We start from the raw sequence: 72,089 nt of genomic DNA on the forward strand, positions 1-72,089 counted from the left end.
TTACATAGGGATGTTTTCATGGTATGTATTTAGATATGAATATTTGGATAGTTTAGTTTTTTCTATCATGATTTGTTTAGATTTTATTTGTTTTTAGATGCTTATGATTATTGGATATTTAGATACTTTTAGTTTGTTGTCATAATTTAGTATGTTTATGTGCATGAATATTAGTTTATTTGTATTTGTTATATCATGGATTGTAAGAAATGTATGTATAGATTGTTAAGTTGTATGAATTGTGTTTTTATGTGTAGATTGTGTGAAATATGATTGTATAGATGTAAAATATATGAAATGTCATGATTTCTTGTATATATGGAAATTGTAAATAAGGTAGATCTTGAAATATAAATGTTTTCTAGATTCTTTTTTAAAATTACCGACAAAATACTAACAAAATTGGTATTCCGTCGGTAAATATCAAAACTTTGTTTCCGACGGTAAATATCGAGGTTTTACCGACAGAAATAAAGTTTTTGTTGGTAATTTCATTTGATATTATTGACGAAAACTCTTTTTCCATCGGTAAAATTTAATTTAGGGTTCGTTAGAATCATCGACAGAACAGAGGTTCCATCGGTAAAATTTATTTCGAAAATTAAATTTCTGTAGTAAAATTTACTAACGGAAACTCTTTTTCCATCAGTAATATCGAATAGAATTACCAACAGAAACTCGATAGACCCTAAATTCTGTCGATAAAATGGTTTCCGACAAATCAACTTCTGACAAACTATTTTTCGTCATAATTCCTTTGGTAAACAACTTCACCGACGAAATTACGATAGAATAATCCGTCAGTAATCCCAATTTTTTTTATATTGGCGACAATTGAACTAATGGTAAAACTGGTGCTCCATGTCAGAATCCACCAAACTTATTGGATTTACTTGATTGACAGAATGTGAAGTCAAACCGTCACCCCAAGATTAGTCGAATTATAAAATTTGAATAACTAGTATAAAAAAATAAAAATAATATAGATCCTCAATATGTATAAGAAACTATCCTCAAAACTCATGATGGTGAGCCGTCTGTAAGGATCCATTTGCACTTCTTGTATTTATCTTCGTGGTCGGTGAAAAACATCTGTGGGCCGGATTGAACCGGTCACTTTCAAAATTAATCGGTTTGAATAGTTGAATGTCGGGATTTAAAAAAAAATAGAGATCCTCAATATGTCACTCCGGGGCACAACGCAAGTAGCAAGGCATGAGCGACACAAACAGAAGCATCTGAGTCAATTTCCAACGAGGACATTTGCAGAACATGGTTAATTTCAAGAATGTCCGGTTGCGAATGTCGGACCACTCATTACTTTTTGGATTTACCTTAGTAGTCGATGAAAACTTTCATAAGGTCAGGTTGATTATCTCCAAAATTAGCCCGTTTGAATTCGAAGAATGGAATACTTTGATTATAAAAAACATAATCCTCGATGAGTTGTGTTAGATCAAGCGAAATGCCCTATCAACAACAGAGACAAAACAATAATATGGACTACACTGTTACAACAAAGTTCATGTCTTACAAAAGACATGATGTTATGATTAAGAGAAGGGTTGCCACTCATCCTGATTAACTACCTTAAGACCCCAACTAATGTCTTCGCAATGCCTCACATGTGGAACTAGAAGCCCTGTGTCGATGCCTTTTTTGTCCAAAACAAGCTACTTTTATCCTAAAATGGTTCTTGGTCCGAACATTTGAGAGTTGAATTGAGAATCTATACAGATTCAGGCAACAGCTTTCAACTTATCTGCCTCCGAAGCAGTAGCAGGAGTAACTCCACCAGTTGTGGGCCTATAAATCATTAAATTTTGAAAGTTAACTACAATATTTAGCAATATGTGATTCACAACAGAACTAAGAATAGGGTACTTACAGGCCAACCATCACTTTGAAACCATCATAGGTTACCCATTGCGCGCCAGTTAGGGTTCCGACCATGGCGATACGAAGCGGAAGCCCCCGAGTGAAAAGACCCCAGAGACCAAGCTTGTTAACAGCCTAGTTTACGAGACAGGAATGGATTTAGCTATTCACAAGAAGAGTGAACATGGAATTTCATATGAAGAAATATAACAAGGTACATGAGACTTACATCGCTAACAGTGGCGCCTTTAGCATTGTTTAGGAAAGAGACGAGATTGTCCGCAGGATGAGAAACAATGGCGCAGAGCACGCCGGCAATGTAACCGCCGGCGAGACTCACCCCGAGCTGAAGCTGTTTGCTGCACTGGTCCTTGGGGATTGAATATTTGTAGATCATCTCCACAGTCGTTTCAAACGATGCAAATTTCATCATGGTGTCTGCATAAGTCACATATCAGCTAAGCTTTCATGTGGAAAAAGAATGCTAGGCAAGTTCAGCACGCAACAGAGAGAGAAAATGATCAAATCATACTTACAAGGAATTTGACGACCCCAAAGTGGACCCAATCCTCTGTACAAACTGCATCAAGGAAACCAGAGTTGACGACCTAGCAGATCAGATGAACATTAGAGAAAAGAGCCGGGAGAGAAAAAGAACATACCCTGATACGCCATCGGATTTAACAAGCTTGGGCAAACCATCACTCAAACCTCTAGCAAAACCAGGCTGCGTCTGGACTCGCACCTTGACGGCCTCAAAGGGGCAGAGAGCAACGCCGGCAATCACCTCAGCAGGTCCAGAGCTAGCCAGGTAGATTAAAGTTTTGTACTTGGCAGCATACTCGGGTCCAACAATATCAGAGTTGTATTTTTTGAAGATTTCATAAAATCCGTACTTGCAAGCTCCCTGGGCGCTGTACCCGAGCAGGGTTGGGACCCAGCCTCGGAAGAAACCCTTGACACCTTGTTCCCGGAGCAAAACCCCAAATCCGGAGGAGACGCTCTTGTACTTCGCCGGATCGATCTGGATATTCCAAGTGAAGTTAATGTTGAACCATACAAAAGGACTCAGATGACACGGTCAAATCACAACTTCGACGGCCTCATTAAGAGATGCCAAAGGAGACGCGATCGGGCAGCCACGAGATCCAAGGTATAGGAGCAAATTGGAAAAACACACTCACCTGCATGTTACACTTGACGAGATCGAGCGGCGTGACGGCCATGTGGCTCAGGCCGCAACTGGCGATCCCACCGGCGGCGCAGGCGGCGTAAAACATGGGCGAGTAGAGCTTGATCTTCCCCGGTTCGTTCGGAGCTCTGGCGACAACATATCCCATCGAGGCGGTGCCACTCGGGGCCGCCTTAGGGACTGACGCGACGGCGCTCCGGCCGAGAACCATCCGTTCCATGCCGAGCGTCCCAGGCGAGTAGAGTAAGCCAGGAAGAAGCGATTGGCGAGACCTCTCGGAGAGATCCATCGAAGGACGGCTAGGTTTTCGATCCGGATAAAGAAGGAGAAGGAAGCGACCTGAAGCGGGAAACGAACTCCGGCGAATCAACGGCTACGGATTTGAAGAAGGATACGTCAGTCCGATCATATATATAGCCTCGTAAGGTCCGTATTGCCAATGTCTTTCTTAAAAATAACTCGAATACATGTTTACTTTGCGAGATTATTGGTAAAAGACGAGGGTAGTTTAGGTACGAAAATGGAGGAATGGTGTCCGCCTTCTCCTCTTAAAGGTCAAATGGCGACTCTGACAAGTAAACTTAGCGAATTACGCGGGCAGAATATTAGGATCTGATATCGACGGATGACGTTCGGGTGCGTAAGCTCTTAGGAAAGCATATTTTTTTTTTCTTTTATGCTTGTCGACGAATACTCAACGTTCCACCTTAGCGTGTCATCGAGAAAACAGGTAGATGAATAGTGGGTACAATTAGAAATACGAGGTTTCTTTTTTTTCTCGAACTAAACTCCGAGGCGTCTGCTTTTTCTTTGTCGATTTGGACCTCGACGTAGGCAAGTCGGACCCGTTCTTACACCCACGTGAACAGTACAATGAAAGAGATCTTAGGGGAAGAAAAAGTGATTTGACTCTTCCGATGCTATCTCGTTGTCGATCAAGAAAAGAAGTAAATGGAGGATATTTAAACCCCACGGAATAAAAGTCCACAGAATATCAACTTGGCTACATCCGTGGAGAGATAATAAAGAGAATTACTACTAATACGAAGTATAGTTTCCCTATCTTTTGCTATCATGCTGAATTACTATTAATATAATAACAATTAAATTTTATCCTATTAGATAAAGCCAACTATACTAAACTAAAACTAATACGAAAGTATAATAAACTATCTCTCTCTTCCTGCTTTCATGTTATTGAAATTAAACGTTCGACCATAGGAGAATGAATTCAAATGTCAACAAACCATATGGATCTACAGATGCACAATATGGGTCCCTAGGACTATGATATGGTAGAAGGATGTTGAATTATCATCTAGATATTTATGTTTGATTTTTAATTATAATGTATTTATAGAAATTTTTAGAAATCAATTCTCGACGGGTATATATATTCGGAAAAAAAAATTCTCCTACCCCTAAGTCAACTTGACAGTCGACTATAAGCTATTCTCATGATTTACCCCTCTTCACATAATTTAAAGATGAATTGTGAGGGAAGTTTGAGATGAGCATAATTGTTATAATAGAGATGCTCGATATGATGCTCAATTAACTAGAAGATGATAGATTTATTATAATAAAATAGAGACTAATTCTCGGATAGACATGTGCCTTTAGGAAAAAATTTCTTTTATCCTTAATTATTTGACAGTCAATTATAAATTAATTTCATAATTTACAGATCGCTAGAAGGAACACAATCAACTTTTGCTTCAATAAAGATTCTCGATATGTCCCTCGGGCATGGCGAGATGGTCAAAGGCATGACAATTCAATTTCAACGTCAAAGGTTTGATTCTTCAACAGCATATTTATCAGACACATCCTGTGTTTGAAATCCTATAGTACTGAGCCACTGGGTCAATCGATTCATTTTCTAAATTTACTCAGTGGATGGAAGGTGAGATCAGACTTTTTTTTAATGAATCGTAATGATAATAATGAAAATAATCTTTAATTGATTGAAATCAATTAGGATTTATTATATTTGGCATATAATCATGATCAACATGAATCAAATAGGAAAATTAATATTTCCAAATCTATTATATTACTATGTTTATAATTATTATGATCTTTTTTTATATTTTCATTATTGCTTTGCACAATTTGTATAAATAAGACTATTGACTTTAATAATAAGATTAATCAACAAATTTTTTATTTGTTTCTTTCCTCTACTTTTATTTTCATATGGTATAAGAGTCATGATCCTTTCTCTTCCTTATCTTTTGTAAAAATTTAACTTCTTCCTTCTTTAATTCTTCTTCCAGCATCTCAACTTCAGTACCAGATTTCTACAACATTAGTCAGCAACATGAACATCTTGGAATACAATAATAAATTAGAGCAACCCAAATATCAGCATAGCAACATCTAGCAATCTCATCGCAATGTTCATTCTTGCAAATTTTGTAATAATTTTTTTTCCCCTCCTCCGTTTGGCCTTTTTCTGAAAAAAAAAAGAAAAAAAAATCGAAAGAAAAAAAAAAGCGAGAAAGAAGCAGAGAAAATAAACGAGAGTATATATAGATATATATTCTGTATTGTTTCGTTAATTCTTACTTCCGTTTCTCTTTTCTTTTATTCAATTATTATTTGCTTTTCGTTTAAAAAAAACAGTGAATATAACGAAAAGCAGCAAACTATTCCTCTATTTTTTTGTTTTTCTGCTCTCTCCTCTTCTTCGTTCTCACGCCACCCAACGCCACTGCTGGCAGCTCTGACACCGTCGGATTCGTAGTTTCCACCCAGCCTCGCCAGCAGCAGCAACCGTTTCGGCCAAAGGAGACGTCAATCTTTTCTTCTAGTCCACAGCATTACCTAGTTTCTCCTTTATTTGTTGCTGGAATTCACCACTGCCGTTGGAAAGCAAAGTTCCAGTGCAAGATATTATTCTCAACCATCGAAAAAATTCTTCCAGCAAGATTTATTATTATTAAGGGACGAGTTCTTTATTTTCGATGTCCGATACTCAACGATATCAAGGTGGCCAAAAGCAAAAAGTTTAGATCGATGTCAAATTTGTCACATCGTTGGTCATACTAGTATTCATTGCTCTAGAAGATTTGATTGGTTTTATAGTCGGAGAAGATGTCAAATTTGTCTCAGAGTTGATCATATTGGTATTCAATATCCTAAAAGATTTGACTCAAATTTTGCTGGTGGTCCTGCATCATTGGGACAACCAACTATTTCACAAGGAGCGCATGCATCTTTAAGTCGACCACCACCTTCTTGGTATTCTACAGTCCGATCATCTCATTCTGTGGCATTCTCACATTCTCTCTCTCATAATATAGTTTCATCAACTCTTGAGAACCCAGGATGACATCCAGATTCTGGAGTAACTCATCATGTTACACTGAAATATAATATTCTCACAGAAGCTTCGTCTTATGATGGACCCGACATGGTACAAATAGGTAATGACTCAGGTTTGTAAATTACTCACCTTGGAAACACATCTTTTTACTCATGCGGTCGTACTTTTCGTATGCGCAACACTCTTCATGTTCGTTCTATTACTAAAAATTTGCTTTCCGTCCGTCAGTTTGCTCTTGATAATAATGTGTTCTTTAAATTTCATCCTCATCATTGTCTTGTGAAGGATCCAACAACAGGAAATATTCTATTTCGAGGAAATATTAAAGACGGTCTTTATCATCTTCAGCCCACCTATACTAATGTGTTTGTTGGAGAACGCACTGATAAATTTTCTTGGCACACACGTCTTGATCATCCGTCTCTACGTGTTGTTCAGAATATCATTAACCAGTATGATTTACTAATTTCTTTAGCCTCCTTTTCTCATTTATGTGAAGCTTGCATGAAAGTAAAATCTCATAAATTACATTTTGTGTCTTCTTCTCGCACTTCTAGTTTTCCTTTAGAAATTATTCACTCTGATGTGTAGGGTCTTGTTCCTATTCTATCTAATCAAGGTTTTCTTTATTATGTTATTTTTATTGACAATTTCAGCAAGTTTACTTGGATTTTTCCTATGAAAAAAAAGTATGATCTCTTTGATATTTTTTGTCACTTTAAAAAATAAATTGAGCACTACTTTGATCGTAAAATCCTCTCCCTTCATTCTGATTTGGGTGGAGAGTATCAAGCGCTTCATCGTAATCCTACTTCCTCTGGCATCATCCATCGAGTCTCTTGTCCCCACATTCCTGAACAAAATGGATCCGCCGAGAGAAAACATCGTCATGTGGTTAAAATTGCCTTAGCTCTTCTTAATCATGTCTCGGTTCCACTTAAATTTTAGAATGATGTCATCCAAACCGCAGTCAACCTTATTAATCGTTACCCACTCCACTACTTCAAAATAAGTGTCCCTTGGAAATACTTTATAATTGTCTTCCAGATTACTCTTTCTTTCATATCTTTGGTTGTGCATGCTATCCTTGGCTATGACCTTACTCTAAGTACAAATTAAACCCTCGCTCTTTACAATGTGTTTTCCTTGGTTATAGTAATTTGCATCATGGGTACTGTTGCCTCCATATTTCGACCAGTCGGATATATATTTCTCGACATGTTACTTTTGATGAATCTCTATTTTCGTTTGCAGTTGCTACCTCAGATCCTCCTTTAGATAATCAAGGCAACTATCTAATATCACCAAGCAATATACTAGAAGCCCCACATTTTGATTCATCAGGACATATTGAAAGTACAAGGGGGATGATATCTTGGGGCTTGCTCCATCTCCACAAGTTCCTGTAGACTCGACGGCTAGTGGTGATCCACTTTCTATTTCTGATTCTCATCCATCTGACCACTCATCTCCGAGTAATTCTGATGATGATATTCCTCAATAGATGCCTCCTCTAAGCGATATTTATGCACAATGTCAACCAGTTTACACTCGTTATCCTCTTCCACGTGCTCTTATTGCTTCTTCAAATTTTGTTGAACCTTCTAGTTTTACACAGGCAGTCAAAGATCCGAATTAGCGTGTTGCGATGGCTACAGAATTTGATGCTGTTCTTCGTAATGCAACCTGGAGCTTAGTCCCTCGTACCCCATCCATGAATATTGTGGGCTCTAAATGGGTTTACCGAATTAAGTATCGTGCAGATGGTTCTATTGAACGTTACAAAGTTCGCCTTGTTGCTAAAGGCTTTAATCAACAGTCAGGTATTGACTTCAATGATACTTTTAGTCCAGTCGTCAAAATTACAACTATCAGATTGCTACTATCTATAGTTGTAAGCTCCAATTGGCCAATACACCAATTAGATGTTTCCAATGCTTTCCTTCATGGACACCTTGAAGAAACTGTTTATATGGAGCAACCTCCTAGGTTCATCCACCCGCAACTTTCAACACATGTGTGTCACCTTTAGAAGTCTATATATGGTCTTCGACAAGCACCTCGTGCATGGTTTCATCGTCTATCTACCTGGCTTTATACTAAGGGATTTTCTGGCTAAAAAATGAACTCTTCCCTATTCTACAAATGTAATGAGAAATTTTCAATATTTGTTCTGATTTATGTGGATGATATATTAATAACTGGTAGTGATCAAAATGACATTACTACTCTACTACATCTTCTCCGTCAAGAGTTTCCCATTTGCAATCTTGACAATGCTCGTTTTTTCCTTGGCATAGAGTTTCTCTCACATTCTGAAGGTTGTCTTCTCTCTCAGAGTAAATACATTACTGGGCTCCTACAACGAGCTAAAATGGATGGTGCACATCCTATCTCGACACCAATCATTGAGGGTGGTTTCACTGCATCTTCATCCTCCTCTTCGATGTCTGACCCTAGATCTACCGTAGTATTGTTGGTGCCCTACAATATGTCACAATTACAAGACCTGATATTGCTTTCGCTGTGAATTGTGCCTGTCAATTTATGCATGCTCCTACTGAACATCATTAGGAAGGTGTTAAGAGAATTCTTCGATATCTCAAAGGCACTATTCTACATGGTCTTCTGTTATATCGTCAGTCTTCACGAGAGTTGATTGCCTACAGTGATACAGATTGGGTTGAATCTCCCGAAGATAGACATTCTACTAGTGGATATGTTATATTTCTGGGGTAAAATCTTGTTTCCTGGCTTTCAAAGAAGCAACATACAGTTTCTCGCTCGAGTACTGAAGCTGAATATAAAGCTATCGCTAACGCAACGTCAGAAATTATTTGGCTACAATATCTTCTTTCAGAATTATACTTTTTTCCAACTGCTATGCCTAAAATATGGTGTGATAATATTGGAGCAACTTATCTTGCGGCAAATCCTGTTTTTCATGCTCGTACCAAGCATGTAGAAATTGATTTTCATTTTGTTCGCGAGCGTGTGGCGACTCGACAACTGTCAGTTTCTTAGATCTCTACAGAAGATCAAATTACTGATATATTTACCAAGTCATTATCTAGACAACGTTTCACCAAATTAGTACTCAGATTTTTTATATTTGGTACACAATCAGGATCGACATGAATCAAATAGGAAAAATAATATTTCCAAGTCTATTATATTAGTATGTTTATAATTATTATGATTATATGTCTTATTTAATATTTCTATTATTACTTTAGATAATTTATATAAATAAAATTATTGACTTTAGTAATAAGATTAATAAAAAAATTACTATTTCTTTCCTTTACTTTTGATTTTCACAAATCGGACTCTAACATCTGATTAAAAAAATAGAGATCCTCCATGTATTGTGTTACATCATGCAGAATGCCCTATAAACAACAGAGCTAAAACAATAAAATGGATTACACTGTTACAACAAAGTTCATGTCTACAAAAGACATGATTGTGTTACATCATGCAGAATGCCCTATAAACAACAGAGACAAAACAATAAGATGGATTACACTATTACAATAAAGTTCATGTCTACAAAAGACATGATGTTGTGATTAAGAGAAGGGTTACCACTCATCCTGATTAACTACCTTAAGACCTCAACTAATGTCTTTGCAATGCCTCACATGTGGAACTAGAAGCCCTGTGTTGATGCAATTCTTGGCTTTGCAGACATAGAAGGGAGGGGCATGAAAGCAAGGCTCGATCGACATGGCTCTTCGGCAAGGAGGATCAGGAGTTGTCTGGTTTCTGGGCGTGAGCATAATCCATGGCCGAAATCCACTGAGACCCTGTGCCACATATCCGAATGTGGACCACGCGCTCGTGACCAACGTATCGGTCATGCTCAAGAGGTAAACCTCTGCCAATGCTCTCGTGTTGTACGTTTGCTTCTCAGTCTGCTGGTGCCCTTCGTAGCTCGGTTGGTGTACACTGATGATTTCGCCATGAAAGTTGGGAGCTCCTAGTACATGTTTCTGATTTCTCGTATGATGTGATGATGATGAAGGGCCCCATCCCGCTGTCACGGTGGAGGTCAAAGGAGGTCAAAGTCAAGATGGTCAATGGATGAGCGGTGTTGGCCGGGCGGGCGAGGCATACTCCGATCGGGGATGAAGCACTGATCCACCATCTTCGACACAGGGAGTAATCAAACCGGTACTCAAAGGACGCGCAGAAGCCGAGCCGAGCAGCTATCCCGCTCGGCATAGCAACAAACTCGACATCAACTGAGCACACAGACAGTGAACTACCGTCGAGCGGATATCCCGCTCGACCCAACAATCGAGTATGTGGACAGTGGGCTTCTTGCCGAGTGGCTAGCTTGCTCGGCCTGACAACGGACGACACAGGTAGTGGACTTTCAACCGAGTGGCTTTCCTGCTCGGTGCGATAGCGGACTTTCAGCCGAGCGGCTATCCCACTCGGCGTGGTAGCAAACAGCGCGGGGATAGTAGAATTCTGGCCAAGCGGCCATTCCGCTCGGCCAAGCAACAAACACAGCAGAATATCTTTCGACATCCTTGTGGGAGCTAGTGTCGCTGACAGACGGCATAGTCAGACAGAAGATCGTATGGCGGAAGCTTCCATTGTCACTTCAGAGATATACTCAACCGTTAAGGTACTGTGTCTGAGACACTTTACTGACACGTCTTTTCAAGGAAATCTTTGACATGCGTACTTACCTTGGGAATCGTTCACGCACGTTTCCAGAGCTCTATATAAAGGGGGTCCAAGCATCGGTGGAGGTATGCTTAAGACGCGATTTCTACTGTTGCGCTACAGTTCTTTCTTCTTGTTTCTCGCTTCGTCGGAGACTGACTTGAGCATCGGAGGGCCATCGTCAGGGACCCCTTCCCTGGCTCGGCACTGATATTGCTTATATTGTAGGCGGAAGCGAAGTCTACAGGAGGTCAGCAGGAGCACTACGTCTCCAGCATCTATCTTATCGACTTTCAGACAGGATCATTTTGGCACGTCTGTGGGAACGTCACCTGAATCCAAGTTTAGAAGATGGAATACGTTGGACAACTAACCACCGTGACGCTCACTCAAGAGGAGTTGGAGATGCTTGTGCAAGCACGAGCAACAAAAATGATAGATCAATAACAACAACAAGCGCTTGCCGATCGACCAACGTCGCAGCTTGCAACGTTGGCGGTCGATAGGCGAGTGAGGCAAGAAGACCGAGCGGAGTAACTCTCCTTGTGGGGGCAGAACCGAAGGCCGACCGGTACCCAAATGGAAGCTCTGCTCGCACCGAGCCCCTTCCATCGAGCTCTGTTCCAAACCCCCTCGAAGATAGTCCAAGTGCATCAAGAGCGGAGATCATCTTCAGACGATGCGCCCGTTCGATATGCACAGAAAGGTAAAGCGCCCCGAAGTGTCGCATCTCCCGAACTGATCAACAGGTGGTTCTTAGAGGAGATCTTACAAGATCCTCTGCCCCGACACTACACTCCGTTGACGATCGGAACGTACAATGGGTCGACCGACCTAGATGATCATTTGGATCGGTTCGACAATGAGGCTACGCTGCACCAGTATACAGATGAAGTGAAGTGCAGAGTCTTTCTCATGACTCTCTCCTGATCGACGCAACACTGGTTCAGAAGACTGCTGGACGGCTCAATACGAAGCTTCAAAGACTTCTGAGCCACCTTCCAGTACCACTTCACCAGCAGCCGACGCTACCAGAAGACGAGCGTCAACCTCTTTGCCCTGAAGCAGGGGCCCAAGGAAGCGCTCCAAGCGTACATTCAATGCTTCAACCAAGTGGTCATGGGCATCCCCTCGGTCTCGTCTGAGACCATGATGAATGCCTTCACCCAGGGGCTCGCCGAAGGAGATTTTTTCTGGTCACTCATTAGGAAACTGCCAAGGGACTTCGACCACATGCTCAAGAAGGCCAACGAGTACATCAACGTAGAAGAAGCCCAGGCGGCCTGAAGAAAGGAGGCGCCGATCGAGCATTCGACGCCGATCGAGTGCTGACCGACTAACAGTAATCTGCTGCCTAAGGGGTTGAGGGCTGAAGGAGCACAGTTGTACCAGGAGACTAGGGCACATGCCGTACAACATGTGGTGTCTGGTTGGCCAAGGCATCGAAGGGCAAGATATGGACACCTATATTTTGTTCGTTCCACCAGTCGACGACACACAACACGTGGGACTGCTGAGGACTGATATCGATCGTTAGCCGACTGGCCCCCAGAGGATATCGTCGTTGCTCCCCATCCCCTAATCGACGAGATCAGCACCAATCGACCGGGTGGTGAGAGGAAGAAAGAAAGGGGCCCGAGTGCCATCACCATCAACGAAGGGAGGAAATCGATCCCTCCAGGATCCCAGTCGAGAGAAACAGGCCATCCGCCCGGGAAGAGGAAAATAGGAACAACGCTTACTGGGAGAGATAGGCATGATTATCGGAGGGCCGACTGACAGCGACTTCAACTGAGCCAAGAAATCATACGCTTAACGGTTGGAGATCCATGTCGTGGGGTACAGTAAGGAGATCCATACCGAAGGGTCTCATATCAGCTTCGGCCCTAACGATCTGGAAGGGGTCGAGATCCCTCATGACGATGCTCTGATCATCCGAGCAGTGATCACCAACTACACTATTCACTCAACTTCCTGCGCTCCTAAGCTCCTACACACTTAGACACAGGAATTAAAACCAAACAGGACCTAACCTAACTTGGTTGATCACATCAAAATAACCACGGGGACCAACATATAATTGATCCCCAAGCAGTGTATACTTATGGTCACTCTTTCTAATCGATCTGGCTTCTTCAGCAATGGAAAGTAAGACATCTTGTTGAAGATAAATGATCATTGGGGCTATCCAATCGATTGGTTATTCCAAGTTGTTCTGGAGGTCGATCTGAGTTATTAGAAAACTCTGGGCTATCAACTTATCTAGCACCCAGATGGTCAAAGAGCTAGTCATTTTGGCTAATTTATCTTCTCTCTGATTGTCTACCCTGGGAATCTTGGTTACTGTGACCTCCTTGAAGTCTTCCTTCATTTTCTCATATACTTCTCTGTAAAGCTATAACTTCTCATTGTTGACTTCAAAATTACTGGCCACCTGTTGAGCCATCAACTGGAAATCTGAGTAAATGATTATCTGTGTGGCTCCTACATGTTGAGCAGCCTACAGTCCAGCTAAAAGTGCCTCATATTCTGCCTCGTTGTTATTAGCTCTAAAGTTTAACGTGATGGCTAGTTGCAGGATATCTTCTTGAGGGGATATAAGAAGCATCCCCACCCCACTTTCTTGTTGAGTAGATGACCCATCCACATATACCTTCCATATTTCCTCAGAATCATGCTGATGGATCTCCATCAAAAAGTCAGCCAGGGCTTGTGCATTGATCGTTGTTTGGGGTTGATACTATATATCATATTCTCCCAGCTCGGTTGCCCATTTGATGAGACCGTTGACTATCTCCATGTTGGTAAGGGTCTTCCCAATAGTAGTATTGGTCAGTACAATAATTAGGTGTGCTAGAAAGTAAGGTCTCAAGTGACGAGCCATGAGCACCAACCTGTAAATCAACTTTTCGTGTGTTATGTATCGAGACTCGACCCCTTTCAATAGATAGCTGAAGAAATACACTGGCCATTGTACATCATCTTGCTCTTTTGTCAGGACTATCCCCATGGCCTCAGGGGTAGCTAAGATATACCTAGAGCGGCTCCCCAGGAATGGGTTTAAACAATGAAGGCAAGGTCTCCAGGTGTTGCTTCAGTTCTTCGAAAGCTTTGCTGCACTCTTCATCCCGTTAAAATTTGGTAGCTCTTCGGAGCACCTTAAAGAAGGGGAGTGCCCGATCTACAGACCCAAATATGAATTTGGAGAGTGTCGTGATTCTGCCCACCAACTTCTGGGTTTCTTTTAGATTCTGAGGCTCCTGCATGTCTTCGGAGTGCATGTACCTTCTTCAGGTTGGCTTCAATCCTTGCTTGGTAACGAGGTACTCCATAAATTTTCCTCCTCGAGCTTCAAACAAGCACTTCAAGAGATTTAACCTTAGCTCGTACTTCCTCAGCATGCCATAGGTCTCCTCCACATCGGCAATCAAGTTTATTTCCATAGTAGATTTGATCAGTATGTTGTCTACATAGACTTCCATGTTCCGCCCAATTTGCTCCCTGGAGATCTTGTCCATCATCCTCTGATAAGTAGCTCCTGCATTCCATAGATCGAATGACATGACTGTATAACAGAAAGTACCATCGATCGTGATGAAGCTAACTTTCTCCTGATCTTCTTGGGCGAGAGGGATCTGGTAGTATCCTTGGTAAGCATCAAGCTGTTAGAGTGTATACTGAAAGCCTAAGCTTTTGTAAACATTTAGTTTGAATAAAGAATCACATTTGGTCAAAATATCTACATTTGTTTATAGTTGTTCAATTAATTTATAGTGTAGATAACATAGTATGTGGTGTCACATACAGAAGATGATGTTATCAGTACCTTATAAATTATAAACAGCAGCTCACGACCAAAATGGAAAGGAACAAACCATTGGAAGGTCGTACTATAATTAGGAATTAGTTTATCTTAACTATATAATTACACTAGTACACTTAGAGTGTATTGAGTAGGACCATTTGAGGTTGTTTCTTTTATACTGATTTTATAAAGAAACAAATACCTCAGTTATTATGGAAGTGTGTGCTCTTAATCCTAATATAATAAGAAGCACATATATTTGATATTTATTTCTTTAATTTATCAATGGGTAAGATTTAGTTCGATAAATCAATAAGCCCGATAAATTGGGAAATGATATCACTTATAGTGTGTGTTGTTGATTATAGAAGGAAACTGTATCCTAGTAATCTAGGTTGATAATGTCCCCAAGATGAGCTCATAAGGATTGTCATGTTAAACCCTACAGGTGGACTTAGTCCGACATGACGATAAGGTTGAGTGGTACTATTCTTGGACTAAGATATTAATTAAATGAGTTGTCAGTAACTCACTTAATTAGTAGACATTCGACATCTTAAACACAGGGAGACTAACACACTCATAATAAGAAGGAGCCCAAAAATATAATTTGGGATTGGTGCAGTAGTTCAATAATAGTTCTCTAGTGAAATGAATTATTATTGATAAAATTAAGTTGTGTGTTCGGGGCGAACACGGGATGCTTAATTTTATCGGGAGACCAAAACCAATTCCTCCTCTCGGTCCCTATCGTAGCCTCTTATTTATATAGTACTATACCCACCTATACCCACCTTCGTACCCATGATGTAGGGGCCGACCAAGCTAGCTTGTGGTTCAAGCTAGGGCCGGCCAAGCCTTGGTTCATAGGTGGTCGGCCCTAGCTTAAACCCAAGCTTAGGTGGCCGGCCCCCATTAAATTAAAAGGAATTTTAATTTTAAATATTTCTTATGAGAAATATATAATTTATTGGAGAGATTAAGAATTAAAATATCTCTTTTAAAAGGATCTACAAAAGATTAAAGAAAGAGATTAGATCTCTTTCCTTATTTGTAGATTGGAAAGATATTTTATTTTTATTCTTTATAAATTATTCACATGTAGAAAAATTAAAATTATAGAAATTTCTTTTTATCAACCATGAAGGGATTTTAAAGGAAAATTTTATTTTTAAAAATTTTGGAAGACAAATAAGGAATTTTAATTGTTGATTGAAATTGCCTTGTTTGCTCCTATTGAGGTGGCCGACCATGATGAAATTGATAAGGAAATTTTATTTAATTTTTCTTAATTAATTGTTGTCAAGGAAACTTAAGGAAATTTTATTGTAATTAAATTTCCTTATTTACCAAAGCTAAGGATTATAAAAGAGGGGGTTGGGGAGCCTTCATGAGACACAACCTCTATTATTCTCTCCCTCTTTTCCTTGGTGTTGTGGCCGACCATCTTCTCTCCCTCTCTTCCTCTTTGTGGTGGCCGAAACTCTACCTTGCTTGGAGCTTTTGTGGTGGTCGGATACTACTTGGAGGAGAAGAAGAAGAAGGAGAGAAAGCTTGCATCCCTTGGAGCTTAGCTGGTGAAAAAAGTTCTTTATCCTTGGATTTTGGTGCTTGGCCGAAACTTGAAGGAAGAAGAAGAAGGTGCTAGGTGGTCCTCATCTTGGAAGATCGTTGCCCACACAACGTCCGAGGTTAGAAGAGGAATACGGTAGAAGATCAAGAGGTCTTTCTAAAAGGTATAACTAGTATTTTTCCTTTCCGCATCATACTAGTTATTTTTGGAAATAATACCAAATACAAGAGACTTGTGATTCTAGTATTTCGAATTTATTTTCGATGTTGTGTTCTTTTGTTTTTCTTTATCCTTGTGATTTTATTATTCTTTTCGGTTGACCTAAAGTTATTTAAGGAAATTAAATATTAGTTTTCCTTAAAAGGCTTTGTATAGTCGGTGGTGGTTGCTCCCATATCCAAGAAGGTCATGTGCCTCGCCACGTCAGTACTGGAAGCCAATTTTGAAAATTAATATTTAATAGAATTAATAACCTAGGTGATTTGGATCGAAAGTGTTAAGTTCCGCAGGAGATCCAAGTCTAAACCTAAAAGAACAAATAAATTAAACTTTGGATCAAACGTGTTAAGTTCCGCAGGCTATCCAAGTTTAATTTAAAAGAACACATGGTAGCTAGGAAAAGGTTCAGACCTTTGTACAAAATTTTTGTACAGTGGAACCATTAGGTTTTCCAAGAAGCAACCAACAATTGGTATCAGAGCTAGGGTTTTACCTCTGTGTATTTGGTATTAGTTTAATTATGCACATGTCATGCATAATTTAGGCAGGTTAATAGTAGGATGTGCTAACTTTGTGGATGCAGGATCCAACTATTATGGCTTATAGTTTTTTATGTGTGATTGGACCCTTGGACATGTCAAGGGCATTTATATGTGTGTGCATGATTGTATTATAAAATACAGCAGGAGCTGTATTTAGTTTTTATTAGGATTTTATTTTTGATCTAGTTACATGTACTTTCCTTTTATGGAATATAGGATCGATGGATGTAAAATTTTATTTTATGTTCGATCTAGTTTACATGTACATTCCTTCGAGGAATATAGGATCGAAAAATCTAAAATTTTATTTATGTCGTGGATCGAATCTTGCAAGGCGTGGAACCTTTTTGAGGACCAGAGGCGCAGCGGAACAAGGAGCAAGATGGATGCGACAGCTAGACCCGGTGGCGGTGGCCAAATATGGCAGCAACTTGGGATGACAACACACGGAGGACAACCATAGATAAAAGCCATAATAGTTGAAAATTAGATTTTCTATTTATTGCTTTTATATTGTGCTGTGTGTGCATGTTAGTATACATGTTTAGTAGGCTAGCATAGTTAAAATTCCTCATTTATAATAACTAAGTGGGAGAGGGATTTTAAATAAATTCCACGGTCTCCATTACTGGTTTGTAAGTGATGCAAACAAGCTCGCGCGTTGGCTCTGAGTGCCTTCCTCCATATCGGATGAGCTTGTTTGTGGATCACTAGAACAAACTTCCATTTTGAATGACTATAGGAAGTTAATTAAGAGCGTGTGATCTTCCCGATCGGAAGGGGCACATTCTTATTAATGGACTTAGTGTCAAGTAATGGTATACACTTAGGCACGTTTAATAGTATCCTCCCCATCGGAGTCACTGCTATTATTTGTGTGACCAAAGGATACCAACTATTAATTTTATTTGTCAAAAAGTTAGGTTGACAAGATAATAAAATTAATGGGTTAAACCCTCCTTTTACGAATGTTGAATTTGTATACGTCCACACTATCGTGGCATACAAAATTCACGGTGTTTTGAGGTGTTGGTTAATTTAAAATAGTATTGTTTGAGGAATCAATATTATTCTAAATTTAGAGTTCTGACCAAAAGTTATTTGTGATTCTTAGGATGACTTTCAATCCACTGTCCATCATACTACAACAAAATAGACTTACTGGTCCTAACTACATAGATTGGAAAAGGAACCTGGACATTGTTCTTACTGCTGAAAGCTATAAGTTTGTACTGACTGATCCTTGCCCTGATGCACCCACTGGTGAATCTACCCAAGAGGAGATTGAATATCATAAGAAATGGGTAAAGGCAGATGAGATGGCGCGGTGTTACATTTTGGCTTCAATGTCAAATGTATTGCAACATCAGCATCAAGATTTACCAACAGCTTATGATATTATGAACAATCTCAAGGAACTCTTTGGTCATCAAGATCGGGCTTCTAGACAATAAACCATGAGAAAGATAATGACAGCCACCATGTAAGTGGGTACTCCTGTGAGAGATCATATCCTAAAGATGATGACTTATCTGAACGAAATACAGATCCTTGGAGGAGAAATTGATGGGGAAACCCAGATTGATATGATCCTCCAAACACTACCTAGAAGTTTTGAGCAATTCCGCCTGAATTACAATATGAACAAAAGGGTATATTCATTGGCGGAACTACTGACAGAACTTCAGGCAACAGAAGGTTTGTTTCGTCATAATTCTCATATTCACTATGCTGAAAATGGTTCTACTTCTAAACCGAAAGGAAAGAAGAAGAAGAAACAAGTTGGTCCAGCAAAGAAAGTGAATAAATCTCAGAGTATAGGACTTAAAGCTGGAGTGAAGAAGTCAAAGGGCAAGTGCTTCATCTGCAAGCAGTCAGGGCATTAGAAGGCGGACTGTCCTCGTAGGAATCAAAACAACAAAGGTATATCTCATGCTCTAGTTGTTGAAACATGTTTAGCGGTGTTATCTACCAGCACCTGGTGTGTAGATACGGGAGCCACTGATCATGTCTGCAATTCCTTACAGGGGTTCCAGGAAACCCGACGACTAACTGAAGGAGAGATTACCGTCTACATAGGCAATGCTACTAAGGTGGTGGATGTTGCAGTGGGAGACGTCTACTTATCTTTTAATAGAAATAGAAATTTGGTTTTAAGAAATTATCTTTATGTACCCAGTTTTAGAAAGAATTTAATTTTAGTTTCTAAACTATTTTTAGATGGATATTCAGTTTCCTTTAGTAACGAAGTAGTTATTAAGAGAAATAAAGTGATTATCTGTTCTGGTGCATTAGTTGGCAATTTGTATACTTTAAATCCAATTTCTCCCACAAAGCAAAACATGAAAATTTATAACTCATTTTCTAACTCTAATAAGAGAAAAGAACCTTCGGAAATGAACCAAGCATATCTTTGGCATCTAAGGCTTGGTCATATTAACTTAAGTAGGATTCAGAGGCTTATAGCCGATGGACTCTTGGGTTCATTAGAGTTGGAAAATTTTCCAACTTGTGAATCTTGCTTGGAAGGTAAAATGACCAAGAGGCCTTTCAAGGCCAAGGGGTATAGAGCCAAAGAAGTGTTAGAATTGGTTCATTCTGATTTGTGTGGTCCTATGTCTGTCCAGGCAAGAGGTGGTTTTGAATATTTTGTTTCTTTTATAGACGATTATTCAAGATACGGATACATTTACCTAATGCGCCACATGTTCGAGTGCTTTGATAAGTTCAAAAAATACAAGGCTGATGTGGAGAAACGACTAGGTAAAAGTATCAAGACACTACGATCTGATCGTGGTGGCGAATACCTCTTAGGAGAGTTTAGGAACTACTTATCAGAGGCCGGGATTCAATCCCAACTGTCCGCACCTGGTACACCCCAACAGAATGGTGTGGCAGAACGAAGGAATAGGACTCTTATGGAGATGGTTAGATCGATGATGAGTTATTCAGAATTACCAAATTCGTTTTGGGGATACGCTCTGGAAACAGCAGTGTACATTCTGAACTTAGTACCTTCTAAATCAGTTTCTTCTACTCCCACAGAATTGTGGAATGGGCGAAAGCCCAGTCTAAGACATATTCGGATTTGGGGTAGTCCAGCACATGTGCTGAAACCATATGCTGATAAGTTAGAATCTCGTACAGAAGTTTGCGTGTTTGTGGGGTATCCCAGAGGAACGAAAGGTGGTTTATTTTATAGTCCTAAAGACCAGAAGGTCATTGTTAGCACCAATGCCTAGTTTTTAGAAGAAGACTATATAATGGATCACAAGCCCAGTAGCAAAGTTGTTTTAGAAGAACTTAGAGAGGTCACGTCTACCTTAGTACCAACAGTACAAGATGAAGTACCACAAGAGACTGCAACACGTGTCACACATGATACACAACCACAGACTGTGCCTCGTCGTAGTGGGAGGGTTGTTAGGCAGCCTGATAGATTCATGTTTTTGGGAGAGTCTTCAGACTTGATCTCGGGTAAACATGAACCTGATCCCCGAACATATGGCGAAGCACTCCAAGATATAGATGCAGCATCTTGGAAAAAAGTAATGAATTCAGAAATAGAGTCTATACACTCTGATAAGGTCTGGGAGCTCGTAGAACCACCTGATTGTGTAAAAGCCGTTGGATGCAAGTGGATCTACAAAAGGAAAAGAGGGACAGACGGGAAGGTAGAAAACTTCAAAGCTAGGCTTTTTGCGAAATGGTACACTCAGAAAGAGGGAATCGATTATGAGGAGACCTTTTCACCGGTAGCCATGCTTAAGTCTATCCAGATACTCTTATTCATTGCTGCTCATATGGATTATGAGATTTGACAAATGGATGTCAAGACAGCTTTCCTTAATGGAAGTCTTGAAGAGAACATCCATATGAAGCAACCAGAAGGATTTATTGAAAAAGGCAAAGAGCATCTAGTGTGCAAACTCAATCGGTCCATTTATGGACTAAAGCAAGCTTCAAGGTCTTGGAACATCCGGTTTAATGAAGTAATCCAGTCATATGGATTTATTCAGTGTTCGGATGAGTCTTGTGTATACAAGAAGTGTAATGGAAACGTAGTGGTATTTCTTGTACTATACGTAGATGATATTTTGTTAATTGGCAACAATGTCAAGGTATTATCGGATGTAAGGGTATGGTTGTCCAAACAATTTGATATGAAGGACTTAGGAGATTGTGCACACATTATTGGGATCAAAGTTATAAGGGATCGCAAGAAAAGAATGTTGTGTCTGTCCCAAGCTTCATATATAGATACAATCTTTGCTCGTTTTAGCATGCAGGATTCCAAGAAAGTTTTCTTACCTTTTAGACATGGAGTAGCTCTATCTAAAGAGATGTCTCCGAAGACATCAAAGGAGATAGAGGACATGAAAGCAATTCCTTATGCTTCGGCTGTAGGAAGCTTAATGTATGCAATGCTATGTACGAGACCTGATATCTGTTTTGCCGTGGGCATGGTTAGCAGATATCAGAGTAATCCTGGACAAGGACATTGGACTGCGGTAAAGCATATATTAAAGTACCTGAGAAGGACTAGAGATTATATGCTAGTTTACCAAGCAGACGATTTGCTCCCTGTGGCTTACACGGATTCATATTTCCAATCAGATAGGGATAACAGTAAGTCTACATCAGGCTATGTGTTCACTTTAGGAGGTGGAGCCATTGCATGGAGGAGTGTTAAGCAGAAATATATTTCGGACTCAACCATGGAAGCCGAGTATGTAGCAGCCTTTAAGGTGGCTAAAGAAGCAGTATGGCTTAGGAACTTTCTAATGGACTTAGATGTGATTCCTGGTTTGCCCAAAATCATCACAATTTATTGTGACAATAGCGGTGCAGTTGCAAACTCGAAGGAACCACGAGCCCATAAGGCAAGTAAACATATAGAGCGCAAGTACCACCTGATACGAGATATCGTGAAGCGAGGAGAAGTTGTCATCGCCAAGATTGCATCAGCAAATAACCTGGCAGATCCTTTCACTAAGGCCCTTCTGACAAAAGCTTTCGATCGGCATGTGGAGGGAATGGGAATCAGATGTATGGCAGAAGATATGACAGCTTAGTCATTAGTATAAGTGGGAGATTGTTAGAGTGTATACTGAAAGCTTAAGCTTTTGTAAACATTTATTTTATATAAAGAATCACATTTGGTCAAAATATCTACATTTGTTTGTAGTTGTTCAATTAATTTATATTGTAGATAACATAGTATGTGGTGTCACATACAGAAGATGATGTTATTAGTACCTTATAAATTATAAACAGCAGCTCACAACCAAAATGGAAAGGAACAAACCATTGGAAGGTCGTACTATAATTAGGAATTAGTTTATCTTAACTATATAATTACACTAGTACACTTAGAGTGTATTGAGTAGGACCATTTGAGGTTGTTTCTTTTATACTGATTTTATAAAGAAACAAATACCTCAGTTATTATGGAAGTGTGTGCTCTTAATCCTAATATAATAACAAGCACATATATTTGATATTTATTTCTTTAATTTATCAATGGGTGAGATTTAGTTCGATAAATCAATAAGCCCGATAAGTTGGGAAATGATATCACTTATAGTGTGTGTTGTTGATTATAGAAGGAAACTGTGTCATAATAATGTAGGTTGATAATGTCCCCAAGATGAGCTCATAAGGATTGTCATGTTAAACCCTGCAGGTGGACTTAGTCCGACATGACGATAGGGTTGAGTGATACTATTCTTGGACTAAGATATTAATTAAATGAGTTGTCAGTAACTCACTTAATTAGTTGACATTTGACATCTTAAACACAGGGAGACTAACACACTCATAATAAGAAGGAGCCCAAAAATGTAATTTGGGATTGGTGCAGTAGTTCAATAATAGTTCTCTAGTGGAATGAATTATTATTGATAAAATTAAGTTGTATGTTCGGGGCGAACACGGGATGCTTAATTTTAGCGGGAGACCAAAACCAATTCCTCCTCTCGGTCCCTATCGTAGCCTCTTATTTATATAGTACTATACCCACCTATACCCACCTTCGTACCCATGATGTAGGGGCCGGCCAAGCCTTGGTTCATAGGTGGCCGGCCCTAGCTTGAACCCAAGCTTAGGTGGCCGACCCCCATTAAATTAAAAGGAATTTTAATTTTAAATATTTCTGATGTGAAAGATATAATTTGTTGGAGAGATTAAGAATTAAAATATCTCTTTTAAAAGGATCTACAAAAGATTAAAGAAAGATATTAGATCTCTTTCCTTATTTTTAGATTGGAAAGCTATTTTATTTTTATTCTTTATAAATTATTCACATGTAGAAAAATTAAAATTATAGAAATTTCTTTTTATCAACCATGAAGGGATTTTAAAGGGAAATTTTATTTTTTAAAATTTCGAAGACAAATAAGGAATTTTAATTGTTGATTGAAATTGCCTTGTTTGCTCCTATTGAGGTGGCCGGTCATGATGAAATTGATAAGGAAATTTTATTTAATTTTCTTAATTAATTGTTGTCAAGGAAACTTAAAGAAATTTTATTGTAATTAAATTTCCTTATTTACCAAAGCTAAAGATTATAAAAGAGGGGGTTGGGGAGCCTTCATGAGACACAACCTCTATTATTCTCTCCCTCTTTTCCTTGGTGTTGTGGCTGGCCATCTTCTCTCCCTCTCTTCCTCTTTGTGGTGGCCGAAACTCTACCTTGCTTGGAGCTTTTGTGGTGGCCGGATACTACTTGGAGGAGAAGAAGAAGAAGAAGGAGAGAAAGCTTGCATCCCTTGGAGCTTAGTTGGTGGAAAAAGTTCTTCATCCTTGGATTTTGGTGCTTGGCCGAAACTTGAAGGAAGAAGAAGAAGGTGCTAGGTGGTCCTCATCTTGGAAGATCGTTGCCCACACAACGTCCGAAGTTAGAAGAGGAATACGGTAGAAGATCAAGAGGTCTTTCTAAAAGGTATAACTAGTATTTTTCCTTTCCGCATCATACTAGTTATTTTTGGAAATAATACCAAATACAAGAGACTTGTGATTCTAGTATTTCGAATTTATTTTCGATGTTGTGTTCTTTTGTTTTTCTTTATCCTTGTGATTTTATTATTCTTTTCGGTTGACCTAAAGTTATTTAAGGAAATTAAATATTAGTTTTCCTTAAAAGGCTTTGTATAGTCGGTGGTGGTTGCTCCCATATCCAAGAAGGTCATGTGCCTCGCCACGTCAGTACTAGAAGCCAATTTTGAAAATTAATATTTAATAGAATTAATAACCTAGGTGATTTGGATCGAAAGTGTTAAGTTCCGCAGGAGATCCAAGTCTAAACATAAAAGAACAAATAAATTAAACTTTGGATCAAACGTGTTAAGTTCCGCAGGCGATCCAAGTTTAATTTAAAAGAACACATGGTAGCTAGGAAAAAGTTCAGACCTTTGTACAAAATTTTTGTACAGTGGAACCATTAGGTTTTCCGAGTAGCAACCAACACAAGCATGCAGATTCTTTCGCAGCCCGAGGTTGAGTCCACCATCTGATCAATCCTCGGTAATGGGTAGCAGTCTTTAGGGCTAGCTCAGTTGAGGTCTCAAAAGTCGATGCAGACCCTTCACTTATTGTTGCGTTTGGACACTAGGACCATATTAGAAAGCCAAGGTGGAAATTGTACTTCTCTAACGTGTCCTACTTTCAGGAGTTGATCAACTTCAGCTTGGATTATTTTATTTTGTTCGACCGAGAAGTTTCGCTTTTTCTGCTTGACCGGCCAAGAATCTGGCAAGAAGTGCAGCTTGTGCTCAGCTACCTCGGGCTTGACTCCCGGTAGTTCCTTGGGGGACCAGGAAAAAACATCCCTGTTCCGTGTCAGACATTCGACTAGATCCGTCTTAATGTCAATCGGCAGGTTTCTTGATATGCAAGTGATGCTCTTCGGACGATTAGGATAGAGCTGGACCTCCTCTTAAGAAATGAGTTCTTTGGCTATAGGAAGAGGCTCCTTTTGGATAACGTGGATTCTTCCATCCTGAGTTCTTTGAGGTTTACTGGCCTCGACCTTCACTATGTCGATATAACACCTGCAGGAGACCAGCTGCTCGCTTTTGACCTCCCTGACTTGGCCTCCCACAAGGAATTTTATCTTCTGATGAAAGGTGGAGACTGCCTCTCGGAACTCGTGTAGGGCGGGTCTTCCCAAGATGATGTTGTAGGAGGATGGAGAATCCATTACGATGAAGGTGCTCCTCCGTGTCCTTACCAGTGGTTCGCTACCCAAAGATATTGTTGGAGCAATCTAGTGACCCTAGGTTTTGATGTTTGGGCAAAGGTTTAAGTTAGGTTTATTGTTGTATTTGATATGCAGTGTGAGTGTGCAGGATACAGGTACAACAAGGAAGTCCAAGTGTGATCTTGGCAAAGGAGGAAAGTCCAAGGATGAGTCTTGGCGGTGTAAGTCCAAGCATGTAGTCTTGGCAACGTAAGTCCAAGTGTAACTTGGCAATGGATGAAGTCTCGGAGGCGCGACCTCTTGGCAAAGGAAGACCCGACAACAATGACAAGGCCGATGGAAGCTCCAGAAGGCAAGACGTGAAGGATGGGGAGGCATCCGAGGGACGCAAGGCTGATGGAGGAGGCTAGAAGGCTAGGTCTAGGTTGGTCGGGCAGGGACGAGTGCTGAGAGATTGTACTCGGAGTAAAATATAAGAATTAGGGTTTACTGTAGCAGTCGACTGCATGTTTTAGCAGTCGACTGGTGCAGTCGACTGGGGCAGTCGACTGGCAGCGAACAGAATGTGTGAAATCGAGCCGTTGAGGTGTAACGGTCAAATTTCCACAGAGGGCAGTCGACTGCATGTTTTAGCAGTCGACTGGTAGGCGGGGTTTTCAACCCGCGGGCTATAAAACCAAAGCTTGGGAGCTTGGTTTGAGTTGACGAAATTAGACTTGGTTAAGGTCTAATTAGTAGTCTACAAGTGCTCAAGAGTTTTCCTTGTGTCCAAGAGGTCTTGGTGAGTTTGTGGTGAGGTTTCTCCACCCACAAGGAGTTTGAGCTAGCCGGAGGTCTTCCGGGGAGTAATCCACCGACGGATAGGGATCGTCCATCTTACGGACACGCCGTGGAGTAGGAGCTTTATCTCCGAACCACGTAAATGATCGTGTAGCTTGGTTTGCATTCTTTCTTGTCTTGTATTTTGTTTAGCTTGTTTATTTTTGTATTATTCCGCTGCGCAAGCTAACAACGTAGGAAGCGAACGATTTGGGTGAGCCGCTATTCACCCCCCTCTAGCGGACGTCAAGGTCCCAACAGATATGGCTAGCTTAATTTGACCCATTGGTCATACTTCATTGCCTGTGAACTCGTACAAGGAGATATCTATGGGTTGGAGCTCCCTGGCGTTGATCTGTATACCCTCAAATGTATTTTTGAATAGTACGTTGATAGTGCTTTCGGTGTCGACGAAAACCCTGGCCACACGGCTGTTGGCGATGATGACTTTGATTATGAGGGCATCATCATGAGGGAGCTTCACTCCCTCCAGGTCTTGCAGCATGAAGCTAATTATGGGCCCTGCAACTTGTTTCCAGCTCGGGTGGAGTCTCCATCCATGGGTCCTCCGGAGATCATGTCGATCTCCTAGATGGCAACATTTCCTCTAATCTCTTCCTCAGGGGATTCCACTGGCTCCTTGCCCCGACCTAGCTATTGAGTTCCCTGACCTCCGCTCTCGGGCAGGGATTTACTTGATTGCCCTAATGTAGTAAGCGGGTTGGCCAGTAGCTTCTGAAGCTTAGGCGTGATCTCGGGCGGAGGCAAGCCCAGTTCGACTGTCACCGAGAATCTCGGGTGAACTGGATGTAATCTCCTATAGAATGGATGCGGGACCTATGGTAGGTGCAGTAATGAGGCTTCCACTGACCAGGTCTGGGGGCTTGAACGGCTTTGACTCGTTACACCACCTTGGATTCCTGACCGAGCGAAAATCCTGGTCAGGCATCCTTGGAGCGGGGAAAGGGTCGAGTTGGAGGTTAGGACGACCTTCTCTTCGACTTGGTGGTAGGAACATGCGTCTTGTCTGCTTTTCTCCGGACAGCCTGGGCTTCTTCTATATTAATGTAGTTGACTGCTTTTCCCAGCATCTCATCAAAATTCTTCACAGGCTCTCGAATGACAGATCGGAAGAACTCCCCTTCCATCAGACCGTGGAAGAAGGCGCTCATCAAGATCTCTAAGGTAGCTGACGGGGCATCGTGGGCTACTTGGTTGAAGCGTTTTATGTAGGCTCTCAAGGGCTCCACAGGCCCCTGCCTTAGGACAAATAGATAATGGTTAGTCTTTATTTTCTGCTACAGACGAAATGATGTAGAAAAATATTCTTGAAATCCTAAAATCAGATGATGAATCCGACCGCCAATCTATTGAGTTTCATATATGTTCATACTAGCAGTGATCTTCAAAAGTTTCCTCGGTGTTATGTTCAGCGACATGTTAAAAATAATTTTTTTTTACATATCTCTCTATTATAAACAAATTTCTAAATAACTTCTTTATGAATCCCATAATTTTTTATTATATATACTTCTTACTTTTTTATATTTTATATTATATAATTAAATTTTTATAAAATTTTAATCCATAAAAAAATCTCTCCTTTTAACGATTTATATTTAAAAAAACAAAAAAATATTTTAATAATTAAAAAAATATCAAAATCTCTCCTATAAATAGAAGGAGCTCCATGGGAGGAACTCCCTCCCCATGGAGGAACTTCCTCCCCATTGTCACGTCGACTCCAATTGTGAATGCCTATTATCTCTTTATTATATCCTTCATGTGGGTGTACAAACGAGTCGGATTTGTTTATGGAAGTGTTTGATAGAATTTTTACTAAACACTTCTTAGATTCTAGCTATATTGAAATACTTTTAAATGTTTATGAATGTTAACTTCTACTGCAGCTGATGTAACTTTTACTCAAAAATTGGGAAAAAAATTTAATATTTTTTCTTACTTCTATTTTTTTTATTTACGGTCTAAAATTAAAAATTAATATTTATGTGCTTAATAAAATTATCATTTTACATAATTATCATCGTATTTTTAATCCTAATAAATTTATCATTTTACATAATTATCAATACACTTATGTGATATTTGTTTTTTAAATAATATGTTATATTTTATATAATTTGTATTTTTAGATTTTTTATACATATTTTTTTTGTATTTATATAATTTTTTTTCATTTTTATTAATTTTATATATTTTTCATTATAAAAAATAAGAATTTTGATACCATATTTAAAATATAATAATAATTATATAAACAATAGTGTATTAAAATTATATTTAGATAATTAAAAAAGATTAGTTTATATAATTTAAAGATATTATTATCATTTAATTAAAAATTAAATTTAAAAGTAATTATTCACCACATACTTCAACTTTACCTGGATTAACTTTTGACTTTTATACGATGAATCTTGTCAATTTATAATCGAACTGTTTAGTTGATCGATTCTATCAAATAATTTAACGGTAATTTAAATGTATTAGATTAAAATTTATTTATGTCATTTAAAAGTAAGTCAAGACAGACTGACCTGTCTAGATCCGTGATCCATTCAGATCGGCCCATGATAGCTTTGAATTGGCCTAGGAATTGAAAAAAAATAAAATGTTCTTTCCCACTTAAAATTAAAATAGAAAATTTAATGAGCAGTCCTCCTTAATATGCAATCTAAACTTAAAAACTTTATATGTATATATATTTTTTAAAAAAAAATTTATGATTTGATCGGCTGAACCTTAAACTCATTTTAAGTTGGGTTAAATAGGAGATTTTCTAATCCCTCGACGAGTCAAAAATGGTCGGACAGAGATCCACTGGTCCGGGATTCTTGGACATCCAACAGGTGGAATTCAGTATTCCGTCAATGAATGAACTTCTCAGAAAATTCTATTTTCTGAACCAAAAAATCTGACCTCACAATGGCCGGCGGCCCCGCTTTCAGTCAACCCGTTTACGGCTCTAGACCTTACCTGTGTTGCAAAGGCGGGTCCCGCCGCCCAGCGGCCCCCTCACCCCTGCCCCACGAGTATGAGAGGGAGTAAATTACGGTGAATACGGGCCCGGCGATGACAAGGCTCTAGACCTTACCTGCTGCAAAAGGTTGGAAGTGAATACGGGCCCAGCTATGACATGGTGGTCTCAGGTGTTTAGCACGGACAGATATTGATGTTATCGCATTTGTTGCCGCAGACCCTCGACCTCTCGATTCATGCTGCAAGAATCCATGTCATAATCAGTTGATCCCGCCCGTGGGGGCGGCTCTAGACCTTACCTGGCTATATAATTGGAGGAGTGACGTACCCTTCTTCTTCGAAACCGCTGCCGTCGATTCGCCGGAGTTCGTTTCCCGCTTCAGGTCGCTTCCTTCTCCTCCTTTATCCGGATCGAAAGTCTAGCCTTCAATCGATGGATCTCTCGGAGAGGTCCGGCCAATCGCTTTTTCCTGGCTTACTTTACTCGCCTGGGACGCTCGGCATGGATCGGATGGTTCTAGGGCGGAGCGCCGCCGCCTCCCTCCCTAAGGCGGTCCCGAGTGGCACCGCCTCGATGGGATCTGTTGTCGCCCGATCTCCGAACGAACCGGGGAAGATCAAGCTCTACTCGCCCACGTTTTACGCCGCCTGCACCGCCGCTGGGATCGCCAGTTGCGGCCTGACCCACATGGCCGTCACGCCGCTCGATCTCGTCAAGTGTAACATGCAGGTGAGTGTGTCTCTTTTCCAATTTACTCCTGTACCTTGGATCTCGTGGCCGCCGGATCGCGCCTCCTTTGGCATCTCTTAATGAGGCCGTCGAAGTTGTGATTTGACCAAGTCCTTGGCATCCTTTTGTACTTTTTAACATTAACTTCACTTGAAATATCCAGATCGATCCGGCTAAGTACAAGAGCGTCTCCTCCGGATTTGGGGTTTTGCTCCAGGAACAAGGTGTCAAGGGTTTCTTCCGAGGCTGGGTGCCGACCCTGCTCGGGTACAGCGCCCAGGGAGCTTGCAAGTTCGGATTTTATGAATTCTTCAAGAAATACTACTCTGATATTGCTGGACCCGAGTATGCTGCCAAGTACAAAACTTTAATCTACCTGGCTGGCTCTGCGTCTGCTGAGGTGATTGCCGACGTTGCTCTCTGCCCCTTTGAGGCCGTCAAGGTGCGAGTCCAGACGCAGCCTGGTTTTGCTAGAGGTTTGAGTGATGGTTTGCCTAAGCTTGTTAAATCCGAGGGCGTATCAGGGTATGTTCTTTTTCTCTCCCGGCTCTTTTCTCTATTGTTCATCTGATCTGCTAGGTCGTCAACACTGGTTTCCTTGATGCAGTTTGTACAAAGGATTGGGTCCACTTTGGGGTCGTCAAATTCCTTGTAAGTATGATTTGGTCATTCTCTCTCTCTGTTGCGTGCTGAACTTGCCTAGCATTATTTTTCCACATGAAAGCTTAGCTGATATGTGACTTATGCAGACACCATGATGAAATTTGCATCGTTTGAGACGACTGTGGAGATGATCTACAAATATTCAATCCCCAAGGACCAGTGCAGCAAACAGCTTCAGCTCGGGGTGAGTCTCGCCGGCGGTTACATTGCCGGTGTGCTCTGCGCCATTGTTTCTCATCCTGCGGACAATCTCGTCTCTTTCCTAAACAACGCTAAAGGTGCCACTGTTAGCGATGTAAGTCTCATATAGCTTGTTATATTTCTTCGTATGAAATTCCATGTTCACTCTTGTGAATAGCTAAAGCCATTCTTGTCTCGTAAACTAGGCTGTTAACAAGCTTGGTCTCTGGGGTCTTTTCACTCGGGGGCTTCCGCTTCGTATCGTCATGGTCGGTACCTTAACGGGCGTGCAATGGGTAATCTATGATGCTTTCAAAGTGATGGTTGGCCTGTAAGTACCCTATTCTTAGTTCTGTTGTGAATCACATATTGCTAAATATTGTAGTCAACTTTCAAAATTTAATGATTTATAGGCCCACAACTGGTGGAGTGATTCCCGCTCCTGCTTCGGAGGCAGATAAGTTCAAAGCTGTCGCTTGAATCTGTGTAGATTCTCAATTCAACTCTCAAATCTTCGGACAAAGAACCATTTTAGGATAAAAGTAGATTGTTTTGGAAAACACACTGTCAACTATTATCATCTAGATTCATTGCTGTATTATTTTTATCTATTTTCATTTTCAGACGAAAAGATTTTATAAGGTATCATAGAAATTATAGAGGTTATGCAGAAAACGTCAATGGTCTTTGTAAACTTTGCATGTTGAATGTTGTTAGACAAACAGAGTCTATGGAAAAAATTAAATCTCTATCAAATCAAATGGCTGAGAAGGAACCTCCATAGGATTTAACTATGAATTTTACCAATTATCATCGTATGGGAGCATATGGCTAAGAATGGTCATTTCAAAAACTAAATACCAATTTACCAACCGATGCGTGTATTTAACCATGAATGTGTCATTTCCCAGTTAAAGAGCCACTTATCATTATATCATTTAGCTATGAATGATGGTTTCCTAAATTAAAAAAAAAAACATTTATTGCCTATGAATTATTTCGTAACAATTTGGATACCCATTTATCATCCAATTTGAGTTCAAATAATACCAAAATACACCCAATATAGTGTCTTCCATGACACCATTATTCACACGACAATTTGTTTACTGAGAAAAACACCCGAAATATGAACACACAACAACCATATCATAGACAAAAAAGGCTTGAAAGAAGCAAAAGGTGTCTACCAAGTTAAAGCCGATTCAATAAGCTAACAAGCCACTAGAAAGTTACCATAATTCACCAATCCATCTTCCTAATTGATCATTATGAACCATCACCCAAGGCCAACAAGGAGGCATTTTAGTTATCCGAATGCCAAGATTTCCGGTCATGATCAGTCACATGAAATGCATACTACGATCAATCAAACATATTGAACTTAAAATTCACAAAAGAAATAAATATATATAATCATGATCTTCTTGTTGAGCATTTGCTTTAACAGTCACCGTGCAATATCCCAAGTAGCATGAGTCGGGGAGTTTGCCTACTTTTTAAGGCTATTTGGTGTTGCATATCACCCTCATGGAGTTTCACATTGTGTCTTTGACTGGCTTTGGCAGTGGCCGAATCACCCTATTGTATTAGTTTCTCGAGCTACACTACCTTTTCCAGCATTAAGTCAATATTCAGGTTAGCAGAACTAGCAGTTTATCTGCAGTCTTTAGAACACTTGCATATTGCCATGAAAATTAATGATTGGTGACTCACCTTTATGTAGCTTGTCATCTTGTATTGACTTGACTTTGGCAATGACAGAATCACCACGATCTATTATCGTCTCAAGTGATGCTACCTTTTCCAACAATGAATCAATATTCGAGTTGGCAGAACCAACCAACTTATCTGCAGTCTTTAGAGCAGTGCACAGCTACGACATGAAGATAAATTGTTGGCATTAACTAATGAGAAAATATGCGCAGACAGAAGATAATGTTAACTGATGTTAACAGTGACACCTTTAAGGTTAGTGTTGTCCATGAGTGGTCATTTCCCTCTAATGATTGGAGCAATTGATCATAGTTCTCCTGAAGATAGATATGAGAAACTCCTCAATCTCGGCATATTAAAGAAATGATAACAAGACAAAATAATGTAAAATGATATAATCAATAACAAGGGTCATGAATGGAAATAATGTTCGTGAACAAGATCACTAGTGGTTTGTTTATGTTCATTCATTAACTGATGTAACATTTTTAATTTGATGTTCATTAGGTATGGCATAAAGAACATCAATGAGCATTCTGCAACATTGGAGAAGCAAATGTATTGGTAAGACATGCAATAGGTGTTGGAAATAAATTAGCTGAAGTTTCAGTACCCATTCAAAATGAAACAGTACCAATGCTGTGCCAGTGTGACGGGAAGGAGTATCATGCTATTTTCAATATTATTTATTTTGGTCATAGCTGTACTAGGACACAACTTTGTAAGAGTTCATGTTTATATTACTCTCATCCACTAATTCTTCTAGAATCCACACATTTTTCTATATTCCATCTATTCAATTATTTTCTCAAACGTACAGGATGAACAAAGTTGTTCTAACACAATCCACTTTCTCCCTTGCTGACACATCTATCATGTTTCCAGTTATTGTGGTTGGCTTCGTAAATCTTGGTTAGCAAACCATGTAAAAGTTGGTTAGCTTAAATATGTCATTCAGAGTCATTTTCATAACATTTTCACACAATTAATACCAACATCTGAGAATCTAAAGTAAGCCTGGACTCATTTTTCTAAAGAAAATAATTAGGATATATGAAAGATCTTAAATAGGTGAAGTTTCCCATATACCACTGAGAACCATTACAATAACAGTAGGAGAAAGAGGTAGTACAAGATAAGCATGAGATTAAACAAACAGAAATAATGAAGTCATAAATGGGAGTAGGAAAGTTCATAGAGGCTGCATATTGATAGTTGAAACATATTTACCTGAAAAAACGAACTCATAGTAATTGTATACCATCTTTTAAAATGGAGCAAAATGTGGTGAGCACAATAATCAACACAAGTTAAACTACTCAAGCCTTGGCAATGGAGGATACATTAGTGGTAATTCACAAACTGCTAAATTTTGTCCATATCTCTGAATGATATGATTAAGAATCAGACTCAAGAAAGAGGGACAACCTTCAAGGCAACACTAAATCCCATGTTCCTCACATTCCTCTAGGTAATAATTAGAGGTAACTATAGGCAACTATATGGCTGATATTTCTTTAAAAGTAATTGAGAAACTTCCCTAACTCAAATATATGTTTCTCAAATCAATACAAGGACAAAATTATCATGATAGATCGAGAAACTTACCTAACTATAATAGCTATGTTCCACAAGTCAAAATAGGGAACAGTGAGATTCAAGGAAAAAAAAAAGTGTTGAGTTAGCTAATCTTAATATACAATGGAACAATCAAATAGCACGGTCAATTAAGATTTTGAACGGCAGCAAAATCTAAAAACCAGTAATTTTTTCTATTCCAGATCAAGATTCAACACAGCAACCACATGCTGATTAACTTAACCATAACGAAATTACCCCAAGAACACCAGATCGCGTATCACAAAGCAATAATTCAATGACAATTGTTAATAGTTTCTTTTGCAACTGAGTAGTTCACGAAGCTTGAGCTATTAGGGAAAGATCATTTTGTAGTCAAATTTGACTTTAATCATGAACTCAAACAAAAGAGAATGTAACTAATCGACTACATTATGCCCCGAATTTAGACCTAATACTCACGCTAATCAAATCAAGGAGGATCAACACATAACATTCAAAACAAGTGACAAAACTATGGAATGAGAATACCTCGAATACTTGCCCGTGATCACAAGACGGTTGGAGAGGAAGCTGAGGAGGAAGGCCGCCGCCTAAGGTGGACGAAGTGAAATCGATCTCTCCATCGCCGTATTCGACGACCGTTGCTTCATCGGCGACGTCTCTGAGAAGATCGCCGACGCAAAGTAGTGGACCGCCGAAGCCGCGATTCATGGCGGCGGAGAGGGCGAGAATGGATCTCGTGTGGAGTCTCGGGTAGAACAGATCCGGGAGGAAGGGGAAACCCTATATCGAAGAGGAAGCTCGATGGTAGAACGGATCCGGAATTCCGCGTGGGCCAATTTTTTTTTTTTTAAATAATGGAACAATATAACTATTTCATTATAAAATAGATTTTTTATTTTATTTTTTTCCGCATAATTGTAGAACAGTTTTAATCATCTGCGATGAACGGACGGTGTTATTGTCTTTAATTTTTCAATGTTAACCAAATTTTATTATTTAAATTTGTTACTGTTTTGATTCAATTTAAATTATAATTTTATTTTGATTAAATTTAAATTATAATTTTATTATTGATAAAGATATATATTCACATCGAAGATATTCATCGACAATTAAAAAAATGCTTCATATTGTTTTTCCCTTAAAAATACAGAAAACAAAAAACGAAGGTGGAAGGAATTTGTGGCGTATAGAAATATTTTTTTAAAGATTTTATTTACTCTTTGCTAATGACTTAATGAGTTTTATCAATAAATTATCTTAAGATATAGCAATCATTTCAACACAATATCTATGAAAAATATTAAGTTGCTAAAATATACAAAAATATGAATATTTATAGGGAGATTAGTGTCTTTTCATACATCAATGTATCTAAAATCAACTATCCATCACAAGACACCTCTTCATTTAAATAATTGTTAAAATTAATTATAGAGGAAATCATCTAATCAAGAGACATATTGGTTCAAGAATAATTCAAATGAAATGATCCCGCCAAGAGACACATTGGTTCAACTCAAACTCTCACATATGTTACAATTTCTTGTAATCTCTCACTAAATTGTAATATTTCTTCTAGAGTGATCATAATAGATTCATATATATCATAGATTCATATATACAAGACAGTATCTTTTGATTTTAACCTTCAATTAATGAAATATGTCGCATTTGCAAGACGATAGTGTGTCTTGCCATTGAACTTCGTCTCTAAACAAATACCGAAAATATACCACATATGAACTATCCCAAATTTTAAAATATGTTCAAATTATTTAACACTATTATGACCTTGTGCTCGATCTTAGATTCATGAACATTTACCAGACTAAAATCATGGTCTTATTAGAAACAACACCATTTCTCATCTTCAATAGGTGAAATTTCAAATTATGTCTCTAGTTATTTTGAAACTTAAACTTCATTAAGAGTATGCATTCAATTTCTCATCTTCAATAGGTGAAATTTCAAATTATGTCTCTAGCTATTTTGAAACTTAAACTTCATTAAGAGTATGCATTCAATTTTAACCACATACCTATTTACATTGAACATCCTAGAAGGGACTAGTCATGGCGAATCTAGGATTTTAAATTTGGGGAGGTCATATATTAAGTAACGAAAAATAATTATTATATATTGTATATAACTTTCAATAATAAAAATATAATAATTAAAAAAATAAACAGAATACTCATAGTTAATAATAGTATATTATCAAAACAGGAAATTTAAAACTTCTTTAAAAGATATATCCAACTAAGTATTAAATATAATTCTCTAACTAAAAGGAATTTGACGCTCTTTTAAAATTTTAAAATCTTCAATAATATTTATTATGCTCATATTTCTAGCAATTTCTCTTTCAATATATGTTATTAATGCATCTAAGAGAAACACATCCTCCATTTTGCTCCAAAGTCTTATTTTCATAATATTCATCGAAGAAAATGATCATTCTATAATAGTAGCGGAAGCTGGAAGAGTAAGCACAAGTATTATCACTCTAAAAATAAGATTTTATGTAATAGACTTGTTAGTTTTCACCAACCATTGATATAACTCTGAAATAGTTGAAAGTTTTTTGTAATCAAACCCTTTGACTATTTTATACTCGTAATACTTCAATTACATCTCCAATTTTTCTTTTCCATCTCATATAAAATCTTATGCATAAAACTTTTCAACTAATTTACTTATATCTATAACTCTAAAAGACTCCACCACATTTTGAGGATTTAAGACATTACTAAGAATAAGGAATTCCATAACATCATCACTAAAGCTTCCATTAATTCCTTACAATTGTGAATCTATTGAAGCATAAAAGAGGTCTACCTTATAATGATGCTCAATGGTGAAATTGTCTTGACAAGGGCAGACCAGACCTCGTCTATTAATATATGGAGCACTAAAATCAGGAATATCAATATTTCGAAGTTCACAAAAAAACTTCACTTTTATAAGCAGCTCATCCCACTTATTATCCCGTATCTATTGAAGTAAATTCTTGGTAGATAACACAAGCTCCATCGCATTTATAATATCCTGAGACTTACTTTGTAAAGCCCGACAAAGAATATACGTGATCCCCATTATCTCTTTCATAAGATACAAGATGAATACAAAATTAAAAGAAGTCATTTCATCATAAACAAATATTGCATTTGCTCATTGGGAAGGAAGCTCATCCTGTTGGTTGCTACTCGGAATATCGTACCGGCTCCCCTGTACAAAAATTTTGTGCAAGTCCTGAATCATTCCTAACAATCTATTGTGTTCTTTAGAAATTAAATTTGGAATCACAAACAGAACTTAACATTATTGATTCCAAATTTAACTTATCTGTTCTTAAAGGTTTAGACTTGGATCGCAAACGATGCTTAACATTATTAATCCAAGTCCACCCATGTTACAAAGTTGATTAAATATTTATTTCTAAAATTGGCTTCTAGGTTAAACATGGCGAGGCACTAGGCCTTCTTGGTTATGGGATCATCCATCAATTCCTTGACAAAACCTTTTAAAGAAATTCAATATTCAATCTCCTTATAGTAACCCTAGGTTTAACCAATAAGAACAATCGAATCACAAGATCAAAAAAGAAAAAAAACATAAGGACGAAACATAAATTCGAAAATCTAGAATCGCTAGCCTCTTTGTTTGGTATTTCAAGATCAAAAACAAAGAACATGAACTAACTAACATGATGCGGAAACAATTAGTTAGTTATACTTTTTTTTGTAGCTAATGACCTCTTAATCTTCTATTGTATTCCTCTGCTTCTCTTGGACGTCATGTGGGCGACGATCTTCCAAGATGAAATCTGCCCAAGCCTCCTTCTTTCTCCCAAGTTTCGGCCACACCAAGGGATGCAAAATAGAAAACCTTCCTCTCTTTCACTTCTTCTCCAAGTATGCCGCCGGCCCCTTGAGTTCTTCTCTTCCAAGCTTAGATTATATTCGGCCACCAAGCAAGATAAGAGGAGGAAGAGCTAAAATATGGTCGGCCCTAGGAGAATAAGCAAAGGAAAATCTAGAGAGGGATGGCCGACCACAAGGATTAAAAGAGGAGGAATAGAAGAGGTTGTGTCACCCATGAAGGCACCCTCTCCCCCTCTTTTATAATCCTTGGTGAATCTAAAAAAAGAAAGTTTTATAACAAAAATAAAACTTCCTTTTATTTCTCTATCATGGCTAAAAAAGAAAAAATTAATACTCCTTTTAGACCATGACATGGTCGGTCCTCTATTATGCACAAACAAGGAAAAAGATTTCAATCAAAAATTAAAATCTTCTCTTTTAAAATCCCTTTTATGGAAAGCTATAAAAGATATGTTTTATAAATTAAAATCTCTCTCTTTTAAATTCTTTTATGGATATCTATAAAAGAAAAGATTTTAATAAATAAAACTTCTCTTTTAAATCATGGTTTCAAAAAAGGAAAGTTTTATCCAAAAATTAAAATCTTTCTTTCACAATATAGATAACTACAAATAAGGAAAGATTTCAAATCTTTCTTTAATCCTTTGTAGAAAATCTATATAAGGAAAGATTTTAAATTTTAAAACTCTCTTTTAAAACCATGTGAAAGTTATAAAAGGAAAGTTTTCACAAATTGAAAACTCCTTTTATTTCCTTTTGTGCCCATTAAAAAAAAGGAAAGTTTTATAATTTAAAATCTCTCTTTAAATCCTTTTGTGGATGTCTATAAAAGGAAAGATTTTTTAAAATAAAACTTCCTTTCATACCTTTGTGTGGTCGGCCCCATCTTGGACACCAAGATGTGCTTGAGCCGGCCTTAACTTGGACTCCAAGCAACTCATGTGGGCGGCCACATCTTGGACACCAAGATGGGCTAGGCCGGCCCCTTAACTTGGGTAAGAAGCTGGGTTTAGGTGGATACTAGGCTTTATATAAGAGGCTACAATAGGGACCGAGAGGAGAAATTAGTTTTGGTCTCCCGATGAGCTTAAGCTTCCCCCGTGTTCGCCCCGAACACCCAACTCAAGTTCATCAATAATAACTCATACCACTAAAGAGTTATTATTGAACTACCACATCAATCCCAAATTACATTTTGGACTTCTTCTTATCATGAATGTGTTAATCTCCATGTGTTTAAGATATAGAATGTCCACTAATTAAATGAGTTACTGACAACTCACTTAATTAATATCTATCCCCAAGAGTAGTATCACTCAACTTTATTGTCATATCGAACTAAGTCCACCTGCAGGGTTTACATGACAATCCTTATGAGCTCCTCTTGGGAACATCATCAACCTAGATTCCTAGGACACAGTTTCCTTCTATAATCAACAACACACACTATAAATAATATTATTTCCCAACTTATTAGGTCTTTTGATTTATTGAGCTAAATCTCACCCTTTGATAAGTCAAAAAAATAAATACTAGATATATGCGCTTGTTATTATATCAGGATTAAGAGCACACACTTCCATAATAACAAAGGTCTTGTTCTTTTATTCAGTCAGTATAAAAAGAACTTACCTTAAATAGTGCAGCTCAATACACTCTGAGTGTACTAGTGTAATTTTATAGTCAAGATAAACTATTACCAAATTACACTATGACTATTCCAATAGTTTATTCTTATATATCTTAGTCATGAGGAACTGTTTATAATTTATAAAGAACTGATAACATGATCTTCTGTGTGTGACACCACACACCATGTTATCTATAATATAAATTAATTGAACAATTATACTTAGCTTATAAATGTAGATATTTGACCAATATGATTCTTATTTCTAAGTAAATATTTATACAAAAAACTAGGCTTTTAGTATACATTCCAATAATCTCCCACTTATACTAAAAGACTATGCTGTCATATACCCTGTCATAAATCTTATTCTCAACCCTTCAACATGCCCATCAAAAGCTCTTGCCTTAAGGACCTTAGTGAAAGGATCTCCCAGGTTATCACCTGATGCAATCTAGACGGCAACAACTTCTCCTCATTATATATCTTGTCTCTTATTGTGTGGTACTTGCGCTCTTATGTGTTTACTTGCTTTATGGGCTCGTGACTCCTTCAAGTTTGCTACTGCACCATTTATTATTACAATATACTGTAATAATTTTGGGCAAACCAGGAATCACATCTAAGTCCATCATGAAGTTTCTGAGTCATACAACTTTTATGACTGCCTCAGAGGCTGCCACATACTTAGCTTCTTTGGTGGATCTGAAAAAATATCTCTGCTTAACACTCCTCCATTGTTATGGCTTTACCTTCTAAAGTAAACACAAAACCCCCGAGGTTGACTTACTATTTGTCCCTATCTGATTGGAAGTCAAAATCCGTGTAACCCACAGGAAGCAAATCATCTGCTTAGTAAACCAGCATATAATCTCTAGTCCTTCTTAGGTACTTTAATATATGCTTTACAGTGGTCCAATGTTCTTATCCAGGGTTACTTTGATATCTGCTAACCATGTCCATGACAAAACAGATATCTGGTCTCATGCATAGCATATATTAGGCTTCCTATAGCTAAAGCATAAGGAACCGCCTTAATTTCTTCTACTTGAAGCCATTCCGAGAAATGGCTATAAGCCATGAGATCCGAAATAGAATCCATGTACACCAACCAAGTATGGACTTTGGTTGATCCACCTGAAGGGGTAAAACCCATTAGGTGTAAGTGGGTCTTTAAGAGAAAGACTGACATGGATGAACTTATCTACAAGGGTCGCTTGGTAGCTAAAGGTTTCAAGTAGATTCATGGTATTGACTATGATGAAACTTTTTCTCCAATAGCGATGTTTAAGTCCATTCGGATCATGCTTGCTATTGTTGAAGTGTATACTGAAAGCCTAAGCTTTGTAAACATTCATTATGAATAAAGAATCACATTTGGTTAAATTGTCTACATTTAGTTGTAGTTGTTCAATTAATTTATATTGTAGATAACATAGTATGTGGTGTCACATGCAGAAGATAATCTTATCAGTACCTTATAAATTATAAACAGTAGCTCGCGATCAAAATGGAAAGGAACAAACCATTAGAAGGTCGTAGTGTAATTAGGTATCAGTTTATCTTGACTGTATAATTACACTAGTACACTCAGAGTGTATTGAGTAGGACCATTTGAGATCGTTTCTTTTATACTGACTTTATAAAGAAACAAAGACCTCGGTTATTATGGAAGTGTGTGCTCTTAATCCTAATATAATAACAAGCACATATATTTGATATTTATTTCTTTAATTTATCAATGGGTGAGATTTAGTTCGATGAATCAATAAGCCTGATAAGTTGGGAAATTGTATCACTTATAGTGTGTGTTGTTGATTATAGAAGGAAACTGTGTCCTAGAGATACTAGGTTGATAATGTCCTCAAGAGGAGCTCATAAGGATTGTCATGTTAAACCCTGCAGGTGGACTTAGTCCGACATGATGATAAGGTTGAGTGGTACTACTCTTGGACTAAGATATTAATTAAATGAGTTGTCAGTAACTCACTTAATTAGTGGACATTCGATATCTTAAACACAGGGAGACTAACACACTCATAATAAGAAGGAGCCCAAAAATGTAATTTGGGATTGGTGCGGTAGTTCAATAATAGTTCTCTAGTGGAATGAATTATTATTGATAAAATTAAGTTGTGTGTTCGGGGCGAACACGGGATGCTTAATTTTATCGGGAGACCAAAACCAATTCCTCCTCTCGGTCCCTATCGTAGCCTCTTATTTATAGAGTACTATACCCACCTATACCCACCAATAGGGGGCCGACCAAGCTAGCTTGGGAACCAAGCTAGGGCCGGCCTAGGTATAAAATTGGGTGGTCGGCCCTAACTTGAACCCAAGCTAGTGGGAGCCGGCCAAATTAATTTAAAAGGGATTTTAATTTTAATTTTTATTATGTGGGAGATATAATTTATTAAAGAGAATTAAAATTAAAATATCTCTCTTGTAAAAGATCTACAAAAGATTAAAGAAAGAGATTAGATCTCTTTCCTTATTTGTAGATTGGTGAGATATTTTATTTTCTCTTTAAAAATTATTCACATGTTGAAAAATTAAAATTATAGAAATTTCCTTTTATCAACCATGAAGAGATTTTGAAGAGAAATTTTATTTTTTAAAATTTCCGGAAACAAATTAGGAAGTTTTAATTGTTGATTAAAACTTGTCCAATTTGATTTCATTGATGTGGCCGGCCATAAGATTTCAATTGGGGAAATTTTATTTTATTTTTCTCAATTAAATCATGTCAAGGAAATTGAGAAAATTTTATTGTAATTAAATTTCCTAATTTGCCTAGGCCAAGGAATATAAAAGAAGGGGTAAGGGTGCCTTCATCAGATACAACCTCTATTATTTTCTCTCCCTCTTTTCCTTGGTGTTGTGGCCGGCCATCATCTCTTCTCCTCTTCCTCTTTGTGGTGGCCGAAACTCTCTATTGCTTGGAGCTCTTGTGGAGGCCGGATACTACTTGGAGAAGAAGAAGAAGAAGGAGAGAAAGCTTGCATCTCTTGGAGCTTGGTTGGTGTTTTGTTCTTCATCCTTGTTAAAGCTTCTTTGTGGCCGAACCTAGCTAGGAGGAGAAGAAGGTGGTTGGTGGTTTCTCATCTCGGAAGATTGTTGCCCACACAACGTCCGAGGTTAGAAGTGGAATACGGTAGAAGATCAAGAGGTTTTTCTAAAAGGTATAACTAGTAATTTTTCTTTCCGCATCATACTAGTTATTTTTGGAAAAATACCAAATACAAGAGGCTTACGATTCTAAAATTTCGAATATGTTTTTCGATATTGTGTTCCTTTGTTTTTTTTCTTTTCCTTGTGATTTGATTGTTCTTTTCGGTTAACCTAAAGTTATTTTAGGAAATTAAATATTAGCTTTCTATAAAAGGTTTTGTCTAGTCGGTGGTGGTTGCTCCCATATCCAAGAAGGTCATGTGCCTCGCCACGTCAGTACTGGGAACCGATTATGGAAATTAATATTTAATGGAATTTATAACTTAAGGTGATTTGGGTCGAACGTGTTAAGTTCCGCAGGAGACCCAAGTCAAAACCTAAAAGAACGAATAGATTAAGTTTTGGATCAAACGTGTTAAGTTCCGCAAGTGATCCAAAATTTAATTTAAAAGAACACATGGTAGCTAGGAGAAGGTTCAGACCTTTGTACAAATTTTTTGTACAGTGGAACCTCTAGGTTTTCCGAGTAGCAACCAACAATTGGTATCAGAGCTAGGGTTTTGCCTCTGTGTATTTGGTATTAGTTTAATTATGCACATGTCATACATAATTTAGGCAGGTTAATAGTAGGATGTACTAACTTTGTGGATGCAGGATCCAACTATTATGACTTTTAGTTATTATGTGTGTGATTGGACCCTTAGACATGTCAAGGGCATTTATATGTGTGTGCATGATTGTATTAAAATACAGCAGGAGCTGTATTTAGATTTATTAGGATTTTATTTTTGATCTAGATACATGTACATTCCTTTTATGGAATATAGGATCAAAAATGTAAAATTCTATTTATGTCGCGGATCGAATCTTGCAAAGCGTGGAACCTTCTAAGGACCAGAGGCGCAGCGGAACTAGGAGCAAGATGGATGCGACAGCTAGACCCAGTGGCTGTGGCCAAATATGGCAGCAGCTTGGGATGACAACACACGGAGGACAACTAGAGATAAAAGCCATAATAGTTGAAAATTAGATTTTCTATTTATTGCTTTTATATTGTGCTGTGTGTATATGTTAGTTTACATGTTTAGTAGGCTAGCATAGTTAAAATTCCTTATTTATAAATAACTAAGTGGGAGAGAGATTTTTAAATAAATCCCATGGTCTCCATTACTGGTTTGTAAGTGATGCAAACAAGCTTGCGCGTTGGCTCTAAGTGCCTTCCTCCATAACGAATGAGCTTGTTTGTGGATCACTAGAACAGACTTCCATTTTTGGATGACTATAGGAAGTTAATTAAGAGCGTGTGATCTTCCCCAACGGAAGGGGCATAATCTTATTAATGGACTTAGTGTCAAGTAATGGTATACACTTAGACACATCTAATAGTATCCTCCCCATCGGAGTCACTGCTATTATTTGTGTGACCAAAAGACACCAACTATTAATTTTATTTGTCAAAAAGTTAGGTTGACAAGATAATAAAATTAATGGGAAAAAACCCTCCTTTTACAAATGTTGAATTTGTATACGTCCACACTAACGTGGCATACAAAATTCACGGTGTTTTGAGGTGTTGGTTAATTTAAAATAGTATTGTTTGAGGAATCAATATTATTCTAAATTTAGAGTTCTGACCAAAAGTTATTTGTGATTCTTAGGATGACTTTCAACCCACTGTCCATCATACTTCAACAAAATAGACTTACTGGACCTAATTACATAGATTGGAAAAGGAACCTGGACATTGTCCTTACTGCTGAAAGCTATAAATTTGTACTGACTGAGCCTTGTCCTGAAGCACTTACTGGTGAATCTACCCAAGAGGAGATTGAATATCATAGGAAATGGGTAAAAGCAGATGAGATGGTGCGGGGTTACATTTTGGCTTCAATGTCAAATGTATTGCAACATCAGCATCAAGATTTACCAACAGCCTATGATATTATGAACAATCTCAAGGAACTCTTTGGTCATCAGGATAGGGCTTCTAGGCAAGAAGCCATGAGAAAGATAATGACAGCCACCATGCAAGAGGGTACTCCTGTAAGGGATCATATCCTAAAGATGATGGCTTATCTCAAGATACTGATCCTTGGAGGAGAAATTGATGGGAAACCCAGATCGATATGATCCTCCAACGCTACCTAGAAGTTTTGAGCGTTTGAACTATAATATGAATAAGAGGATTTATTCATTAGCGGAACTATTGACTGCAGAAGGATTATTTCGTCACAATGCTCAAATTCACTATCGAAAATGGTTCTACTTCTAAACCGAGAGGAAAGAAGAAGAAGAAACAAGTGGTTCAGAAAGAAAGTGAATAAATCTCAGTGTAACGAATGCAGGAGTGAAGAAGCCAAGGGCAAGTGCTTCATCTGCAAAGTAGACATTGGAAGGCGGATGTCCTCGTAGGAACCAAAACAAAGGTATATCTCATGCTCTAGTTGTTGAAACATGTTTAGCGGTGTTATCTACCAGCACCTGGTGTGTAGATACGGGAGCCACTGATCATGTCTGCAATTCCTTGCAGGGGTTCCAGGAAACCCGACGACTATCTGAAGGAGAAATTACCGTCTACATGGGCAATGCTACTAAGGTGGCAGCTGTTGCAGTGGGAGACGTCTACTTATCTTTTAGTAGAAATAGAAATTTGGTTTTAAGAAATTGTCTTTATGTACCCAGTTTTAGAAAGAATTTAATTTCAGTTTCTAAACTGTTTTTAGATGGATATTCAGTTTCTTTCAGTAACGATGTAGTTATTAAAAGAAATAAAGTGATTATCTGTTCTGGTGCATTAGTTGGCAATTTGTATACTTTAAATCCAATTTCTTCCACAAAGCAAAACATGGAAATTTATAACTCATCTTCTAACTCTAATAAGAGAAAAGAACCTTCGGAAATGAACCAAGCATATCTTTGGCATCTAAGGCTTGGTCATATTAACTTAAGTAGAATTCAGAGGCTTATAGCCGATGGACTTTTGGGTTCATTAGAGTTGGAAAATTTTCCAACTTGTGAATCTTGCTTGGAAGGTAAAATGACCAAGAGACCGTTCAAGGCCAAGGGGTATAGAGCCAAAGAAGTGTTAGAGTTGGTTTACTCTGATTTATGTGGTCCTATGTCTGTCCAGGCAAGAGGAGGTTTTGAATATTTTGTCTCTTTCATAGATGATTATTCAAGATATGGATACATTTACCTAATGCGCCGCAAGTCCGAGTGCTTTGATAAGTTCAAAGAGTACAAGGCTGATGTGGAGAAACGACTAGGTAAAAGTATCAAGACACTACGGTCAGATCGTGGTGGTGAGTACCTCTTAGGAGAGTTTAGGAATTACTTATCAGAGGCCGGGATTCAATCCCAATTGTCTGCACCTGGAACACCCCAACAGAATGGTGTAGCAGAACGAAGGAACAGGACTCTTATAGAGATGGTTAGATCGATGATGAGTTATTCAGAATTACCAAATTCGTTTTGGGGATATGCTCTGGAAACAGCAGTATACGTTCTCAACTTAGTACCTTCTAAATCAGTTTCTTCTACTCCCACAGAATTGTGGAATGGGCGAAAGCCCAGTCTAAGACATATTCGGATTTGGGGTAGTCCAGCACATGTGCAAAACCAGATGCTGATAAGTTAGAATCTCGTACAGAAGTTCGCGTGTTTGTGGGGTATCCCAGAGGAACGAAAGGTGGTTTATTTTATAGTCCTAAAGACCAGAAGGTCATTGTTAGCACCAATGCCCAGTTTTTAGAAGAAAACTATATAATGGATCACAAGCTCAGTAGCAAAGTTGTTTTAGAAGAACTTAGAGAGGACACGTCTACTTCAGTACCAACAGTACAAGATGAAGTACCACAAGAGACTGCAACACGTGTCACACATGAAACACAACCACAGACAGTGCCTCGTCGTAGTGGGAGGGTTGTAAGGAAACCTGAAAGATTCATGTTTTTGGGAGAGTCTTCGGATTTGATCCCGGGTAAACATGAACCTGATCCACGAACATATGATGAAGCACTCCAAGATATAGATGCAGCATCTTGGCAAAAGGCAATGAATTCTGAAATAGAGTCTATGTACTCTAATAAGGTCTGGGAGCTTGTAGAACCACCTGATGGTGTAAAAGCCGTTGGATGCAAGTGGATCTACAAAAGGAAAAGAGGGACAGACGGGAAGGTAGAAACCTTCAAAGCTAGGCTTGTTGCGAAAGGGTACACTCAGAAAGAGGGAATCGATTATGAGGAAACCTTTTCACCGGTAGCCATGCTTAAGTCTATCCGGATACTTTTATCCATTGCTGCTCATATGGATTATGAGATTTGGCAAATGGATGTCAAGACAGCTTTCCTTAATGGAAGTCTTGAAGAGAACATCCATATGAAGCAACCAGAAGGGTTCATTGAAAAAGGCAAAGAGCATCTAGTGTGCAAGCTCAATCGGTCCATTTATGGACTGAAGCAAGCTTCAAGGTCTTGGAACATCCGGTTTAATGAAGTAATCCAGTCGTATGGATTTATTCAGTGTCCGGATGAGTCTTGTGTATACAAGAAGTGTAACGGAAACGTGGTGGTATTTCTTGTACTATACGTAGATGATATTTTCTTAATTGGCAACAATGTCAAGGTATTATCAGACGTAAGGGTATGGTTGTCCAAACAATTTGATATGAAGGACTTAGGAGAGTGTGCACACATTCTTGGGATCAAAGTGATAAGGGATCGCAAGAAAAGAATGTTGTGTCTGTCCCAAGCTTCATATATAGATACAATCCTTGCTCGTTTTAGTATGCAGAATTCCAAGAAAGGTTTCTTACCTTTTAGGCATGGAATAGCTCTATCTAAAGAGATGTCTCCTAAGACTTCAAAGGAGATAGAAGACATGAAAGCAGTTCCTTATTCCTCGGCTGTAGGAAGCCTTATGTATGCAATGCTATGTACGAGACCTGATATTTGTTTTGTCGTGGGCATGGTCAGCAGATATCAGAGTAACCCTGGACAAGGACATTGGACTGCGGTAAAGCATATATTAAAGTACCTGAGAAGGACTAGAGATTATATGCTAATTTACCAAGCAGACGATTTGCTCCCTGTGGGTTACACGGATTCAGATTTCCAATCAGATAGGGACAATAGTAAGTCTACATCAGGCTATGTGTTTACTTTAGGAGGTGGAGCCATTTCATGGAGGAGTGTTAAGCAGAAATACGTATCGGACTCAACCATGGAAGCTGAGTATGTAGCAGCCTCTGAGGCAACTAAAGAAGCAGTATGGCTCAGGAACTTTCTAATGGACTTAGATGTGATTCCTGGTTTGCCCAAAATTATCACAATTTATTGTGATAATAGCGGTGCAGTTGCAAACTCGAAGGAACCACGAGCTCATAAGGCAAGTAAACATATAGAGCGCAAGTACCACCTGATACGAGATATCGTGAAGCGAGGAGAAGTTGTCATCGCCAAGATTGCATCAGCAGATAACCTGGCAGATCCTTTCACTAAGGCCCTTCCGGCGAAAGCTTTTGATCGGCATGTGGAGGGAATGGGAATCAGATGTATGGTAGAAGATATGACAGCTTAGTCATTAGTATAAGTGGGAGATTGTTGGAGTGTATACTGAAAGCCTAAGCTTTGTAAACATTCATTATGAATAAAGAATCACATTTGGTTAAATTGTCTACATTTAGTTGTAGTTGTTCAATTAATTTATATTGTAGATAACATAGTATGTGGTGTCACATGCAGAAGATAATGTTATCAGTACCTTATAAATTATAAACAGTAGCTCGCGATCAAAATGGAAAGGAACAAACCATTAGAAGGTCGTAGTGTAATTAGGTATCAGTTTATCTTGACTGTATAATTACACTAGTACACTCAGAGTGTATTGAGTAGGACCATTTGAGGTCGTTTCTTTTATACTGACTTTATAAAGAAACAAAGACCTCGGTTATTATGGAAGTGTGTGCTCTTAATCCTAATATAATAACAAGCACATATATTTGATATTTATTTCTTTAATTTATCAATGGGTGAGATTTAGTTCGATGAATCAATAAGCCTGATAAGTTGGGAAATTGTATCACTTATAGTGTGTGTTGTTGATTATAGAAGGAAACTGTGTCCTAGAGATAATAGGTTGATAATGTCCTCAAGAGGAGCTCATAAGGATTGTCATGTTAAACCCTGCAGGTGGACTTAGTCCGACATGACGATAAGGTTGAGTGGTACTACTCTTGGACTAAGATATTAATTAAATGAGTTGTCAGTAACTCACTTAATTAGTGGACATTCGATATCTTAAACACAGGGAGACTAACACACTCATAATAAGAAGGAGCCCAAAAATGTAATTTGGGATTGGTGCGGTAGTTCAATAATAGTTCTCTAGTGGAATGAATTATTATTGATAAAATTAAGTTGTGTGTTCGGGGCGAACACGGGATGCTTAATTTTATCGGGAGACCAAAACCAATTCCTCCTCTCGGTCCCTATCGTAGCCTCTTATTTATAGAGTACTATACCCACCTTTACCCACCTTCTATACCCACCAATAGGGGGCCGGCCAAGCTAGCTTGGAAACCAAGCTAGGGCCGGCCTAGGTATAAAATTGGGTGGCCAGCCCTAGCTTGAACCCAAGCTAGTGGGGGCCGGCCAAATTAATTTAAAATGGATTTTAATTTTAATTTTTATTATGTGGGAGATATAATTTATTAAAGAGAATTAAAATTAAAATATCTCTCTTGTAAAAGATCTACAAAAGATTAAAGAAAGAGATTAGATCTCTTTCCTTATTTGTAGATTGGTGAGATATTTTATTTTCTCTTTAAAAATTATTCACATGTTGAAAAATTAAAATTATAGAAATTTCCTTTTATCAACCATGAAGAGATTTTGAAGAGAAATTTTATTTTTTAAAATTTCCGGAAACAAATTAGGAAGTTTTAATTGTTGATTAAAACTTGTCCAATTTGATTTCATTGATGTGGCCGGCCATAAGATTTCAATTGGGGAAATTTTATTTTATTTTTCTTAATTAAATCATGTCAAGGAAATTGAGGAAATTTTATTGTAATTAAATTTCCTAATTTGCCTAGGCCAAGGAATATAAAAGAAGGGGTGAGGGTGCCTTCATCAGATACAACCTCTATTATTTTCTCTCCCTCTTTTCCTTGGTGTTGTGGCCGGCCATCATCTCTTCTCCTCTTCCTCTTTGTGGTGGCCGAAACTCTCTATTGCTTGGAGCTCTTGTGGAGGCCGGATACTACTTGGAGAAGAAGAAGAAGAAGGAGAGAAAGCTTGCATCTCTTGGAGCTTGGTTAGTGTTTTGTTCTTCATCCTTGGTAAAGCTTCTTTGTGGCCGAACCTAGCTAGGAGGAGAAGAAGGTGGTTGGTGGTTTCTCATCTCGGAAGATCGTTGCCCACACAACGTCCGAGGTTAGAAGTGGAATACGGTAGAAGATCAAGAGGTTTTTCTAAAAGGTATAACTAGTAATTTTTCTTTCCGCATCATACTAGTTATTTTTGGAAAAATACCAAATACAAGAGGCTTACGATTCTAAAATTTCGAATATGTTTTTCGATATTGTGTTCTTTTGTTTTTTTTCTTTTCCTTGTGATTTGATTGTTCTTTTCGGTTAACCTAAAGTTATTTTAGGAAATTAAATATTAGCTTTCTATAAAAGGTTTTGTCTAGTCGGTGGTGGTTGCTCCCATATCCAAGAAGGTCATGTGCCTCGCCACGTCAGTACTGGGAACCGATTATGGAAATTAATATTTAATGGAATTTATAACTTAAGGTGATTTGGGTCGAACGTGTTAAGTTCCGCAGGAGACCCAAGTCAAAACCTAAAAGAACGAATAGATTAAGTTTTGGATCAAACGTGTTAAGTTCCGCAGGCGATCCAAAATTTAATTTAAAAGAACACATGGTAGTTAGGAGAAGGTTCAGACCTTTGTACAAATTTTTTGTACAGTGGAACCTCTAGGTTTTCCGAGTAGCAACCAACATATGAGATATGGCAGATGGATGTCAAAATCGCGTTTCTGAATGAAAACCTGCTCGAGGATGTGTACATGACACAACCTGAGGGTTTTGTAGATCCACAGCATACTAGCAGAGTATGCAAGCTGCATAGGTCCATTTATGGACTAAAGCAAGCTTCTCGGAGCTGGAATCTTCGATTCAATGATGCAATCAAATAGTTTGGTTTCATCAAGAACGAAGATGAGCCTTGTGTCTACAAGAAGGTTGTAGGGGATATAGTTGTCTTCCTCATATTGTATGTGGATGACATACTACTCATTGGGAAGGACATCCCTATGCTTCAGTCTGTCAAGACCTGGCTAGGGAGTTGCTTCTCAATGAAGGACTTAGGTGAGGCATCCCGCATTCTAGGGATACAGATCTATAGAGATAGATCTAAGAGATTGCTTGGCCTAAGTCAGAGTACATATATTGACAAGGTACTACTTCAGTTTGCCATGCAGAACTCCAAGAAGGGATTTCTGCCGATGTCACATGGTGTGAGTCTTTCGAAGACTCAAGGTCCCTCTTCTAGAGAGGAGAGAGACCGCATGGATCAGATCCCTTATGCCTCAGCCATAGGATCGATCATGTACATCATGCTATGTACTCGACCTGATGTCTCGTATGCTTTGAGCATGACGAGCAGATACCAGTCAGATCCAGGTGAAAGTCACTAGATAGCAGTCAAGAATATTCTTAAGTACTTAAGAAGGACTAAAGAATATTTCTTGATATATGGAGGCGATGATGAGCTAGCTGTAAAGGGTTACAGTGATGCTAGCTTCCAGAACGACCAGGATGACTATAGATCGCAGTCGGGGTTCGTAAGTCCATGTGGGGACGTTGTCACGGTGGAAGAGTTCAAGGAGTGGCTGAGGTGATTCTACGTCGACAAGGATGGTCGCATAAGCAGTGAGGCGGTTTGGATCCACAAGTTCATCACTGAACTTGGGTGGTTCCTAGCATTGTTGACCCCATTGAGCTCTATTGTGACAACAATGGAGCTATAGCACAGGCGAAGGATCGCTCACACCAGCGGACCAAACACATACTACGGCGCTTCCATCTCATTCGAGAGATCATCGAGAGAGGAGATGTGAAGATTTGCAGAGTACCTACAGAGGCTAACATCGCAGATCCCTTGACCAAGGCTTTGGCACAGAGGAAGCATGATGGTCACACTAGGTCATTTGGGCTTAGAGCCTACACTGATTGGCACTAGTGCTAGTGGGAGATTGTTAGCTAGAGCCCTAGAGCCAACCATTTGATGATTGTATTTTGGACTTATTGTATCATATTCTATATAAATAAAGGCATTTGGATTTTTGGTTATTATACTTACTTGTATTAGTGCCAAATAAACTAAGTATAATAATGTCCTTGAGTAGACGGTTCTCACCTATATCAATCGGTTAGTTGAACCGATAGTGAGATGATATAGGGAACACTACTCTTAATCATTCCTAGTCGAGTATTAGCATTCAGGGACAATGTTAATGCAATAAGACTAGCATGTAGGTCAACTCGATGACTTGATCTCACAAGTCATGGATATAGAGATATCAAGTTGACACATGGGTATGCATTAGAGAATGTATACTGAATGACCCACCATGAGAAAGTATCATGGATCGTTATATGAGTGTCATATACTTTCTCATGTGGCTATTAGTATGCTACTAGTCCTTAGACCTGAAGTCACCATAGATCCTTACATAAGGAGTTATGTACTTTGGTTTCGTCAAACGTCACCCGTAATTGGGTGGACTATAAAGGCGATTACTGGGTATATAACAAATTATGCAGAGGGATGTGAGTGATGTAGATGGGATCTATCCCTCCTATATGACGGGAGAGACATCGGTATTCTTGATAGAGTGAGACCACGAAGTGCATGGCCATGCCCAAATGAGTCAATATGGGATATTGAGCTCATTTGATTTAGTGAGTCTACTTGGATTTCAAGATTTAGATTGATTAGAGGATGACACGGTCTATGTCTCATATTGATCAATCTAGATGTCTAGGATAGAAGGACACTTGTCATATATTGTGAGGAGTCACAATTAGTGGTCACAAGGTGATGTTGGATCTCAACATTCTTGTAACTTGGGTAGTAATGATGTGTTGCTAGATACCGCTCATTACTTATGCTCCTAAATGGGTTTAGGGCATTGCTAACGTTACAAGAACCTATAGGGTCACACGCTAAGGACAATTAGATGGAGATTAGGTTCATATGATGAACCAAGAGGATTAGATTCATTTGATGAATCAAATTGGATTAAGAGTAATCCTAATTGGGCTAACTTGAGTTGGACTCAAGTGGATTCATGTATTCAATGAGTCTAATTTAGATTATGACTCATTGAATCAACTTAATTTAATGAATTAGATTCATTATATTAAGTTGGCTTGAATCAAATGGTTAGATTAGATCAACCATGGAAGCGATTTGGTCAAGTTTGACTTCACTTGAGAGGAAGATTAAAAGTCAAGTTTGACTTGACTTTATGCCACCTCATTGGTGAGTTGGCATTGATGTGGGCCAATGATGTTACTCCATATCATCATGGGTGTCACCTCATGGAAGTTACAAAGTCATTCTCTTTAATGGCTTCACATTAATTGCAATTAATGCAATTAATTTGGGGTTACACATGGAGAAGTGGTCGGCCACATTTTTGAATGAAATGGATTCATTTTTCATTCAAGTGGTATTATTCCATCTTCTTCCTCAAGAGCTATCCATCTCCCCTCTCCTGCTCCTTGGCCGAATACCACATAGGTGCTAGCACACCTTGGTTTTGGTCTTCTCCATCTAGAGTTGTTTGTGTGGATACTTCTAGAGGAGTATCTATTTTGATACTCTAGAGATCCGGTATTTTGGACGAGCGGGATTCACGTCGGACACGCATCAAGGGTATAAACATCTTAACCTTTGTAGATTTAGTGTAAATCAAAGTTTTCTAACTCGTACTCGAAATTTTCCGAATTTTTCCTTTGCACGGATCCGGTGGCATGGGTGATTCGGGGTTTCCGCGACGCGAAAAGCGGTTTTCGCGGCCCGAAAAACCCAACATGGACAACCATACCCTTACTTCCGACAACACTTTGATATTATTTCCAACTATCAAAAATATCATCTACGTATAGTACAAGAAATACCACCACGTTTCCATCACACTTCTTGTATAAATAAGACTCATCCGAACACTGAATAAATCCATATGACTGGATTACTTCATTAAACCGGGTGTTCCAAGACTTTGAAGCTTGCTTCAATCCATAAATAGATCGATTTAGCTTGCACACTAGATGCTCTTTACCTTTTTTAATGAACCCCTCTGGTTGCTTCATATGAATGTTTTCTTCAAGACTTCCGTTAAGGAAAGCTATTTTAACATCCATTTGTCAAACCTCATAATCCATATGAGCGGCAATAGATAAGAGTATCCGGATAGACTTAAGCATGGCTACTGATGAAAAAGTTTCCTCATAATCGATTCCCTCTTTCTGAGTGTACCCTTTCGCAACAAGCCTTGCTTTGAAGGTCTCCACCTTCCCATCTGTCCCTCTTTTCCTTTTGTAGATCCACTTGCATCCAACGCTTTTACACCATTTGGTGGTTCCACAAGCTCCCAGACTTTATTAGAATACATAGATTCTATTTCAGAGTTCATTGCTTTTTGCCAAGATACTGCATCTTTATCTTGGAGTGTTTCGTCATATGTCTGAGGATCATGTTCATGTTTACCAGGGATTAAGTCCGAAGACTCTCCCAAAAACATGAATCTTTCAGGTTGCCTCACAACCCTCCCACTATGACGAGGCACTGTCTGTGGTTATGTATCATTTGTGATACGCGTTGCAGTTTCTTATGATATTTCATCTTGCACTATTGGTACTAAAGTAGGCATGTCCTCTCGCATTTCTTCTAGAACAATTTCACTCATGGGTTTATGGTTTATTACATAATCTTCTTCTAAAAATCGAGTATTGGTGCTAACAATGATCTTCTGATTTTTAGGATTATAAAACAAACTACCTTTCATTCCCTTAGGATATCCTATAAACAGACAAACTTCTGTACGTGATTCCAACTTGTCAGTATCTCCCTTCAGCACATGTGTTGAACTACCCCATATGACTCTTACGCCCACTCCATAATTCTATGGGAGTAGAGGGTACTGACTTAGAAGGTACCATATTCAGAATGTACACTGTTGTTTCCAGAGCATATCCTCAAAATGAATTTGGTAATTCTGAATAACTTATCATTTATCTAACTATTTCCATAAGAGTCCTATACCTTCGTTCTGCACACCATTCTGTTGGGATGTATCAGGTGCAGTCAGTTGGGATTAAATCCCGACTTCTGATAAGTGACTCCTAAACTCTCCTAAGAGGTACTTGCCACTACGATCTCACCGTAAAGTCTTGAAACTTTTACCTTGACGTTTCTCTACACCAGTCTTGTACTCTTTGAACTTATCAACGCACTTAGACTTGTGGCGTATCAAGTAAATGTACTCATATCTTGAATAGTCATCTGTAAAAGAGACAAAATATTCGAAACCACCTCTTGCTTGGATAGACATAGAACCACATAAATCAGAATGAACTAGTTCCAACACATCTTTGACTCCATACCCCTTCGACTTAAAAGCTTCTTTGTTATTTTTCCTTCTAAGTAAGACTCGTAGGTTGGAAAGTTTTCCACTACCAATGAACCCAAAAGTTCTTCGGCTATTATCCTTTGAATCCTACTCAAGTTAATATAACCTAGCCTTAGATGTCAAAGATATGATTGATTCATTTCCGAAGGTTGCTTTCTCTTAATAGAGTTAAAAGATGTGCTATTAATTTTCATTTATTACATCATGGGAGTTATTGGATTTAGAGTATACAAATTGTCAACGAACGTACCAGAATAGATAACTTCCCTATTTATCTTGATAGCACCTTTGCTATCATAAATAGATAGAATATCTATCCTTGTATTGTTTAGAAACTGAAATCAAGTTCTTTCTAAAACTTGGTACATAAAGACAATTTCTTAAAACCAATATTTTATTCCTATAAACATCTCCCACTGCAACAACTGCTACTTCTGTAGCATTGCCCATGTAAACAGTGATTTCTCCTTCGTGTAGTTGTCGGGTTTCCTGGAACCCCTACAATGATTTGTAGACATGATCAGTGGTTATCATATCTACACGCCAGGTATCGGTAGATAACATCACTAATCATGTTCTGACTACTAGAGAATAAGATATACCTATACTGTTCTCTTCTTATGAGGACAGACCGCCTACAAATGTCCAGACTGCTTGCAAATGAAGCACTTGCCTTTCGGCTTCTTCATTCCTGCTTTTAGTCCAGTACCTAGAGATCATACAGTCTTGCCTGTCAGCCCAATTCTAGTGTCCGAAGAGTTCCTTGAGATTGTACATCATGTCTTGTCCAATACACATGGTTTGATGCTGATGTTGCAGCACATTTGATATAAAAGCTAAATGTAACTCCGCGCCATCTCATCTGCCTTGACCCATTTTCTATGATACTCAATCTCCTCTTCACTAGAATCGTTATTAGGCACATTAGAGCAGACATCTAACAGTACAAACTAATAGCCTTCAGCAGTTAGGACGATATCCAGATTTCTTTTCCAATCTATGTAGTTTGGGCCAGTAAGTTTGTTCTCTTTTAGTATAATGACCAATGGGTTGAAAGTCATCCTAAGAATCACAAAATAAACTTTGGTCAAGACTCTAAATTTAGAATAATATTGATTCCTCAAATAATATTATTTAAATTTACTAACACCTCAAACACCGTGAATTTTGCATGCCACGATAGTGTGGACGTATACAAAATCAAACATTTATAAGAGGAGGTTTTACTAATTAATTGTATTCTTGTCAACCTAACTTTATGACAAATAAAATTAATAGTTGGTTTTTTCTTTGGTCACACAAATAATAGCAGTGACTCTGATGGGGAGGATACTATTAAATGTGCCTAAGTGTATACCATTACTTGATACTTAGTCCATTAAATAGGATTATGCCCCTTCAGATGGAGAAGATTACACGCTCCTAAATAATTTTCTATAACCATCCATAAAGGAAGTTTGATCTAGTGATCTACAAATAAACTCATCCGATGGGGAGGGAGGCACTCAGAGCCAACACACAAGTTTGTCACATCACTTACAAACCAGTAATAGAGACCGTGGAATTTATTTGCTAATCCCTCTCCCACTTAGTTATTTAAGGTGAGGAATTTTAACCATGCAAGCACACATCACATGCACATACACATCACAGTAAATAAAAGCAATAAATATGAAAATTAATTTTCCAACTATTATGACTTCTTCCATCACTGTCCTCCGTGTGCTGCCAACCCTAGCTACTGTCATCTTTAGCCACCGTAATCGGGTCTAGTCGCCGCATCTATCTTGCTTCTTTTTTCGCTGCGCCTCTGGTCTACAAATAGTACCACGCCTCGCAAGGATACGATCCGCGACAAAAATAGAATTTTACATATTTCGATCCTATATTCCACAAAGGAATGTACATGTAATCTAGATCGAAACAAAAATATAAAATTCTTAAAACTAATACAGCTCCTACTATATTTAATACATGCAATCATGCACACACAAAAATGCCCTTGACATGTCCAAGGGTCTAATCACACACAATATCTATAAGCCATAATAGTTGGAGCCTGCAACCATAGAGTTAGCACATCCTATTATTATACTGCCTAAATTATGTATGACATGTGCATAATTAAACTGAAAACCAAACACACAGAGGCAAACCCTAGCTCTGATACCAATTATTGGTTGCTACTCGAAATATCGTACTGGTTCCCTTGTACAAAAATGTTGTACAAGTCCTGAACCATTCTTAACAACCTATTGTGTTCTTTAGAAATTAAATTTGGAATCGTAAATAGAACTTAACATTATTGATTCCAAATTTAACTTATTTGTTTTTAGAGGTTTAGACTTGGATCGCAAATAATGCTTAACATTATTAATCCAAGTCCACCCATGTTACAAAGTTGATTAAATATTTATTTCTAAAATTAACTTTCAGGTTCAACATGGCGAGGCACTAGGCCTTCTTGGTTATGGGATCATCCACCACTTCCTTGACAAAGTCTTTTAAAGAAAGTCAATATTCAATCTCCTTTTAGTAACCCTAGGTTTAACCAATAAGAACAATCGAATCACAAGATCGAAAAAGGAAAGAAACACAAAGTCGAAACATAAATTCGAAAATCTAGAATCACTAGCCTCTTGTGTTTGGTATTTCAAGATCAAAACACAAAGAACATGAACTAACTAACATGATGCGGAAACAATTAGTTAGTTATACCTTTCTTTGTAAGTAATGACCTCTTGATCTTCTATTGTATTCCTCTACTTCTCTTGGACATCGTGTGGACAACGATCTTCCAAGATGAAATCTACCCAAGCCTCCTTCTTTCTCCCAAGTTTCAGCCACACCAAGGGATGCAAAATAGAAAACCTTCCTCTCTTTCCCTTCTTCTCCAAGTATACCGTCGGCCCCTTGAGATCTTCTCTTCCAAGCTTAGATTTGGCCACCAAGAAAGATAAGAGGAGGAAGAGCTAAAATATGGCTGACCCTAGGAGAATAAGCAAAGGAAAATCTAGAGAGGGATGCCCGGCCACAAGGATTAAAAGAGGAGGAATATAAGAGGTTGTGTCACCCATGAAGGCACCCTCTCCCCCTCTTTTATAATTCTTAGTGAATTCGAAAAAGGAAAGTTTTATAACAAAAATAAAACTTCCTTTTATTTCTCTATCATGGCTAAAAAAGGAAAAATTAATACTCCTTTTAGACCATGACATGGTCGGTCCTCTATTATGCACAAACAAGGAAAAAGATTTCAATCAAAAATTACAAATCTTCTCTTTTAAAATCCCATTTATGGAAAGCTATAAAAGATATGTTTTATAAATTAAAATCTCTCTCTTTTAAATTCTTTTATGGATATCTATAAAAGAAAAGATTTTAATAAATAAAACTTCTCTTTTAAATCATGGTTTCAAAAAAGGAAAGTTTTATCCAAAAATTAAAATCTTTCTTTCACAATATAGATAACTACAAATAAAGAAAGATTTCAAATCTTTCTTTTAATCCTTTGTAGAAAATCTATATAAGGAAAGATTTTAAATTTTAAAACTCTCTTTTAAAACCATGTGGAAGTTATAAAAGGAAAGTTTTCACAAATTGAAAACTCCTTTTATTTCCTTTTGTGACCGTTAAAAAAAGGAAAGTTTTATAATTTAAAATCTCTCTTTTAAATCCTTTTGTGGATGTCTATAAAAGGAAAGATTTTTAAAAATAAAACTTCCTTTCATACCTTTGTGTGGCCGACCCCATCTTGGACACCAAGATGTGCTTGAGCCGGCCCTAACTTGGACTCCAAGCAACTCATGTGGCCGACCACATCTTAGACACCAAGATGGGCTAGGCTGACCCCTTTACTTGGGTAAGAAGCTAGTTTTAGGTGGATACTAGGCTTTATATAAGAGGCTACAATAGGGACTAAGAGGAGGAATTGATTTTGGTTTCCCGATGTGCTTGAGCTTCTCGTGTTCGCCCCGAACACCCAACTCAAGTTCATCAATAATAACTCATACCACTAAAGAGTTATTATTGAACTATCACACCAATCCCAAATTACATTTTGGGCTCCTTCTTATCATGAGTGTGTTAATCTCCTTGTGTTTAAGATATAGAATGCTCATTAATTAAATAAGTTACTGACAACTCATTTAATTAATATCTATCCCCAAGAGTAGTACCACTCAATCTTATTGTCATGTCGGACTAAGTCCACCTGCAGGGTTTACATGACAATCCTTATTGTTGGGGTTGCAAGTGTAACATCCCAAATTTCATGATTTGGAGTCCTAAAAGACCTTATTAAAATCTATAAATGTTATAGAAAAATTCTATAGATTTTTAGAAATTTTTAGAGTATTTTTACGTAATTTTTGGAGTTCGTTTGGTATTTTTATCAAGAGAAAGAAGTTTAAAAAAAAAAGAAAAAAAATAACATATTTGAAGCCGGGTTTTGAACCCAGGACCAGGGACTCGATAAGGATCTTAGCGAACTCAACCAACCAACTGGTCTGCAAACGTTTTGTTAATTATATATGGAATAAAATGTATATAAGGTATAGTTAGGAACATTGAAAATAAATCGAAACGAAAAGTGCGCGACTGAGGAATCGAAGCCGTGACCTTAGAGTTGGTCAAAATCCGGCTGACCAAGTGATCCAGCCGTCGGTTTTGTTTAGAAAAGGTAGGAAAATTTATTTAACAAGTTAACAGAATATGGAGATTATAAAGAGGGATAAGTTGAGAAGGTAAATTCCCGAGCCCTAATTTCTCCCGAATCTTTTCCTCTTCTCTGGTGCGCGACGGCGACGGCTTTCGGGCGAAACAGAACCGGCGCTAGGGTTCTTCCTTCGGCGGCCGACGAGGGGTTGTTCCGAGAGCTTCTCACATCTTTGGGACCGTCTCACCAAGGGGAACAAGAAGATAGGGAGAGATCGTCGAGAAAGCGAGTTTATCCGAACCCTAGAGCTGCCTTTCTCCTTCGGTAGTGAGCCCAAGAACGCACTGTAAGTTGCTACTCACCTGCAGTAGGATAGTTCCGGATTCGTATTCCTTCTTGTTTTTAAATTTTCTGTGAAGATTGGGAATTCATGTTTGCTGCCGTGAGGTTGTTTTTGTGCCATGTAGTTGCTATTTGGGTTCCTTTTTGCTTAGTTGCCGTGTAAGTCATTGATAAAGGATTCTGCTGTGAACGAATTTCCTTTGCATTTCGGTTGTAACATGCCTAGGGATTTCTGCATTTCTGTGGATTCTGATGGGTTAGGGTTTGCTGCCATGTTGTTCCCCTTTTTGGTTAGGGTTCTGTTTTATTGAAGTTTAGTAGCATGCGTTCTTGGTTTCCCTCCTTTTAAGTTCTGTAGTAGCAAGAATTAGTATCATGTTGCTAGATATGGGATTTGATTTTGAAACAAAACAAGCTTTATATAGGTTCTAAGTTTCCAACCGGTTTAGTTTGGTTTGCATTAGGAAAGGGGCACCAACAGTCCCATTTCCCTGTGGTGTTTGCAGTAGATAAGGAATAGCTCCAATTGTAGCAGAGAACAACCTCCTTCTTTGTGCATTTCTGCAGACAAGAACAACTCCATTTGGAGCTTAGAACAGCCCCCTTTGGAGCTTATTCCAGTCCAAGTTTTCTTTGTGTTCACTGCAGAAACGTACAGCTCTATTAGAGCATAGGACAACCTTTCCTTTTGATAATTCAGCAAGTTTAACTTTTAAAGTTTCAATTCAGCAAGTTGATTTCTTAAGGTTCAATTCAGCAAAATTGATTCCTTTTGTTACAAATTCAGTAGGTTAGTTAATCTAGTCTTGTTCCAACAAGTTTACATAGATTTTAAGCTTCAGCAGGTTTTAGTTTTGGTTGTGCTATGTTTTTGACATGAACAACCTAGTCTTAGGAGAATTCGACAGATTTTTCTAAGCTAGAATGCAGATTTTAGATAAGCTTAGTATGCAGATTTTAGATAAGCTTAATATGCAGATTTTAGTTAAGCTTAATATGCAGATTTCTGTTTAAACTTGTATGCAGATTTTGTTTAAGCATTGTAGTGTTAGAATTTGTTTAAACATTTTAGTTTTGTAAGAAGCATTCTTTTATAAGAAAAGTATAAGAAAGATAAAGAAAAGAAAGAAAAGGCCGAGGCCTTAAGTAGATCCCAAAAGTCAAAACTTTAGGGATTTTGGCACACAAGGTGCCTATTAAAATGCCAAGGCATTAAAAGAAGAAGTAATTAAGATTATAAGTATTTTACTTTTAAGAAAGGGCTAGTACTCGACTTTCGAGGTTGTCGTTAAACAAATCCAGGTGTCCAATTCCGAGGTCTTGGCCCTGGTAGACCGAGGTTTGCTCTTTTAGGATTGGTGGCTCGCTACCCCAACCTATTAGGGAACGCGCATAAGATGGTACTATGCCTGGGCCCAAGAAGAAGTTGATTATTATTTCGAAGTATTATAAGTATAAGTTTTTGAACAAGTAAAACGAGTTTTACATAAACATAAAGTATTAAAGATTAAGTTTAGAACAAATGAAATAAGTTTCATATAGTTCTAAAATCAACAAGTTTAGTTCTTTACGCTAGCATGATTGTATAGATTTACTTTACATGTTTAGCCTTTCAGTATGTTTCTTTCACTAGTAAATGAGCATGAGTATATTTCCTTTTGAGCATTCAGTTTTAGATTTTAATATATCCTCATGCATATCGAGATTTTGTGAGTTAGATAGCGCTTACTAAGTAAATTTTGCTTATAGACTACACTTCCTCTTACTGCAGATACAGAAAAGGAAAAGATATAGAAAGGAAGGTGACAAGGAGGTGTTCGAAGGATGTGTGATGTCAGGACTATGGAAGCCTTGGGACTAGGAAAGAAGTTTTAATTTTAGTTTCCGCATTTTAGTTATTGTAAACATTTGAGTTATATTTTAAGTTCATGTCATTTGAGATTATTCTGTTTAGATTGCATGTAGGATGAGTTCAGTAGATATTTGTGTGTTTGATACTTATTTAACTGCGTGGGTGTTTGATAAATTTCCAGCCGCCTGTGGCTGATGTATACTATGCTTGTATCTTGGTTTATGGTCACCGGTACAAGGGAGACTCTGTCGAAATTTTTCGGTAGGGTTTCCATGTGATTTTTAATCATACTGGTTAAGTAGAGTTAGTAGTTAAGTAACAGTCACTCTTAGAGAGTAGTAGAGTATTAAGAAGGGTGGTCGTTACAGCAAGGTTGCAAACATAGTCCCACATTGAAAACACATGGGAAAGATCATGAGTTTATAAGAGAAAAGATATCTCCATTGGTATGAGGCCTTTTGGGGAGAGCCCAAGAGCAAAATCACGAGGACTTAGGCCCAAAGTGTGCAATATCATACCATTGTGGAGATATCTAAATTCTTTTCGATCCTTCAATTGGTATCAGAGCCCGGACTACCAGAAGGTTTAACCGCCGATTGTGCACAAGAGCTATGGTCTGATTGAGCCATGTGAGTACAATGTTGACCTCGAACAAAGAAAGTGGGGGCTCCTATGTTCGGATCAAGAGGACCAGATACCAAGCAGGAAGTCCTAGTAGGTCGGGTGGACCGAGGGGTAGGAAGACCTGGTGGGTCGAGGATCGAACGTGGGAAGTCTGTGGTCCTTTGTTTGAGAGGGGGATTGTTGGGGTTGCAAGGTTGCAAGCATAGTCCCACATTGAAAATACATGGGAAAGATCATGGGTTTATAAGAGAAAAGATATCTTCATTGGTATGAGGCCTTTTGGAGAGAGCTCAAGAGCAAAACCATGAGGTCTTAGGCTCAAAGTGGACAATATCATACCATTGTGGAAATATCTAAATTCTTTTCGATCCTTCACTTATGAGCTCCTCTTGGGGACATCATCAACCTAGATTCCTAGGACACAGTTTCCTTCTATAATCAATAACACACACTATAAATAATATCATTTCCCAATTTATCGGGTCTTTTGATTTATCGAGTTAAATCTCACCCTTTGATAAGTCAAAGAAATAAATACTAGATATATGCGCTTGTTATTATATCATGATTAAGAGCACACACTTCCATAATAACAAAGGTCTTGTTCTTTTATTCGGTCAGTATAAAAAGAACTTACCTTAAATAGTCCAGCTCAATACACTCTGAGTGTACTAGTGTAATTTTATAGTCAAGATAAACTATTACCAAATTACACTACGACTATTCCAATGGTTTGTTCCTATCCATCTTAGTCGTGAGCAACTGTTTATAATTTATAAAGAACTGATAACATGATCTTCTGTGTGTGACACCACACACCATGTTATCTACAATATAAATTAATTGAACAACTATACTTAGCTTATAAATGTAAATATTTGACCAATATGATTCTTATTTCTAAGTAAATGTTTATACAAAAAGCTAGACTTTTAGTATTGTAACGCCCGAAAATTTTCAAAACTATTTTAGAATTATTCTATGATTTTTCTGGAATTTCTAGATATTTTTCCGGAAAAATCGGAGTATCGGAAGTAGCAAAAATAATTAGAACCGTAAAATAGCTTAGGCGGGAATCGAACCCGAAACCTATGGTTTATGGATGAGATTAGTAACCGGTGAACCCAGCGGGCCCGTGCGGAAAGAAAGGAGAACCAAATATATTTATATTAGAGTTGGGTTCATTAAACCGCTTAATATAAATAATAAACTTAAGTTGGAGTTGGGTAATTTTTATTTTGGTTCGGCACCTTCTCCTCTCAAACCCTCACGCCGGCGCCCCTCTTCTTCTCCTCTTCCTCACGCACGGCACACCAAGCCCAAGGTCCATCGGTTCACCTTCCGGCGACGACTCCAACACGAAAGAGGTTCTTCTCCGGGAGAGGAACGCGAAGACGTGATCGGATCGTCGAGAGGATCACCTCCACCGGAACTCTAGCGAATAGAATCGTAAGAAATTACGATCAAGAGGTAAGAAACCCCTCACCTGCAGTATAATAGCTCCGTTTGGATTTTCTATGCATTAGATTAGTAATATGCAGATTTTGTTGACATGTAGGGTGTTTTAACCCTCCTCTTAGATTTAGGGATTTTAGTTGAGCACCTTTAGATGGGCCGGACACGCTTACCCTCTTCAGTTGGGGTTGTAGACGTTGTCGGGTGCCTAAAGGTGATCTCCCTAAATAAGAGGAGAGTTGGGGCACACTAAGTGCTCGACAAAATAACTAGATCAGTAAAAATGCAACTTAGGCATTTTAATAGTACAGTTAAATGCATTAGAAGCGTTTAAAACAGTAAATCAGTTTATTTTAGCTATATGGGACTACGGTCCAATGGGTGGGCTCCCACAGTCGCCTCTAGGTTCAGATAACCTAGCTCTAGGTTCAGATAACCTAGAAACAGCATGTTATATCAGTTAGCTATAGATATCAGTATTTTATTTTCAGTGACACTGTACTGGATTAGATATCCATTGGGTTGGACTCCCACAGTCGTCCCTAGGTTCAGATAGCCTAGACAACCCTGCTAAATTCGGGACTTGCAACCCCGGGTCTAGTAGGGATGCGCGCACAGCAAGTACAGTTGCCGGGCCCAAACAGCATGATTATGTATTTTCACTTATTATGTATTAGATTTCAAAACTCAAAATCCATTATGCTAGTTGAGTTTGTTTCCAGTTACAGATTTAGTTTCAGTTAGCTTAGCCTATATTCAGTTCGGTGTTTATTTGGTTGCTTTGCCATGATTCAGTGCTTATGCCATGCTTATATGTTATGCCTTACGATTTCAGTATGCCATGTCTTAGCAAGTTCAGCGCATATTTTCAAATAGCATGATTTAAAAACATATTGCATCGAATGCATGATTTTGTGAGGTAGATGGTTTCTTACTAAGCTTTAAGCTTACAGATTCTACTTTTCCTTATACTGCAGATAAAGGTAAAGGAAAGATGGACTAACAGAGGAAGCTGGAGGGCAATGCAAAGATGGTGTGTGTGGCAGGAACTGGAATCAAAGGTCCTTAGGGGACGTAGCAAATTGAGCATTAGACTCTTTAGCATTTACTTTAGCATTTTATTTATTGGTTTTGGCTTCCATGTTCTAGGCACTTTTAGTTATGTGTTGCCATGAATTCCTAAACTATGCCTATATTAAGTCAGATTACTAGTTTATGTCGTTGGAATGTTATTATATGTTGTTAGAATAGTTGTGATGCATTAGTTAGGTGTTAAGTGGGGCTTTGGCACGCCAAAGTGCTGAAATCCGAGTCCCCGGGTGAAATCAGGCTCTGATCGGTCTCCCGATCGATGCGGGCGCTGCTGCGTGATCCCCGACTCGACCGGCTGTCGATCCCGATCCTGATGCTGATCGCCGAGGCGGACCGGCTGGTCGATCCGGGCTGTTCGCTGCGGGTCGCCGCTCGGATCGGTGCGCAGGTCGAGCGTTTCGGGCCCGAGTCTTGCCGACCGATCCAGCCTCTGCTGGATCGGTCAGCCGACCGATCCAGTTGGGAGCAGGAGCTTCCCCAGCTTTGATCGACCCGTAGATCGATCAGCAGGCCGGCAGGTAGTTGGGAAGTTAGTTTCTAGCCCCTAGCTCAGTTGGGGCATTCAGGTTCCCCTCCGTAGCATATGTGCACCAGCAGAGAAGGTCTCTGGACCTTTCTTATCAGTTGTATCGGTCATTAGTAGAGTAAAATTTTAATTAGCCCAGCTTTCCGCACAGTATAGTTTAGCATTATTGTGACGATTCGCCTTACAGCCTAGTAGTAGAAGGTGGGTCGTTACAAGTATACATTCCAACACATCCTCTGTAACCTTAAACAATACCGTACACGATGCAGTAAACATCTTAATTAAGCCTGCTAACAATCTCAAATGAGACCTCTAGTGCGTATTAGCAGCACATTATAAAGTACCTATCTGATTAAGTCCACACCCTGTCTCTAGTTCATTAATAACAATCAAATGTGCAATGTCATCCGCATGAGCATTCTTCAAGTCATCATTACGCTTACATGAAGAACCAACAATATTAACTATAAAAGTTAATCTATCAAAAAATTGATGAATAGGCATGACATTTTTTGATGCTGCAACTAAAGTCAATTATAATCAATGAGTAAAGAAATGAACATAATAAGCACTTCTACAATCATTTATAACCAAATCTTGGAATCCATTAAACTCACCCCTTGTATTACTTGAAATGGGTGCAATCGGACCTGTCTAGGTCTATCAGTGGGTTTTGACCAAATCTATTAATAGCCCTAAGCTATTTGGATTTCTTCAAATTCATGTTCCCTAGGAAGGTTTGAGATAGGAGAAGCTATATATGATGTCAAAACTTAGTTGTAACCACTATAAATGAAGTTCTTGCTCCGTGCCAATTGGCACGGAACATGTGTACCTTGAAGATTTTAATAAACAACACACGATGTCAAATTTTATTTTATAAAAATAACAATTACCAATTTATTTTTAAGTCAAAATTTAGTTAGAGATTTAAGCTAAAATATAATAATATTAGAAATTTCCAATCATGCGCTGTAGTCTTTAAGTCCAGTGTTAGACCTAGCCTATTTGAATTTTTAAACTAATTCACAATCCGTAGCAAGTTTTTAGCTTATAGAACGGAGATATGGTCTCAAGTTTTAGATATTGAAATAAAAAATTTGGTAGTGATCTGTTGAACAAAGCGGCCAAGGCCCCAACCTATCAGGCCCATGTTGGGCCTGATATGATACCATATCAAATCCACAATCAGGCTGAATTTTTTCATTACGTTTGATTACCTCTATAGAGCTTTAAATAAGTAATGGATAGCACAGTTGGAGTCCTTGCAAGACCAGAAACTTACAAGACTTGAAATGAGTACAATCGGACCTATCTAGGTCCATCAATAGATTTTGACCGAAATCCACTAATGACCCTTGGGTATTTGGATTTTTTGAAATTCACGTTCCCTCTAAAGGTTTGAGAGAAGAGAAGTTAGATATGGTGTCAAAACTTAGTTGTAACTACTACAAATGAAGTTCTTACTCCATGTCAATTGTCATAGAACATGTGTACCTTGAGGATTTTAATGAACAACACACCCCATCAAATTTTATTTTACAAAAACAGCAACCGCCAATTTATTTTTAAGTCAAAACTTAGTTAAAGATTTATTCTAAATTACAATAATATTAGAAATTTCTAATCACACGTTGTAGTCTTCAAATCCAGTGTTAGACCTAGCCTATTTAAATTTCTAAACTAATTCACAATCTGTAGCAAGTTTTTAGATTATAGAACAGAGATATGGTCTCAAGTTTTAGATATCGAGATCAAAAACTTGGTAGTGATCGGTTGAACAAAGTGGCCAAGGCCCCAACCTATCAAGCCCACGTTGGACCTAATATGATACCATATCAGGTCCAATGTGGGCCTGATATTATCCCATATCAGGCCCATAACCAGGCTAAATTTTTTCATTACGTTTGATCACCTCTATAGAGCTTTAAATAAGTAATAGATAGCACCGTTGGAGTCCTTGTAAGACCAGAAACTCACAAGACTTGAATGGGTGCAATTGGACCTGTCTAGGTCCATCAATAGGTTTTGATTGGAATTCAATGTGGCCTTAGGGTATTTGGATTTCTTCAAATTCATGTTCCCTAGGAAGGTTTGAGAGAGGAGAAGTTAGATAAGGTGTTAAAACTTAGTTGTAACTACTACAATTGAAGTTCTTGCTCCGTGCCAGTTAGCACAGAACGGTGCACCTGATTTGTATTCAATGAACAACAACTGTTGTCCTATTTTATTTTTCAAGTACAACAACACTCATTTTGTTTAAGTCATAACTTAGTTAGAGTTGAAAATAAATTTACAAGACTTTAAAATTTCCAACCCCAACCTGTAGAGTTGAAATGCACTGTTGAACTGAGCCTATTATATTTCTAAAAATTCATAACTACTATCGAGATTTTAGTTTACAAAATAGAGATATGGTGTAAAGTATTAGTTCTGCCTTGTTGGGATTGGTTTACACTTCTCGTACCATATATAATATTATATTAAAAAAACAAATACTACATACAAAGATATAACAGTAACATCACTTTCTACAACTATTTTTCTTACAACACTATGGATGTACTGCATACAAAATATATGGATCCACTCCTCCTTCTTACAAAATATATAAATCAAGCAGAATATTCCTGTATACATATACAAGTAAGTCAAGAACTAGGGGTTGGTAGCATTTTACAAGTCCTTCGATTATAGCCTAGTTGTTTGCACTGGCTGCATTTGATTTTTACCTTCCCATTATGTTTCGACTCGATCTATGCCTCCTTTCGCCTACCCGGCTGCACAAGGCTACGGGGACATAGAACTATAATGTTGTTTATACCCCTAGGCCAAAATTCCTTACTTCGACAAAGGTAAATACAATCCATGTATGTCGCATTCCAATTATGTGAATGAAAATAATGCTCACAATATGTGAGTGTATCCATGTTTTGGTGAATGATGACAGTAATAGCATGTGAGCAAGGCAGTCCTAAAATTTGAAACTCATCGTAGTTACAATAATTTCTTTCTAAATCAACAATGAATGAAGAACCCCATCTCTCTACTTCCAATTTAGATTGAGAGTAGGAGTGGATTTTATATAGTCTAACTTTCTCTCTCCTTGAATCCATTTCTTTGGTAGCATGAGGTGTCAAAGCAACATACTATTTTGAGACTTCCTCCCTCCAGTTAAAGAACCATTAAGCTACCTTTCTTCTGGTATTATCAATTAATCTGTTTATGGGAAGTTCACATGTATTCTTGAACAAAGCATTTAAACTCTCTACACAATTGATGGTTAGCATTGTGCACCTTCTTCCACTAAAGTGTGCATTAGCCTATCTTTTAGGGTCAATGTTCTGAAGCTACTTATAGGCATCTAGATGTTTTTCAAGCATGAACTGCATTATAAGATCATATTGGAATGCTGTGTTTACTCATGCTGCTGCCCAAAACAAACCTAAAGTTAACCTACTATCAGTATCTGTTACTATATTGCAAGACATGTGGTGGCAACAGAAAGCACGATAGGTGGTTGGGTAGACTTTCCTAATCGCTGGTATATTAATGCCACGATGTCTATCTAATATTATGCTCATTGACCGTGCATTAACAGCAAAGAATTTTTTCGTATGATCCAAAAACCACTTCCATGTAAATTCACATTCAACTTCAACGATTTCAAAGGCTACTAGGAGGACATTATCATTAGCATCAATTGTTGTAGTCATCAACAACACACCCGGATACTTCCCTCTTAGATGTGTGACATCAATTCCGATCAATTTGCGTAAACAAGACCTGAATACTCTTTGACAAGCGCCAAAACTCGAAAAACAGTGCTCGAACTGATTATCACCATTCATGTGTAGTGTCACATAGATTTCAGGATCCCTAACTCTTAACTCACACAGATATAGTGGAAGATCTCTATATTCTTGGTCACAATCTCCAACGACCTTCTTCATCTATTTCTCCCGAGCTATGTATACTTTTTTATATGATATGATCACTTCAAACCTAGCTTTTATATCTGATATAATCATAGTTGGTTTGTACTGTTCATTAGCAACAAATTACTCTTCAACAAAAGACGCTACAAAGGAGGAAGAGCATGCTTGATAATCAGCACTTCCCATAATAATGTCACATTGGTGTTCCTTTACATATTTTGTAACAGTAAACTCTACATCTCCTTGGAAAACTACTCTCCATGTACATGGTTGATTGAAGCAGATGACTTTTACTTTATTTTTTTGGGTGTCAACTGGGTTATATTTTATATGTTTAACCATGGTATTATCACAAGTACATTCTTGAACCCTTGTCGAGATAGAAACATCTGTCCAATACAAAATTTATGCTCATCTGTTGTCTTTTCATTTGGCCTTTGGAGCAATCGAGAATTTAGAATATATGGATCATTAGCTATTGAGAACTCCTCTTCTAAGTCACTATACTGCTCTGGGGGAATTTCATATTGTTCAATCTGCATATCATCAGCTAAAAATTTGTGTACATCTATATTGCATTGTAATTCCTCTCCAATTCGGGTAAAATGCTCTTCCTCCTCACTCCAAGTAGGTTCAAAGTAATCAACAAGTATTGACAAGGATTTAAAACCTCATCTTCTATAATACTTGCTTCTTCATTTAGATCAAATGTCAAATTGCTGCTTGTATCTCTATTTGTATTCTGCATTCCGCTATACTCAGAAGACGATGAAATATTTATTTTGGATAATCCTCTTACATTAGCTCCATGTCCGAATTTACATCAAGCGTATTCCATATCTCAAAGGGAATTTCTTTAGTAATATGATCATCTCTGATAAATAAATTACAAACTAATTTAGCAAACTTACAACTACATAATCAAGTGCTACTGTACATATTAATATAGCAAAGATAAGTAACGATAGATATGGTATATATATTAGATTTTCATAATTTATCAGTGGGTGTGACAGGATCCGACTAATAGACCTAGGGTTTTTGTAATTTTGCATAATTTCAACCATTAGGAAGGGTTGAGCGAGGAAAAGGTATATATGGTGTAAAAGGAAAGTTTTAACCAAAGATCACGTTGGACCTGAAATGTTGCCATATCAGGCCCGCATTGAAGCATAAACTTCTCATAACGTTGGACCACCATTGAGAGCCCTAAATAAGCAATAGATAACATAATTTAACTCCTTGCACCATCATAAACTTATAACACGTTAAATGGGTGTAATCAAACATGTTTAGATTCATCAGTAGATTTTGGTCAAAATCCATTGATGAACCTTGGGTAATTAGATTTATGTAAACTCTCAATCACTACGAAGGGTTGAGCGAAGAGAAGGTAGATATGATATCAAATTAAAATTTTGATCAAGGAAGAAAGTAGGCTTGATATGATCGCATATTAGACCCAACGTGCTGATACCTACCATATCAACCTAACATGCATGAGCAATGTGTAGTTGAAATCTAGTATAACAGTGGAGCACCTTGCAAACTGATTAAATAATAGAGTACATCATATTGCAGGTGTTGTTCCGTATTTATTCCCTACACATCTAATGACACCATAAACATGATTTTTGTCATCACTTTTTGCTACAAAACTGTAGTTTTTTTTATATGACAACCCTATTTTACATTAATAAATTTATATATACATACATCGCTCAATCTTTATCTGTCTTCTTCTACTAATTTCACTCTTGCTAGAAATTTATCCTTCAACACCGAGATTCTTAATCATTGTTGTCCTTTAAACTCGTCTCTTGAAACTCTTACGATAATATCTCTAAACTCTAAATAGTTTTTTGTAATCTTATGAAAAAGTATGAGGAGGTGTGACAAGTGGAGGATGTTCATTATCGTTTCATATTTATAAGACCAGGAAAAAGAATAGAAGGAGAGAGAGGGTGATACCATGTATATTCGAACAATAAAATAATTTTTAATTAAAAATATAACTTAAAATTTTAAAAATATTGAATAAGAAAAAGGAGGTTGATGGAAAGAATAAAAAAAATTATATATATTTTTTATGTACCTCCTTA

General features: G+C 38.1%; 3 protein-coding genes across 3 annotated transcripts; 1 reads left to right on the plus strand and 2 right to left on the minus strand.

Moving 5' to 3' along the window:
- Positions 1-1,423: 1,423 nt before the first annotated feature.
- Positions 1,424-3,487, minus strand: LOC122049242 (mitochondrial phosphate carrier protein 3, mitochondrial-like). Its single transcript, XM_042610652.1, has 6 exons — positions 3,063-3,487; positions 2,541-2,902; positions 2,415-2,458; positions 2,108-2,316; positions 1,889-2,013; positions 1,424-1,806 (listed from the first exon to the last, which is right to left on the minus strand). Exons 1-6 carry the CDS (start codon positions 3,357-3,359, stop codon positions 1,740-1,742), a joined length of 1,104 nt encoding a protein of 367 aa, XP_042466586.1. The 5' UTR covers positions 3,360-3,487; the 3' UTR covers positions 1,424-1,739.
- Positions 3,488-29,565: 26,078 nt separating this feature from the next.
- Positions 29,566-31,506, plus strand: LOC122046052 (mitochondrial phosphate carrier protein 3, mitochondrial-like). The gene is made up of 6 exons (XM_042606545.1): positions 29,566-29,969; positions 30,133-30,494; positions 30,577-30,620; positions 30,719-30,927; positions 31,019-31,143; positions 31,226-31,506. The coding sequence occupies exons 1-6, from the start codon at positions 29,673-29,675 to the stop codon at positions 31,290-31,292; spliced, it is 1,104 nt and encodes a 367-aa protein (XP_042462479.1). The 5' UTR covers positions 29,566-29,672; the 3' UTR covers positions 31,293-31,506.
- Positions 31,507-31,995: 489 nt separating this feature from the next.
- On the minus strand, positions 31,996-34,937 carry LOC122046053. Its single transcript, XM_042606546.1, has 4 exons — positions 34,638-34,937; positions 32,777-32,845; positions 32,529-32,688; positions 31,996-32,423 (listed from the first exon to the last, which is right to left on the minus strand). Exons 1-4 carry the CDS (start codon positions 34,818-34,820, stop codon positions 32,389-32,391), a joined length of 447 nt encoding a protein of 148 aa, XP_042462480.1. The 5' UTR covers positions 34,821-34,937; the 3' UTR covers positions 31,996-32,388.
- Between the last annotated feature and the right edge of the window lie 37,152 nt (positions 34,938-72,089).

This window comes from Zingiber officinale, chromosome 2B, assembly GCF_018446385.1.
Source record: "Zingiber officinale cultivar Zhangliang chromosome 2B, Zo_v1.1, whole genome shotgun sequence".
NCBI lineage: Eukaryota > Viridiplantae > Streptophyta > Magnoliopsida > Zingiberales > Zingiberaceae > Zingiber > Zingiber officinale.

Bases quoted from the DNA above. Each gene is read 5' to 3' on its own strand.
- LOC122049242 (XM_042610652.1), bottom strand. From the start codon at position 3,359: ATGGATCTCTCCGAGAGGTCTCGCCAATCGCTTCTTCCTGGCTTACTC. The intron at 2,014-2,107 runs GTAAGTCTCATG...CTCGTAAACTAG, and splicing joins AAGGCGCCACTGTTAGCGAT to GCTGTTAACAAGCTTGGTCT. The intron at 1,807-1,888 runs GTAAGTACCCTA...AATGATTTATAG, and splicing joins TTCAAAGTGATGGTTGGCCT to GCCCACAACTGGTGGAGTTA.
- LOC122046052 (XM_042606545.1), top strand. From the start codon at position 29,673: ATGGATCTCTCGGAGAGGTCCGGCCAATCGCTTTTTCCTGGCTTACTT. The intron at 29,970-30,132 runs GTGAGTGTGTCT...TGAAATATCCAG, and splicing joins TCGTCAAGTGTAACATGCAG to ATCGATCCGGCTAAGTACAA. The intron at 31,144-31,225 runs GTAAGTACCCTA...AATGATTTATAG, and splicing joins TTCAAAGTGATGGTTGGCCT to GCCCACAACTGGTGGAGTGA.
- LOC122046053 (XM_042606546.1), bottom strand. From the start codon at position 34,820: ATGAATCGCGGCTTCGGCGGTCCACTACTTTGCGTCGGCGATCTTCTC. The intron at 32,846-34,637 runs GTATTCTCATTC...ATCTATCTTCAG, and splicing joins ATCACGGGCAAGTATTCGAG to GAGAACTATGATCAATTGCT. The intron at 32,689-32,776 runs GTGTCACTGTTA...TTCATGTCGTAG, and splicing joins GGACAACACTAACCTTAAAG to CTGTGCACTGCTCTAAAGAC.